Consider the following 72,089-nt stretch of genomic DNA (forward strand, 5'->3'; position numbering starts at 1 on the left):
TGGGCGTCCTCATGAGTCGTGGGTATACTCAATCAATATCATTAAACTTGCTCACTCCCATGCTCATGAGGCATTGCTTCTTGACGGCCATTGTTTTGGAATGTAGAAGGCAAAAGAAGTGTTGATAGAAGCATCACTTGGCGTACAAAAGTAGAGAAGGACACAAGAAACTAGCAGAAGTAGCCGTTGTAGCGAGGAGCTGTAACCTGTTCCACAGCTTTATTAACGCCCTATGATTCATAGTGGAACAATAGGAACTAATCATGCTCATGAGCATGTTCCTTGTTTACTCGAGAATTGAGTCAAAAATGTTCAAAATGTGCAAAATGTTCATTGCTCCTACACAAAAAGGTACAAAGCAAGTGTTATAAGCAGTCAAGCAATTTCCTCAAAAAAACAATTTCACTAAGCTGGTAAATTCTTTGATGTTACGATGTACATGATGTAAATTATTTATAAACTTTTCACAATTCCATGTGAATTTCTTTCTACACTTAAATAAAATAGAATGAAATACAGCAAAACTTTAGCAGTGACGAGAAGTTCTGCTTTTAAAACAATTTTACACAAGTTTGAAGTTTTACAGAACATTTTCCAATGACTTTTTCCTTACATTTCATCTTCTTTAGTGGTTTTGCTGTTATTTCCAGTTCTATAGCAAATCAAAAATGAATTTAGTTAACATAGAACAGAAGTACATATGAAGCATAAGATCTAAAAGTGTATTTATGAGTCAGTAAGCTTTTTCCAACTAACAGCCGCAAATATGATCCTCTTAAATTCAACACTAATCTGAATTAATTAACTTTTAATGAAGAGCAAATTTCTCTCATGAATGAATGTCAAAATTTGCAATTGAGCACATCCGCTTGAGTGACTCATTAAATTATTTTGCTTCTTAATGAGTGAAATTTTTGTTCAGGGTAGTGTATATGGATACAATGTGCTATCTTAAATGTATAACGAGTGAACGACCTTTGATGAATTTAATTAAGAAACTGTTTCTAACGCACTTTTTGGATGAGGCGTGAGATCACAGTAAACAGAGCGTAACGAGGCCATGCAAAAAGGTTCTATGAAAAACGTTGAAAGTAGAAAACATTTGCAATGAGTTTATAGAAGTTCAAGCCCTTAACCGTTTGCTATTGCTACACCACCACCACTGCTGCATCTTGAATTAAAGGCGGATAAATGAGTTTATCATACTTATTGAATAGCAACCTGAAACAGCGAAAGAGCTTTTGGGTTCTTGAATTTAGTTCCTTTTTCACTGGTCTAGCCACGTCAACAAAAACTGAGTGCGATTCGCGACACACAAATTGTGGTCAAGTACATTGTTTTTGATATACTCAGGTTCATCCAATATGCGAGAATCTAACGTCTTCAGATATAAAAAGGGTAGTAGCTTGACAATCGAATACTTATCTCTTTGGCTCAAAAGATCACGTAAATATTGCCTATTTTTGGCGTCCATGTGACTATCAAATTTATGCGTCTTCCGGTCTATGTCGCTTGGGATAACTAGTTTCGCTTTGGTACATCGTTACTTATCCAATTTCATTTTCTAACACTACATTTCTAATTGATTTTGACCGTTAAAAACTAGACATGTATTGTTCTTAAAGCAACCCTATTCCTAAAGCTGACCCCATTAACACTTTCCTATTAAAATTTTTAATTTAATTTATTTTGACGGATGTTCACGGATGTTAACATTTATTAAAGGATTGAAGCTCAATTCACTCATATTTTATGTTTTAAACGGATGCCTCAACAGAACACAAATACATCATGTAGTGTGTTATGGGCTTACACATGAAACATTTTCTCGCTCTATTTAATTTTAAATACTCACCAGCTGCCAAGAGCAAAAAGGATGCAAGCACAAAATTTATTAAACAAATCTGTCTTCTTTTTTCTCATTTTCTTTAAATGCCTCCTACGTTAAATTAATATTTTATTGGGAAATGTAATGTTTCAAGTTTGGTATATTTTTGGAATTCATTCTGAATTATTTGACGGTAAATGGGCTTCGGGGAAATTGACATAATAATTATTGCTGTTGCATATCGAAAAAGGTATCGGAAGGAAACAAAAACCTACACAAACATTTAATTTTTTATATGAAATTATAGGTAGCAACAACATTGAAATTATATGTTTTAGATATTCAATTAAACTTGTTTCTATTCTGATCAGAATGTCGAAAATTATGGGTTAATGTATTTAATTTGTTTATATATATAAACACCCACGACACAAATGATAGAGGCTCCAACTACAAACTTTAAAAGCTCCGCTAAACATCTTTCATCACCACTAAATGGAAGCCGCCTCCGTTTAGCGTTCATATGGCTAACAGGTAACAATAAACGAGCTAATATGGGCTAATGAAAGGAATTAAGCTGAGCTCAAAACGCTTCGTAACGGAGCTTTATATGTGACGCTCGGGAAAGATAAAGGATGATAGTCGGGTGAGGAGAGGCTCTCTGTCAACTCAAATATCCACATATGTATCCGAGCAAAACCATTTTGCTGAATATTTTATATCCAGCAAAACCGTTTTTTGGAGATTTTCACTTAGAATTCAATGCTAATCACTTCTAAATGTCTTTAATTGTTCTTACAACTAGACTTAGAATCATCCTTTCCACTAGTACCAATTAACACTCCCCAGAATAATCCACGTATACAGTACATAATGTTTTTACTACTGCGTAAGTTCCAGTTCATGTCTACTCGTACAACTCTTGTATTTAGACTAAAAATATCAGCCTGACTATGCAAAATAGCCTTAAGATTTTTACGACATTGAAAAACATGAAGAAAAGCACTCAGAAAAGAGCAATACACACAGCACATACATCAAGTATAAGCAAACAAAAAGTAAATAATCACAACTGAATGTCTACACCTCATGCATGCACGCATTGTGTAAATTTACTTACAGCAGTTCTGTTCATAGCAGTTTAACATATTCATTCATGTTTTCTCATTAATTATTCAAACCACACTCAACATGTACCTAATATGAATCCTTAGATGCTGCTACATACATCCTTATGTTCGTACGTGTATGTACGCATTTAATAGTGTAAATATGATTTATTAAATATAATAATTTCAGACATAAATGCATTTGTGATGCTCTTAAAGATGTAGACTTAGAGTCAATGGGAATTATGAAGCACTTTTGATCTCAATTAAATATAATTAGACTTTATTTCAATACAGCATGGACTGTATGAGATTAAGGAACTCATAAATAAGACTATTAAGTTGAAAAGTCAGTCAGATTTGTAATTGGTACTTAAGCTTGTATTTCCAATTTGTTTATTGCTGCATATTATTCGATATGATTTTGAATTGGTCAATTTTTGACAGCAATTATAGTCATGACAACATGAATTGCATGTTTTAATGTACACAATAATTATTTATGGATATTAAAATGTCCAAATTAATTAATTATTGTAGTCACTCGACAATTCAATTCCCGAAAATGCATAATTATTGTCAACAAATATCAATTTATGTCATTCATTTATAATTATTGTTTAATTTTTTCAGCATTGATGCGTACATGACCAGATGCATGTTTTGAGTTTTCCTAAAAATAGACGAAATGTTGTGGATCACTGCTGTATGTCTGTTTTACCTTTGATAAGAAGCTCGCAATGCACGCGTCGCATAAATCTTACATTTTCTACCGTCTACCTTCCAGGAAGGACTTGTTTGTAGTTTGAGCAGCAAGACTCAAGTATTTAAGTGAGCTCAAGCGACTAGTTAACTGAGTTGTTTCGTGTTTAGGTAACTAATTACTGTAATTATGACGAAACTTTCTAGATTTTGAAACTAGAGGCAATGTAATATGATACTTTAGGACTATGATGGTTTCTACATGCTGTCGACTGTGTCTAGTTCAGGCTCAGCTGTATAAACCGAAATCATACTAAACTACTGTCCTCGACTAATAAATTTATCGATATTTGTAACAGGTCCGAGAATCAGAATTATATTTTATTAATCGATTAAAATGACAAAATCCATTAATAACATCGAAAAAGCAGCATTGAATAATATTTTCATGATCACGTGAATCATACGATGACACCTACATATCTACTTTTACAGACGCCAATATATGTATTATGCTCAAATGCTTTCAAATCTTTCAATAAATATACCACTTAAATAAATAAGTTTCTTCTTCCCACAAGGAATTATTTTATTTTCAAAATTCAGTTTCTAATGATGTGTAGGATTGCGACAACCATAATTTAATACTTTAGCCCTTTTTTCAAAAAGTTTGAATGATTTTTCTTTAAGTTAAAATTTTAAATTGTCGATAATTATGTGCCTACACACTGCATACATTAATTGCTTGTTCAAAAAGAAGAAAAATTCGTCGTGTTTTTAACCCACATTTCTTAATTTATGTAGCATTTGGCATAGAATTACAGACTTGTGCACCATAATACGGCATCAAAAGTGACTATTTTCCAGAAAAGCATGCAAGGTGTTGAATTTTCCAATTTTTTCGATCCCACCCACTATGGGTCACGACGCTACGGGTAGATGACCCTTTATCACCCTTGTCATTTATATGCAGGTTAAAATAGAGTATTACAAGAGTTTTGAATGAATGTCCTTTTCGAAGATCGAATTCAAATGACTGACAGTTTTGTTAAAAGTCGTACCTAATTCAAACACGGTTCATACGCTTTTGTGATCACAAGGGTGCAGGCCTAAATTTTGGGCGAATTCAGTACTTAATAATTGGTACAAGGAAGCAAACCTGCAATTCTAATTCAAACAAAAGAGCATTTCTTGCGTGAATTTTGGAAAATTCGCATTTAATTGCAACCTAATAAGTTAACGACCCCTACTGAATCTGTAAAATTAAACAAAATTCAATTCGCATGACTAGCCTCATTTAGAACCACTTCGATGCACATTCAATGTAGAAAATAGCAACAAAATTCCTTATCAATGAAGAAAACAAACAACGCAGTTCAAGCATTAAAAAATAAATGAAGCTTTACCTGACTTGGTGACTTGTGTACATAAATCACAGCAAAAAGCGCTTCGCAAGTTTACACAAACTCGAAAATATTCACGCTTAATTCAGAAAACCGAAATAATTATTGTAACTCATTGTGTTCCACTGAGTCGTTAAATGTTAGTAAAATTATATAATTTTTACGATTGTGTGAAAATTGCGAGTTGGAAAACAGAGCTAATGAGAAAGTAAGTTCATTAAACATGAACAATTTTTCAGCACAAACACCATACATGTTTGAATATGCAAAATAAATTCAAATTCATTTGGCATAAAATCAACTAAATTTTCACACAGTTGTGTTTAATAATTTGCATTTTAAAATTACGCTACATACCATGTAATTCCTTCCTTCCTTCCTCCCCTTCATCACTAAAGTTCATACAAGAATTTTGATGTCACGAAATTGTTTTGTTTATTCTTTAGACACAAAAAAAATTGGAAAATTTTACGCAAATTTATAATGAATCTCATTATGAATTTTCAAAATTTATATAAGGAGGTCCTCGCTTTGAATAATTTTGGATTTGATGAATTTTTCAAGGAAATGTGAATAATTGGAAGTAATCTTATGTTATATTGAGTGCTTTTAGACCACCTTCTTACCTCTCTCCTCCGTAATGATCTGTAATCAAAAAATGTACCAAAATAGACACTCTCCCGAGTATACAAAGAGCGTGCTCAGTTTTGTCATCACGCTTCTGAGCCTTCTCCCTAATTCATGCATTTTTGACGATGCTCACCTATAACATGCTCCACTTGAGATACGCTCATGAGCACTTCTTCTAAGCATTACGTAATTTACTAACGAAAAATCCCTGAGCGATGCTAAGATGAGCACGTCTACCTGACCATGCTAATGAGCGTACTATAAATCAAAATATGCTTAGGAACTGTGCTTAGGACATATTAGCATGCTCAAGAGCACGCTCCGGAAGCATGCTCATGCAATTCGAAATTTATTATAACCTAAACTATCCATATCAAAACCGAGGACCCCCTCACGTTACAATTCACCATTCTTTGCGTACATGTCAAGTTGTAGGAAATTTCTTATTTTTTTTTCGCTCATCTTTGTTTGTCTCGCTGAATAATTCTGAATAAATTTCCACATTTAATTTTAACATGCTCATGAGCACATCGTTGAGCATGCTCAAGAGTACACTCTGAGCACAACAAGAAAATGTGGTTTATGAAATTTCAGCATGCTCACCTGAGCACATCGTTGAGCATGCTCAAATAAACTCTGAAAGTAATAAAAAGAGGAAATGTCGCGGGAATAATCTTTGGAATTTACGTTGATCATTTGAGACTTCCAGGAGTAATGCAGAACTTTGAGCACAACAAGAAAATATGGTTTAGAAATTTCAGCATGCTGATATTGAAAGCAATCGTTGAGCATGGTTGCGTTGAGCTGGGCATGTTATTAGCGACAACTGAGGAAAGCCCATGTAATGAAATTTCAGCATGCTCACTTTCTGAGCACATCGGAGCATGCTCAAGAGCACATCCGTGACGCACAACTCTTGGAAGGAATGTGTCGATGAAATTTCAGCATGCTCACTTGGTATCAGTAATTGAGCAAGTGCTCAAGAGCACACTCTGAACACAACAAAAAAACTTGGAAAATTTTGGAAAATTTTATGAAAAATGTCCACCTGAAAATACAGTGAAACACCGAAAAAAATAACCAAAAAACTCTTAAAATTAATCAGTAAAATACATCCTGTGGAACATTTCTGTATACCAGGTTTTTGAGACATTTTGCAAGCTGAACTATTACTTTTGTAAGCTGGATTTACATTTGGTGTAATTTTAAAGGCGATTCTCATATAGCAGAAGCGGTCAAGGTCGATCCAGGTGAATGCGAAATTTAACTTTTTTTTTCAATTATTAATTAAACAGAATTTATTACAAATACATTTTCAGGTTACTACTAATTTATATGATTAGCAGATTACGTATTTAAGCTGCTGTTTTCCATAAGTGAAAACGGAAATATTTTTTTTGGCATAAATTGTTGCATATTTATGGATGCTAAGTAAGCAAGCTAAGAGCATACTCAGTGAAGTGCCTTGAGAATTCTCATTGATTGCATGCTGTAAAAAGGATGCTCTAAATTCAACTTTAGTCACATGGAACTTTTCAAAAATGTATCTTGACAACACATTCTAGAGCCGGCTCACGATGTGCTCTGAGCACGTTAAAAGCTCTCTGAGCGTGCTCAGAAGCGTAAAGTACGTGCACATCAGGTAAGTTGTATGAAAGAGCATGCTATTCTAGCGTGCTCAACAGAAAATTTGAGCATGGGTGCTCTTTGTACGCTCGGGTCTTTAAGTAAACAGCTTCGTTGAAAGATCATCACCTTGCTCCAGACCAGTCTTACACTTTACAATCATTCATGCGTGTCTCTGCAATGCCAAACTCTAACAAATGAATTTCAACATTGTTGCATTCAATCACCCTTCATCAACTATTGAAGGAAGTGATCCCATCCTGAATTTGTAATATTTGATCTTGATAAATCCGTACGCTGCTCATTTGAAGATCTTCAATATAGAGCAATGTCGTCAAACCCCGCCTGATAATCACTTGAAAGCTTACAGAAATGACTCAAGTCTTGGAGAATTTTAGAGACCACAATTTACAATACATTTGAAGAAGAGCAATGGATATTTGCTGCTAGAAAATCGACAAAACTATCCTGAATTATTAAAACCATGACTCCCTCACGTTAAATTCACCATTTTTGCGCTACAATGCACTTGTAGAAAATATTGATTTCATCTTTGATAGCTCGCTGAATAATTCTGAATAAATTCATAAAGCATAAATTTAATGATGCTAAAGCCGTTTTCGAATGAGTAAATAATTCATTAGAAATTGGGATCATTATTTGAAGAGAAAGGTTAATGCTAGATGCTGTAAATAAATTGAAAGTAATAAAATGAGAAAATGTCGCGGAATAAGTCTTTGGAATTTACGTTGATCATTTGAGACTTGATTTATCTCTTGAAGCTTGTTGCTTGTGACTTTTGGAGTTGGATTTGTAATTTTAAGAATTTATATTTTCGAGATGCTCAAGGTCATTGAATGTTGAATTATAAATCTTACTAAGTTCATTCCTTAATGGCATATTCAGGTTGTAGATTTGTAACCCCAGCTGATTTTATTAAAGAACGCTTCTTCTAAGGAGGGCAAGGACATATAAGGAAGAAGTGTCAGGATCATATTGGATGCTAAAAACGGAACTGGCTGAAGGTCTCGAAAAATTTTTGGCAGCTTACATTATTCCGGCAATTAGAAGCCATGTGCACAGTCTTTCAAGGAAGTGACATTAAGAATTTCAGTGCTCGATTGTTGAAGTTCTCTTCTGTTAAAATTTTTCAAAATATATCTGCATAACAGGTTTTGGGGTCACCGTACGCTTCTTTTTAAGTAAACAATTGAAAAAGTCCATTACATTCTTGGATTCTTAACAAAAATTCATCAATGCCAAGAAGAAACACGAAATTTCAACATTTTGAATCTCAAAGAACTTCATCAACAATAAGAAGAGAAGTGATCCCATCCATAACTTTTAATCTTTGATCTTGTAAATAATCCGACCCAATTAAAATTAATATACGATATAAATTCAACCATAATGAGGATTGATTACAGAAATTTTATGATGGTATTTCCTAGAAGATTCAATTTCAATACATTTGATGGATGTTTGGCATAATCGAAAAATGTCCTGAATTATTAATGACTCCATTAATTTTTTCCGCTAAAATCACTTAAATATTGATTTCATGCTTTGATAGCATGCTGAAAAAGCCATAAAGTCAAAACCTTTTAAATGTAAATTTTCAATAATTTTTTTTTTTGAAATGTCATTATTTGAAGAGAAAGGTCAATGCTCAGATTTTTAAGTCCAGTTGAACTCGTTGAGTAATAAAATGGAAAAAGATGAGGAAAAGTTAGTTTAGGATCGAGACTGAATCTCTTGAGAGTTTGACTTTAGTATTGTAAATTGTTATTTTTCGAGAGAATTTTATTGTTGAAATAAACTTACTTCCGTTCGTCCTTAATAAAATATTATTGAACTTTGTAACCCCAACTGTATAAAGACCTATCTATCTTGCTAGCCCGATTCCACATGGAATGGTGGTCAAATTTTCATATGGTCTATAACAAGGTTTATTGATTTGGGCTATTTTAGATGATGAAAATTGTTACTTGGAAGTCATATGGCAGCCACTTGACTGGCATGAATAATTTGTGCCAATTGTGTAGATCACGGTTGTCCAAACTATGTCTGGAAATGTCATAAGCAACATGTCGTGTGCAATTTTGGTCAAGGCTTGTGTCATTGCCCAAAAAAGTATGGACAACACTGAGATAGATATTAAAAATCACAAAACATTGAACATTTTCTTCGAGATTCTACACTTTAAAATACTTCAAACATTTCAGCACAGCACTCAATGTAATTGTCCAGACGGTCATCTTAAGCCTCATAAATTAATTCTGAATAAATTCAATAAATGCATAATTTAACATTTAAAAACCGTAAAATATGTGAATTAAAATAAAATTGTCAGGATGGTTTTGACATAATTGAAATTCCGCAGCACATCATTATCATTAAAATAATTTTTATGACTATCCGATTGCAAGCCATTAAATTAAATTTCATTTCATTTATTGAAATGTCCAATAATCGTACACAATATCGGAATTGAAATTTAATCTTCGAACTCGATTGAATTAAAATTAATTAAAATTAATAATTTCATTATTGGAAATGACTAAAATGCAGTGCTGGACGAGCTTCTTTGAGTCACGGGACACACTTAGGTTTTAGATAATTATTATTAAGTTCTTGACAAATTCTTGACGATTTTTGATGATTTTGGAATTTTTCAATTTTATTTCACGACTTGAGCTTGCTCTACCACACACAAGTGTGCCGCAGCACAAAGATTACCCAACACTGCCTTAATGAATGCAAAATGCAGAGGTAAAATGAATTTTAATTCAAATTTTTATAGCTTTTCATTGAAAATGTCGAAGAATTTTCCATTCATCTCTCAAAACATGCATCCTCTCAATCTTGTACCGAATTGAGTTTCACCATTCAATCTGTTCTCAATATAAAATATGTTGAAAATTTTACAACGAAAAGGAGAGAACAAAATTAATCAATTCTTATTGTCTTCAATCTCAGATGCCTGTCTTCTTCCATTTTGTGTAGCTTTGATATTGAGAATTTCAATTGAATTTTTCATGTCAATTACTTACCCAGAGTAGATAGAATTGATATACTGCTGTAGATTGAGTGAAGAAAAAGGATTTGCTGTCGGAACTGAATGATGGGAAAATAAGAAAATTGTGGAAAATGTTCTCGAATAGCTATCGTTATAGTTTTAGATCATGTTAAATGTGGGAATTTGGAATCTAACATTTTAAAGTTCGAGTAAAACTTGTCTAAGATGCTACTTATCGTGATAAATCAGTGACATAGTTTAGTGAGCGTTAAGCAAATGCTTTTGTATAATGACAGAGATATTTTGAAGCTGGTATTAAGAATGAATTCTTCTCTTGGATGAATGGGTCTAAAGGATACCTGTGCTGCATCTTAAATTCGTAGAAGGCTTGGAAACCTAAAATCACAGGTCTATACTTCCTGCATTTAAACATGCGAGAGCCTCTAAGACCTATAATTTGTCTCATTATAAGCTCATTGACATGGATGCAGTCATGTACAAACTTTTTTGATTATCAAAACTGTTATTTATATGAAATACTAGGATTCTGAGTCATATTTGCTCATATTTAGCCGAAAAAGTCGGCTTCGACCTCCGATTTGTCTTTTCATCTCATATGGGCTATGAATAATTGTGTCTCAAAAAGAAATGGGGATTGATCTCCTTTAACAAAAACATGTGGACATTTTAAAACCATTGATTTTTAGTCGTAACGTTGCCGTCAAGAAATACATATATCGTTCGATTGAGTCAACTTGATAATTGGTCTTTGATAAAGTCAAGGATCTTTTGGTAATTGGCAAGCGGTAGCCAACGATAGAGTTTGCTTCAAGCGCCAACTGCGGAGCCAGCCAAGGAAGTAAGCAAGAAATTCAAGGATCAAACTTAAAATATTTATGGAAATATTGTAAAAAATACGATTTTAAGTTGAAGTAAATTGTTAAAACCACAAGCAAGGAATAAAGTATCAAAAACAAGTTTTTCAAGAACTTCATGAGCATACGTATGACAAAATTACATATGTATTTGAAAAGAAAAGATGCACTTCCTTCTGAAAATAATGGGAAATAAGAGGGAAGAAAACTAAAATTTATGTTTCAACATTTTTCACTTTTTCTTTATTTTTTTCTCATCTTCTTCTGACTTTTTCATTTTAATTTTAAACATTTTGAGATAAACTTTTTTTATTTTTTCATCACTAAAACATTTAAATTTTTCACAATTTTTCATCATTTCTTGTGACAAGTTCTTCTTCCTTCACATTATTTTTTGTACATTTTTTACAGTTTATTTTCTTTTTTTTAATATTTCAACATGATTCATTGATATATTCTCGGGGGCTCATCTCTCAAATATATCAACGAATTTCCCTTCTTTATTTCCAACAATCTACCCCAAATGTGAAATAAAAACAAAAAAATAAAATTTAAAATCCTGGAGACAAAAAAAAAAAGTTTTTTTCTTTATGGATCTTCAAGGATATATTCTTTATCATTTTTATAAAGTCACTTCATGTTGACCTATAAAACTTTTTCAATTAATTTAAATCAGTCTTTTTAAAACAAAAGAAAAAGAAAAAATTCGGAAAGAAAGATTTTTCATATTTTTTTATTTTTTTATATTTTCTTATAACAGAAATAAGATAAATTTTTCATTTGCAGTCAGGGTTGTTAGTGAATTTATGGATTTAAGTGCTTACACACATGCTAATGATGTATGATAAATTATTCTGGATTCTTTTTGAGGATTTTTCTGTTTAAAATGGAGACAGGAGAAAGATTGACGGTTTATCTATAAAATAAATGAATTGCTCTGAATTGCATTTACATTTTACATTCGTTCCTCCTTATCTAGGATGACTTAAGAATTTCCTAGAAAAAACATTTTGATTTGTACTTCTAATCTATGAATGTATAGTGACTATCCGAAAAGCACACGATGTAGAAATGCCCCAAAAATCAGATCCCAGCCCGACATGACTCTAGCCTGAGACCAGTATTTAGTCGAATCTGATCTTTGATCAAAGCAACGCTAATCTAGGGTTGAATTAACAGTCATTTTTACATCATGTATTTTTGGGACTAATTTCTAGTCATTATAGAATATTTTTAGAAAAATGTAAAGATGTAGATTTCTAAAAATAATCAAACTAGTCAACAGTTTCTCCATTTTTCAGAGACAGAGCATTTTGAAATAGTTTTAAAGTTTCAATTTCCTAAATTTTAACTAAAATATTGTCAAATTTAAAAACAGTTTTACTATACAAATTTGAGCAATTTTTGAATTTTTTCCATTTTCATCACTAAAGATCTCTTTAATAAAAGATGATTTTAGATATACCCGAGACTACGTCATGGATGAATTTGGTGTTATCTAATATTATCTAATAATTTCCTAATAATCAACTCGAATGACACGATGTGGAAAATTTAATTTTTCGCCTTAAAAATTGACCGAAAATGGACGTCGCGGTATATTTAGGTCACCATTATGTCCTCCCGTTAACATGGCGATTAGGGTTTTCAATCCCGGGATTAAATTGTTTATAATCCTGTACATTTAATCCTAAGATTCAAATCCCTAACAGTGACATAATGACTACGCGTTGTTAGCTCAAATTCTTTGAGCTAATCTAGTTGGTGGTTAAGAATTTTGGGAGCTAAGTTCTTAAGTTTTTACTTGGTTTTTACAAAAAAAAAAATCATAAAATTGAAATAAATTCCATCCATTTCATCATTTTTCATTTAAAAATTCATCCCGATCCTCAAAAAAATTCAAACTTTAACAACCCTGTTTCTTATTTTTATTCATAATCTTAAAAGAAAAACCGAGATTCGTCTCTTAGTCAATAACGGCACGTTTTAATATATATTTTTTTAATTTTTCTTTTGTCATTTATTACATAACACAATGGATTTCCATCCTTATAAAAATTTTCTTTCATATTTTTTAAGGACTATAAAAAATTTCCTTTCAAATTCATCACACCCTTTTTAATCAATTCAATCATCCAATAACATCCCTTAATTATGGCTTTAGAACCAGAACAGAAATGGAATTGGAAATAATAAAAATAAAAATTTCTTCTACCATTAACAAATGTTAATTTATTTATACTTCCATCGGTTCGATAATACAATTTCCTTAACATCCATTATGCTCGAATGCCGAGTAACTTCTTGAATGCTCTCCTATATTCAATATTGAATATTGTGTATATGACGGGATTGAGTGCTGAATTGATGTACCCAAGCCATGTTATAAAATTTACAAGCTTATCGGATGGACAGCATGAAGGACAAAATGGAACAATTACATACCTAATGACAAATGAAATAAAATGATATAATAGAATTCATTTCCTTGTTGCTCACTTCTTTTTTGAAACATAAAACATGCACAGTATAAAAGTGTATTGTTATAAGTGTATGAATGGATTTATACAATTCCCATTAGAATGCAACTTACATGAGGAAGAATGGAAGCCAGCACACAACGAATACTCCTAGAAATAAAAAAATTGTTTTGTGGATGAAAAAAAAAGAAAAGAATTTTAATGAAAAACTATGCACATAATGAAAGAGGATAAGCGATAACATGGAAGAAAGTTTAGAGCATTTATCATTGTTCTTTCTGTGATGAGTATGCTAACATTGTTTATTGTGTGCTATGATTTAACGGGTCTTTGATAGAAATAAATGCAAAGACTGTCTCAGTTTACGTTTTGTTAATGGCTTACTGTTTTGTGCCATTTAATTCTATAAACCATGGGAGAGATTCTTTTACTTGTTAACGATCAGTGTTGGTCAGTTAGTCGCAGATGTCTACATCAAGAACCTGTTAACCATCATAAAGAAGAAGTCAAAAAGAGTCATCCTGGTGAATCCAGGACACCTCCACGGGCAGTGTTCTAGCAATTATGTTGTGCTGCTTAGAATCATATTAAAAATTCACAGACTCATTAGTCCTTAATAAACCATCTCGATTTGAATATCCCTTAGTGGAACAGGCTGTGATTAGACGACTGCATATTTAGTCATATACTTGAGATTTAATGGAAGTTCAATAAATGTCAAGTAATTTCGTGCTGTCCTCTGAGGTACTGCGGACACCTCTGAATACCGAGTAATGTATCTGGAATCGAACTTAAAAGTAATCCTAAAAACTTCGTCCAAAGGATGTCGTCCATGATCAGGCTTGGAATGGTAAGGTCACTCGACCTATGCCATAATAAAAATGTCCCACAAAAGCTTCATATATAATTGTCATGATCTTGTCTTGTGCCTAAGATCTTTACATATTAAAAAAAAAAGTTTAATCTACATGAATTTTACCATAATTATATACTCAGACAGTGTTTAGACCCAAGCATAATAAATATTGTACACTGAAATTCTTACTAAACAGACTAAATTGCCAGATACCAACACTGAACAATTCTATGCAATTGTTTGTCCACAGCGTGACAGCGATTCAATTTCATGCATATCTTGATTATTCTCTTGCGGGTCATATTCATTTGATGCCAATTTTTTCCACTCTGATCTTTATCTAACAGTGTTGAATCTAGTCAGGATAAATGGTGTTGTAAGGTTAGAATAATGGAGAAATTATCTCTGATTGCTCAATGCTTCAGAGCTATTTTTATGAATTGTTGTTTTGGTCTTATTATCTCGAGCTGTGGATAGTTTGTTGAAGTATGGAGATGGCATCAGACATTAACCATGTTTATCCAGCCAAAGAATTTTGTAAGTTATTTAAGCAGTAATTAATAATGCAAAAATTCCCCAAAAAGCACAATATTTTATCATCGTCGAGGTGGAATTTGTCCATAAATATTTACATAAAGATTATTATCAGTTCCACATGTGAAATTTAATATATGAATATTTTAATCTCACTAGACCAGTGTTGTTCAAGCTTTATTGTGTCACGGCACACCTTGAAGGTAAGCTATGATTGAAAGCGCACATGGCATGCGAATCATGGCATATCTAAAAATATTTGACGGCACACAGTTTGGACAACACTGCATTAGACGATTTAATGAACAAAAACTATAGATAGACAAAGTTATCTATCAAAACGTTCCTCACATGCCAACATGTCTTCCAGTATTTCCGCAATTTTGGGAAAATTTGAATATGCATTAGATAGAGCCACTTGTTATTACATTAATTGTGTCCACAAAATTCTGTTGATGAGAGAAACTTTTTTCGTTTATTTAATGAGGTTTGCAGCATAAAGTTGCAATAATTGGCTTTTAAGAAAAAGCATTAAAAATAATTATTATGTCCAGTCACTTGCATTGCTATTTTTGGGATGACTGAAGGCGATTTTTAGAAATTAATTTGTTTAAATAAATAAATTCTTCAAGTTGCTAGGCTTTTTCGAATAAATATACCAAACAGCTACCCCCCTTTTTTGTACAAATTCACATCTCGATCCCCTGGACATAGCTGCTTGTCATATAATTGTTCTTTTGTTATTCTACAGTTATAAAATGAAAATAATTTAGATTTCCTATTCAAAGTTGATGCTCAAATAAGGAAGCCTGGATGTCTCCAGAGTTATTAAGTTGAAGCAAAAACTTTTTTTGACAATTTGTGAAAGACTGAACAAATTAAAAGACAACTTGAAATTGCCGACAGCAAATATTCACAATGAATTCATGAAAATGAAATGAAATTTTATTAAAAAATGCTTTTTTAATAATTTTGAATATTCACAAATTTTATGAAGTTCTCTCAGGCATTCATTCTGACATCCAGCATTGTTTTAAAATTCAATTATATCCAAACAAAGAGCAATTCCCTTTTTTATCAGAACATTCACAGTAAATTCATAAATTAATTTCGGTACACACAAGGAACATTCATAAAACAAGAGACATAAAATTGTTAACAAAGATTTATGAATGATTGAAAATAGTTTGGATGTCCTTTTCACCAAAAAAGTTGTTTTATGGTGATTTTCCATTCGAAATTTTTACGAGCTCATAGGTCGTAAATTTAAACTTATTGCCATTATTACTCATAGGCAGTATGAGCAGCAACAACAACAAGATAAATTTATATCCTAATTCATACGATATTTTATGTCGAGAGCATTTTAATCAGGAAAATAATCCGAAAGTTCTGGGCTTTTGAGCAGTGCCAATATGGTAAAAAAACACCATTAGATAAATGGCTAAGCATTTAAGCCAAGAAATATTAAAAATAATGGAAAATGTTCTTGTTATACAATAGAATAGAGCTAAGAAGAGTTGAAAGTGCTGCAGACATGTGGACTTGAGAGCGCTTTATTGTCGTTAATGTTGTGTATTATTAAAGCTAGGAAGTTTGACTTTAGTTGACATTAGGGTTTGATCATAAACTGAAAACCTGCATTTACTGCGTTTTAAACATGAAGAACTGCAGTTTTTAACAAACTTTATAGTACAGCTGCCATTTACTAGCGACCATTAGTTCACATCAACAATTTCCTATGAAACCTGTTGACAGAGATATTATTCATGACTATTTCAGGATGTAACAGCTTTAAGCGACAAAATAACGTGTCATAAAACACAATTTATCAGAATAGTCCGCGAGGTATTGTAAATAATATGTTATAGTTATTAGCTGTGAACTTATGAGTGTCATTCAAATCATTATGTTACCAACAATACTATATAACAGTGTTGGACAGCTTGTTAGCCGTGGGAAACTAGTTTACAGTGAAAAATCTTTAAAATTTTTAATTTAGGGTCAGATTTTTGTGGATTTTGGATTCGAAAAGAACTTTATGATCACAATTAGCATAATGTTGAACAGATTTATTATATTCACACTATAAGGTGTGCCATGGCACAAAATGACTGCTCACTACTTCTCTTATATAATGGATTTGTAGATTGTCTTCTGATAGGAATCGAACCAATGTCTGCTTAAAACATAGAACTACAGACTTCGGACTTGAAACTTAGCTACTTGACCATTGAGGCCCACTCATTGCCACATTCGTCTACACATGGTTTAACATCCAAATAAGACTCTGATCCATCACCACACTAATTCTGAACTTCAGCCTTTCTAATTTTCAGAGCTCGAAGACGACTCGAATTTTTTTATGAAATCTAGTCGACTCAAATAGACTTTTTCGACTTCGAACTTTGCTAAATTCACGCATAATGTTAATGAAATTGAATTTTTGCCTAAATGTGTCACTTGATCACAACTAACAGGCACTAAGAGTAGACTAAATGACAGAACAACAAAGTAAGGACATCACTAAACATTTCCTTTAGAATAAAATGCTTAAAATCATGAAATATAGAGGATATGGATAAAAATCCCCTTTGTGTCCATTCTATTCAGCTTAATATATTACCAGCAATAATCTCATCACATGAAAGTTCACATTCTCGCTTTCTGGATTCACTTTTTTTTCTTATATTTTTTATATTACCCATAATAATTCCTAATGTCCTTGCAGCTCTTCTCTCCTTACTCAACGAGATTTTCTGCTTCTCTTCTATAAACTGATAAACAGCACCAGACTTTTTATGGCACATTGAATTGTTATTGTTATTATTTATCATAGTTGCCACCTCACATAGCTTGCTATTATTTTTATCGATCTCAATCACAGATGTTCTTAAATCAGTATTCCCATGTTGATTATTTTCATTGTCATTATCATGTACATCAGTAACGGAATTTTCGTTTGAAATTGTCAACATTTGAGTACTCTTTTGCTTATCTTTCTTATGATCCTTGACGGAATCTTTTGTCATTTTCTTTTTATCTTTTTTCTTTTTACGCTTCTTATCTTTTGAATTTAAAATATTTCCATCACCATCATCCATATGTCCTTCGTTGTGATTAAGCTCACTACTTATTGACTCACGTTCACGATCTCCACCGGAGCCAGAATTGTTTGTTGTTTGCTCAATTGTTTTAGCCGCTATATTACTTTTTAGTGCCATTGCATTAATTTTCGATGCTTGTGCACGTTCTCTTAATCGTCTACGTGTTGCAACAAATATTTCGATGTATACAATTGTCATGATTATGAGTGGAATGAAGAATGAGCCAAGACTCGAGTATATTACATAACTTCTTTTTTGTGTAAGCATACATGGTGTTGTTATGTCAAAATGATCTGGCCAATCATTCCAACCTAAAAGTGGTGGTGAACTAATAAGTAATGATAACAGCCATACACCAATGATTAATATGAGTACACGTTCTACCGTTCGCTTTTGTGCGTAATTTATTGGATCCGTTATCGCCCAATATCTATCTAAAGCAATGGCACAGAGATTTAATATTGATGCTGTACAGCATAATACATCACTCGTAAGCCACATTTTACATATATGTATACCAAAATCCCACCGTCCACGAATTGAATAAGCAACATTTAAAGGTAACACTAATATGGCAACTGTCAGGTCCGCCACAGCTAATGATACAATGAAAAAATTTTGGACTATACGTAGTGGCTTGTATGTGAAAACGGATAGTATAACAAGTACATTTCCAACAATTGTGATGATAATTATGAGAGATAGAATTACAGCTGTTCCTATAGCCTCCCACTGAGGCATTGCTAACGATATACCAAATATACTCTCATACATTATCGCCTCATGTTTCTCGCAGTCATCTCCATTTCCACTGTGATTTGAAGTTGATGTGAAATTGGAATAATTATTTGATGTCATAATTGTCATGGTGGATTCCTTTTATTTTGTTGTTGTTGTTGCTATGTCTGTGTCTGTAAATTTTTTTATTGTTTCCGGTAGTACGGCTGTTGCTATGCACTGATGAACACACCCCCTCGGTTTGTTCTCAATTAAATGCCATCACCACAGTGTGACTTAATCATGAAGAGAGCAGCAGCAGCAGTAACAGCAACATCAGCATGGAAATGAAAAATCTGTAAATGACAAAATGGAAAGGAACGATATCAATTAAATGCAGAGGATAGAAAAATAATATTTAGAATGAGCATTGGATTTAATGACAATTTAATAAACTGAGACGACGACTGAATTTATACAGCACAAGATGATCTGGATGATGAGAAAGTTTTTTAATTTAATTATGTGAGAAGGGATGAAGAACTTTATAGATTTATTTACTGATTCCTTTCGCAATATTTTTAAGTCATTATAATTGAGCTATATCTCACTTTTGACTAACTAATGATACTTTTTAACTTTGTTACTTCCAGTTACATCTACAATAAATTTTATCGTCAGGCAGCATGAAAGTAATTTTCTTAATTAACGTTGAAGTTTTTTATACTTATGCTTTGACACACATCTTTATTAGTTTAGTTACTCTATCTATCTCTATTCCTCTTATTAACAGCATTAAACTTTGTGTAATCAAATACATTAAAACTTTTCATCTCATTAATACTAGGAAGATATCCTTTGTAGATGGAAAGTTTTTGTAAAATGAACTGATTTACACAACAAATAAAATACGTGTTTATTTGGGATTTATTTTAGTGATGTTTTGTGCTAGGCGCTACAAGTTGCTAAGATTCTAGTGATGTGCTTGGTCCAATGGACAGATTGGTCTAAGGATTAGTTCGATTATTACAAAACACAAAGATTGACAGTTTTGATTCCATCTTTCCCTCTATTGGCAGCTTAATAATACTCATACTTAATGGCATATCCGATTTAGTCGTTCTTGGAATAGTTTGCAACAGGACCAGTATGAGGCGACATCTGAAAGAGGCAGAAGATCACAATTGATCTGTACATCCAGCGAAATATGTAAGGAAGTAAATAGAACAATTTTATATACAACTGGTCGAAAATAAACTTGTCAATTCCAGCTAGAACTTGGAACATTTAAAGGATATGAGATTTAGACAAACCATTAAATTCTGGATCACCTTAAATTTTACACGGAGTCGAGTTTGACTAAATTTCGACTTCTGAATTTCAGTCGACTTCAAAATTTCAGTGACTTTGACCGTTTGTTTAAATATCAAAACAATAATTGAACTAGACTCGTAGCCTACCTAGTAGCCCATACCTAAGCCCATAGCCCATAGCCTACGCTTGAACAAATAAAGCACACAGCATAGAAAATACGAAAAATCTGATCAAACGTCGGCATGACTCTAAATTCGTTCAGAATCATGTTATAATCACGACGCATTTTCCGTAATATCTACGGCATGTGCCTTCCAGGAAAAAAGTGTAGTACTACGTGATTATATGATTTCTACACAAAGACGGTCGCCATTTGGCATTAATGAAAGCAATCATGAAGTAGACTTGACGGAGTCTTTTCATTTGTGTCACTAGGGCTTCAGACATTAGAAATACAAAGTATGTAGGATGGTAAGCAGGATTTAAAATGGAAAATTTATGTCGTAATTTACATCGTAAACCAGACAAGTCGCAGTTAAAAATTCATAAAAATAAATTGAACTTTGCAGAGTAAAATAAATATTAATACAGGCGTGGGTGCAGCAAGGAACACTCACATGTTCCTTCTCATGTAATTCTGTGAAAATATTTGCCGAACTTATTCCTTTACATGCTGTAAAAAAATGTTTGTTTGTGAAAAAACTTTTATCTTTATTTTTCTTTCTACTTCTGCGAAGGAAGTACAACACCTAAGTGGATTTCCAAAGAACGTATTAAGAAGGATGGCATCAAGTTATTAAGAATTTATAAATCAAACTTTTCATCAAACAACATCTCGTGATTGGAATTAAATCATTGGAAAAAATGGACGTGATGAAATTTGTCAATGCCAACGCAACATCTTATGCTTACTAACTCAATTGATATGAATTTTAAATTGAAAATCGATTGTTGCAAAATAAAGGGGGGAAATGTCAATGTAATGTAATGTATGTGTAAACATGTGACATTGATATATATGTATCGTAACTTCATTCGCGCCCCAATATTTATCAACAGATATACGCGGAAAAAAATGTTTAAAGTCCTCGTTCTTTTGATCGAGGGAATTAAGCGCATTTTTGCCTAACGATCAGAATTACATTAGCACAAAAAAATTCAAATTGACAAGCATTTGTAGATGAGCTGAAAATTGTATGTAAATTAACGATTAATTTTTTTTGGAAAATTAACGGTCGAAAAAAATTCAAAATTTTAAGGAGCTAAAAACACGTGTTTTTTGAATGGAAAACAAAAAATCATTAATTATAGCATTTAATCATTGTTTTAAGCTACCAAACCAAGCAACTCGATGGAACGAAGATGATACTTCAAACAAGAGGTCTCTACGATGTCTGGTTGTTGAGATCTCGGTGCCTCAGCCAGCCACCCGATCAAAGTGAGGTTATGAGCGTCATTTTGATCAGAAATGCGGTTAAAAAGTTAGGAATAACCTCTCGACGCTTTGGGGTTGTCTCCTCCTTTTTATATTCAAGAAATAATTCACATAATGTTAATATTTATCTTCGAGGGATTCTCATGCATTCACTTAAAAGGAATGAGGAAAAAAATAAAGTTTAGCATCAATAATCGTTTATGTACATTCAAATTTTATATTTATATGGATAAAAAGCTTCATTATTTTTCTTTCATATATATTTATTGTTGAAATTTTTATATCCTCATGATACATGCTTACTTGTTTGTTTTTTTATTGACGATACTTTTTATGTTTATGTACGTCAACCTCCCCCATCCTTTAGTTGAATTGAGATTGCCTTTAATAAAATTTATTTATTTTTATTTCCACTTCTTCGTCTGCCGCTTATACCGCCTCAATTTTAAATTGGATCATATTTCCGGACTGTACATGACAAGATTGAAAGTAAAGGATAACAAGTTAATCATGATCAAGAGTATCATGCTTTTATGTTGAACATGTTTTGGAAGTAGATTTTGCTTTATATAGATAGAAGCTGTATAAATATTTGTGTACGATTTATAGCAATTGCTAGTCGTGTTTAGGCATATGGGTGTAATGGAACTAATCAGGGGTTTGACAGGATTCTAGATTTTTGATTGGATATGCATCAAAACTACCTAATTCATTGCTTAATACAAATAATATTGATGCACTTGGTATTGGTAATTAACAAAGGTGCAGCCAGGGATAAAGCCAGTTTGTGACGCCAACTGAGAGAGAACCTATGGATCGGTACGGCCAATGATGTAAATAAGCATTGCTATGAGTAAGAACCTCTTAACGATCTAAGACAATAAGTATCAACTCCAATAAACCAAAGTATATACCTCAAAACGAGAAAAAATTGGCGCCTGTTACACATTATACCAAAACCAGACATCAAGTTTGTCAATAAAAAAATCTATAATCTAACTTTTCTTAATCATCTTCAAGCTACCAAACACTACAAAAATTTGAATGACTTATTACCACGAGACAAACTATATAGAACTCGGAATTTATTATAGACATTTTCGAAAGCTTTCCATTTCCATTATTTTCGCTTATACCATCAATTGGAAATATAAATTTATAGCTATTGCAAAAAAATGATTTTCAATGCCAATGATTGTAATAAAATAATACTACAGACGTGAATAATCTTGGAATAATCAATAAGGGTTAAACGATAAGTTTATTGTGCATTTTTTTGATTTTATGGTTCGATTTCTAAGGTTCTAGATCTGCGATTTTCGCAAGGCTCAGACATCTCAAGGAAAATTGTAAATCCATAAATTGTAGAACTTTCTGATAGGTGTCTAAGCCTTAGATTTTCATGCCTGCTTAAAAATGCACAACAAAGGTCGTCGTTGAGAGATTGTAGAAAAAGTTTCAATGACATTATTGTGAACAGCAATTTGGGTTTGAGGATTTGGCAAGAAAAGAAAGAAGTTCTCAATTTTTATTTCAGATTAAGTGGATATACGTTGAATTTTTCGTGATAAAAGCTTTTATCGATGGTTCATGTTAACATATCGTGTATAAAATCATTAAAATCAGTTAACATTATAAAATTATATGGAAAAATCGTGTATAAAATCATTTAATATCAGTTCAATTTCTAATCATTTGTACAAGAATAATTTTTTAAACTATTTTATCAAGCAATTCCAATAGGGAAAAATATAGTATTTTAATAAACTCAAGGATAGAATTAAATGGAAATTAATTCTGCAGCATTGAAGGGAGAGTCTTGACAATTTTTGATGTAACTTAAGTCATAAAAACACAGCTATTGCTTCAGCAATACAGATATAACTAAAGCAGTGGTGGAAGCCAGCGGTAGAGCTAGCTTCAGGCGACTCCTGTGGGAGGTCATGATCCAGAAGTAAAAATGCGTGGGCAATCTGTTGCTCACCATTAAGAAATACTGATCGACTAGAAAGATGCAAAAGAGGCAAACTTTTCATTGACTATCGTCTGTTTTCGTCACATTCAATACTCAATAGACATAGGTATTTCCAAAAAGGTCTCTTTGTTCAATAATACAACATAAATTTTGCTTTCAAGATGAAAGAGTTAGTTGATTTATGTGCATGAAGTATGTCAATGCTGACATTTAGAAAAGTGTGTAAAATGACAAAATAAAAAGTTTCGACAGGAGCTTTGTGTAGAACAATGATGAATGAATGTATATTCACCGTGCGGGCCCCTAAAAGACACTGAGTATACTCAACTTTATGAATGCATTCATTCAATCGTTCAATGTCTAGTACGCAAAGAAACCGCTTTTAGGTATCGTCCGTAGTTTTGCTGTACGATGAAAGCATGCTCTTTGCTTGCTAAGGAACTTGATTGAGCATGCTCATTATGTGAGCAAACTCTTTGCCTGTTAGGGCGATTGAGAATTTGTACAAATTAAGTAACAGAACCAGCAACAGAGCCATATATAAGCCCTTTAAAGTAGTCTTAACTTCACACACGAGCATGGTTTCACTAAGTAAGTAGTAAGTTTCAATAAAGAAATCATTTACTTATGACGTCAAACTTTTAACACAAAATTGAGCTATAAAATGTAGCAAGCTGACCCTAATGTCAAAAAACTTCTTTCTAAAGAGCAAAAAGGAATAAAATTTATAAAAAAATATCCCCCAACGCAATTTCCTTTCATGAATAAAATGTATGACCATTTCACGATGTGTACTTTTAGTAGTTTTATCCACAAAACATTTACAACGAAGTGATATTCTGTTTGCATTAATATTGAATCCTTCTTCGTCTACACAAAATGTATATTTGTACAATGAAATGTCAATAAACCAAACAAAAAAAACATCATTTGACAAGCATAATGGATAAAATGTATTAGAAACAGAAATATGACGTACAATGTTGGATATCCAACAATATAACAAAATCATTTCGGTTCCTTTGGCACGTCACGCTTGGATATAAACATAAAAAGAGGTTAACAAAAACTATTTGCTAAAAGTTTATAGAAATCCCAAATAATTTTTCTTGCCTTTCCTTTAAGTACTTTTTATGGATAGCAAATGTTCAATACAATCTGCTATTCAAATGCTTAAGAAGTTCTTGTAAAATAGAAATATCAGTAGCAGATGTTTTAATTCTATGGAAACTTAAGAGTAGATATTAAGTTTTGGATACGGAATCATTTATTTATGATGTCAAACAGACCTAAGTAGCACAAGTCGGTTAATCGATTTTAAATCCGGCATAAGACCTTTGAACCGAATCTGGCAATAATTTAGAACGTTTGCATTTTTCGCAACACACCTTGATGCTAAGCCTCGACTGAACGGCATACGGTTCATGGCATTTCTTAAAGTTTTGGGGGCACAATAATGTTCACTAATGGATTTTTGATCAAATTCTAGATCATTTTTCCAAAAAGCACCTAAAATTGACTAAGTAACTTAGCAGCTGTGAGGATTGTGTGAATCCTAGTCATATTGATAACAATTTAATGGTTGTTATCTGGTGAGAATTGAACCCATGTCCTCACAAAAGACCTCTTGGTATCTATAACTAGGTCTATTGTCTAGCCAATCGGCTATAACTTCACTCGAAAAATTCCTAATTCTGAGTTAAATTTGAGCTCAAAAATCTTCAGTCAATCGTGATGGCCAATTTCGAATATCTCAAATTTTTAACACTAACATAATGAGTACTTTGATTCGGAAATCAACGATGTGGTACTAGATACTAGACTTAAATTTGGTTTGATTACTCGAAAGTCGTCGATTCGAGTCATTATTTACTATTTTTAAAAAGGGTGTTTTTCGGTTGTTTAGATGCTTCTACTGCAAGATTAAGACGAAATTGAAGCTCTGGACAATGTTGGATTAAGACACGGATTAGAAGCTGAAAGTATAGTGAGACACAAAGGGACGAAAGCTACCAGATTACATCATGATTGGAATATTGATAGAACGGATCTGAATAAATTCAAGAAAATTTCGATTCATACAAAATTACTTCCAAAATCCAATTTCCTATTAATAGACTTGTTAACAGACTTAACTTGTAAACGACCTCCCTAAATTAGTTACAGAAAAAAAAGTTATTCCAGTTCATTTATTTTTTCCATATAGTCAAATAGAATTTTTATTGACCATAAAATGAAGTATAAATATGATGGAAAGAATTTTTTTTCTTCTGCCTGTTGCCGTTGCTTGTGATCGCGTGTAAATTTATATAGTTCATTGTCATGCTCAACGATCTGTTGAAGTGCTTCATAAACATTTTCAACATTTCACTTATTATGTGATCCTTGACCTCCTCATCGACTATTTCTAACATTCTGATTGAGTTCATAAATTCTTAATCAAATTTGATAAATCATATGAATGTGCAGTCTGATTCCTGCGTGATTAGTTCCAATAAATTCAGTTGAAAGGAATTTCTTTATTTACGATTTTCCCATGCGAAAATCTAATAATTTATGCTCCTTAATATCAAGTAACTCTGCTGAATATAGCCACACATTAATAATTTATCGAGTGCTTACTTTGTAGCTTGCTCGTTTCCATTCATTAAAAAATTCTGTGCTCAACTATCATATTTGTAATTTTTTCCAAATGCTTTCACGCAAATTTCGTGCTTCATTTAAAGCAACAGAAGAGAATCCCCACAAGAATAATAAATGTTCAACTTGACTTAAAAAAACGAAGAATGGAAAGCTAATTAAATTAATTAGGCACGAATGTTAAAGTGTGTCATTTTCGCACTTTAATTTTATAGCTTGTCTTTTTGGTACCGCTGTGAAATAATAAAAATTAATGTTATATTGGAATGATAATGATAATTAGAATGAAGGAAGTTTCAATGAGAAAATATGTTTGAATTTTAGCTGTTTAGGTGCTGTTCAAGTGCTGTTTAGGGCACAGCTTGAGGTTTATATGGAAAAATTGCCTAATTCTGAGTAAATTTTGAGCTCAAAATTTTCCGTCAAATGTGATGGCCAATTATGCCACAAAGTAGTAGTTTCACCTGATCCACCTTACTCTAGACTCAAGCCGGTCTTACTCTAGAGTTTATTGTTCGTTTTTGGAATAAGGAAAGGATTCGAAATTGACTTTGACCCTCAAAGAACCTACCTCTAAAATTATGAGTTTAAATCTTGTCGGCAAAATTTGTAATATGATTCGCAGTTTGGTATTTGCATGATCTTTCAATTCATCTTTAGCTGAAAATGAAGAAGACGATGTCACGGAGCTTTTGAGGTTCACTAAGCTTTTTTATTAGACTCAGGTGTTAATAAAATAGGTTAGATATTAGTACTAAATTTGGCTTGTTTGGAAGTGTTTATTCATCCGATGATTCTTCATCCTGAGATTCTTGATCCGGTGATTCTCCATCATTTGATCCTTCATCAGATGATTCTTTATCCGGTGATTCTTCATCTGATGATTCCTTATCTGGTGATTCCTCATCCGCTGATTCTTCTTCTTTTGAATCTTCATCTTTTGATTCTTCATCCGGTGATTCTTCCTCTTGTGATCCTTCCAATGGATCAGAAGTTTTGGATTCTTCCTCATCTACTTCTTCATCTTTAAAGGTTTACAGAATTTTTGATTTACAATACCTTTAAAAAATTAAAATATATACATTACTTACCAGGAATTGACATTTTCTGTTCTAACATTCTCTTTGGCCTGTTGTCTGTTGCAAGTACACATATCGAAATAGTAAAAACCAACGAAATTATAATAATTGATTTCATTTTTACGGATATAAACTAAAGAAGAACGTCTGAATATACTGATACTTAAATTTGATATGATCATGCCGATCTAACTATCATCGCTTTATATTGTCTAGAAAAACATTAAACTTGTTTTTTTATTATCTATGCTCATCTGGATTTAATTTTTACCGCTGTTTTCTGAAAGGAGAAGATGCGCTGATGTACACACTTTGTCTGTCTTTGCTTTACTGTTACTCCATTTTAAGCTCCGTGACGGTTTCTTCTTCATTTGTGTCACTGGACATATATGTTGTAGTCTAATTAAGTGACTGAAATAATCAAATTGATTGATGCAATAAGAAGTTAATCGTAAGACACACTTCTCATAAGATGCCTAAACTTAAGACTTAGTATTCTATGTGTAGAGACGGAAAGACAAAATGTTGAAATTAATCATTTTCATTTCGATTCTGTTAGATTATTTAACATAACTGGTAATGAATTGCACCACTTTTTATAAAGATATTTACACCATATGATGAAATTTACTCTTAATTGTTAAGAAAAGAATATGCTTTATGTCAAATTAGTATAAAATGTAATACATTTGAATATATCGTAAATATGATATCATTAAGCAAAACAGGTTTTCATATGCAAAGCATTTCATCAGTGAAGTTCGTAATTTACGTATCGCTTGGGGAACAAAGAGTGAGATTTTAAAGTTTTGTTACGGAATTCAAATTTTTGTACACGTTTTGTTTTTATTAAGGAATGAGGAGGGTATTTTAAGTTTTACGTAATTTTTGAACGTTCATATTATTGATTTATAGGTAAAAAAAAATGATGGGCAACATTTGTGTCGCTAGAAATTTTTGAAAACGATATGAACCGTACACCATGTTCGGTTTCGGCCAAGTGCTGCGAAAAGTAAAATGTTGCCCAGCACTGTGTTAACTTAATCAAAGTGAACTTTAACTGAATGATTTACACTACAAAGTTGTCTGTTAGGTAAGTTTTCTTATGTCTTTAGCTAAAACTAAGGAAACTTGGAAGTCAATATATTGATCAAAAATCCGACACCAGGCCAGCATAACTTCAGTGAAGTGCTGACATAGGTGTTATATTGCGCAATATTCAAAAAATCCTTGTTAAAGAGTGTTGATTGTGAACATCATTTCAATGAAATTCATTAATCTTCAATGACTTGTTGCCTTGTAATCGCGTGTAGATTGTCGTTAGCTCATAAAACAGTTGGATATCAATTTTATCAGATTCGATGCGTGCACGTGCCTTTGAAGATTTACGATTTACATTATTTAATAATCTTTAAACTATTCTCAGTATGAAATAATAAAACATCACAACGGTACGCAATTAGTGTTGAACGAAGTCTCAGTTATAAGACCCGGTCTTGAAAAATCTCGTATAGGTCTCCATTTCGAAAACATCTAAAAATAGTGCAAAATTAGCATTCTCGTAGTTGTCAGGGTATCCTTCCGTATTGCCGTCAGCACAACGCCCTGGCAACTACATTGCGCTTTTTGGATAGAAAAATATTGAAGTTGAAAATTTGTAAGGTAAACAGGGGACCCTGACAGACAAATCGATTATGTGTCAATACATCTAAATCCATAAATTCAATTTATGGAAATACTTTAAAAGTGATTTCATGAAGTTTATTTTAAATCTCCAAAAATATATATTTCCTAATACCTTAAAGCTGAATTCCATCTATAATATTTACGATGTAGCATATCCCATGCGAAAATCTATGTTAATAGATTTTTGATACATTTTTTCTTCCGTCATGCTCGTATCATATATTTTTGTCAATGATGCTATAAAAAAATATCAATTTCTTGTACAGCAATATGATGTAGAGGGAGAAGATGATCGAAAGAAGAAGGAATAAAAAATTCCATTTTTCTCAAACATTAGCCTAATCTAATTGGAATTCATATTTCATAAGGTCGACATGAATACGATGAGAAGGCTTTTGAATTTTACATAAAACAAGCCATCAAATGAATTCTTGTGCTTGTGAAATTCTCAAGTGGATGTTAAAGCTTGTTAAAAAGTTTCCATTTGCCAAATCTTGAAGAATTTTTCGGATGTTCAATGAATTTCTGGGAATTGGAAATAATGCAATATCATTTTTATTGGAATTGAAATAATAATGTTGCTATAACTTCAAATTTATCTCCTACATATTATTATAACAATAATTTCCCTAAAGTTATTTCAAAATGTGCCCCACGGGAAATTTCATCTGAATAAAGAAAATTATTTTATTTTTTTATTTTTGCTTTCCTCGTCTCTTTTTTAACGCATTTTTTAAGGAAATGAGACGCTTTTTAATACACATAATTCGATTGGCTGCTTGACTGGCTAGTTGACATGGTCGAGTGCGAGATCTTGACAATTAGACATCGAAGAAGCCTCTAGTTTGAATAATTTGCTTTTTGCCATCGATTTAATTCGATAAAAATTGTTCACCAAAGGCAAAACTATCTATAAACACATTAATTAATGATTTTTTCATTAAATAAGCAAAAAACACGTGGTTTTTTAAGTTTAAATTTTGAACTTCAAAATTTTAAATGTTGTTAAAAATTTAAATTTAAAAATTCCGTTGAGTAATGACTGTCGCATGAATAGTTATCTACATGATGATTTATAGGCAGAGAAACTAAATTGAAATTCACTAAATTTTGTAATTTGAGTTCTAAAGTAATTAAGATTCCACTAGATCTGGGAAGCAGGAAGCTTAGACATAACTTGATCTTGCGTCCAAAGCAAGCTAGCAAACAGCATTTGCAAATTGATTCGCTGTCATTTTTTTTTTTAATTAAATTACGGCCGCTGCTAAATGCGCTAAAGTCACTCAATAAAGTTGAGTACTTTTTTAATTTTCATTATTTTTCATCATTTCTCTTTCTCATTGCTTATGTATAAAATAACAATGGAATTCATATTATTCTTCATGTCATCTTTGAGCCATAGCAGAAAGACATCCTTCATTACTTCATGACCAGATGTCATTTGCTTCACAACAAAACATTAATAACGTTCATTATTGTACAATTTAATTATTCGCTATCGGCGAAATTTACAAAATGTAGAATCCAGCTTCTTCTGCTTATTCGTTCCATTTATTTTATTCTATTCATATTTGTGCTTCTGTTTAGCATCCCATTCATCTTGAAATAAAAGCGCTAAATTATGTTTTATGTATCAACAGTTTCTTTTAAATTTATAGATGTAATATGCATAATGTGGATGCAATGCAATTTATGGTTTGGGAAGGAAGAGCAAGCAGTGTCAACTTGAAGAGAAATTGTCCTTAACTGCATAGCAATGACCGAATTTCTTCATGATGCTGAATTTTTGACTTCCAACCTCCATTAAATGTTGCATAATAAGTGATTGACCCCAGAGCCATTTAGCTGTTGCAATAAAATTAATTGTATCCTTGAGGGAAATAACAGGTCAATTTTTAGAATCCTTCAAATCTTTTCAAGCGAAAGTCTGAAGGACTCAAGGGCACTCTTCAACAATTATAGTGTTGACCATTGCGCATCAAAAAAAGGAAAAGGTAAAAGACCTTTCAAAACAATCCGTGGGATAGAAAAGGATGGAATTAGACATTTACTTAAGCAAAACAACAAAAAATTCCACTGAAATTGACTTTTTTAATATATAAGAATAACAGCTTGAGGACAACGGATGCACGTTAAATTAAATGTTGAAATTTACAGCAAATTCTACTCTTCGTGCTGTTTTGGCTCGGCTCAAGTTCTGTTGTAAAAGACAAAGAAGTTTAAATTGCTTCAAGACACAATGTAAAGCTTACTTTTTGAGAAATTTGGAAGTTGAACAAATTGGAGGAATGCAATTTTCTTGACAGAAATTTTGAGACAAGAAGAACTCCCGGAAGGAGTCAAAACTTTGTAATTATTTTGATACATAAATTCCAAAAGTGATGTTGACATAAATGTTTACAATTACATGATAAGATGTAAGTTGGTCTTACATAAATTACATTGCATTCTGGATCTTGAAGTGAATGGAGTGTGGCAAAAAGGTTTGCGTGCTTGTTTCCTACGCAATTGTCTCAGGATGAATTCCATTAATGAACCATATTTAAGCAATTTTCATTGTTCTAGACACACAACCTTATCTTTGGGTATATTTTGGGTTTATTTGGGACAATCTTAATCACTCAGACTGGATTTATGGTATGAAAGATTAATCTTTACTTGAAAACATTAACAAATTTAGACAAGTCAAATTTCCTAGCAACCAGCCCGATCGGAACATATTAAAATGTTGCCACCACGGGACCGGATCAGATAGATTTAAAACAAAGTTGGAATCCACTAGGCAGAAGTATCAGAATCATGTTTCTGCCAAGTAAAAACATACCCGAGTGACACAACTGAATGGCCACTGATCCTTTAATTCTGTTTCACGGAAACATTTTCTTACACCATAGGAAAGACATTTTGCGGTCATTTGCCTTACTCATAGTAAAACTAACTGTTTGATGATCTGGTTGCCAGGGAATCAGTCTGGTCTAAGTATCAAGATCATTTCTCGTGTCTCAGATTTAGTCTGAGTGTTTTTGATACTCCTCGTATTATATAGTCAGATTGTTATATATAATCTGACATCAATTTGCGTGAACAATTCTCTGGAAAACAAGATTGCATGCTAAAAACAGTAAAAAGCTTGTAAAAATCACAGAATCCATTTGACAATTTGTCAACTCCATTACAGATTCTTAATAATCATTTCTGATTCTGAGACCTGACGGAAACTTCCGAAATTGTAAACGGCATCCTTCTCCGTAAATCAGCTACTACAACAGCACCCAAAAACCTGATAAAAAGCTCTGATATTAACAATTATTAGCGAGTGACTTTTCATATTTTCAGGCATATTTCTCATGATAACAAGAACAAAATTTATTGTTATTTCTATACAGTAACATTCATAAACAATAATTTTTCTTTAGGTTCTTTAGAAAGTCAACAAAAGCTTTTCTTAATAAAATCTGCTTACAGCCAAAAGAAGAACAAAAATTTTCATCCCTTGTAGTAAGGAAGGAAGGCAAAAAATAATAATAAAATAAGTGAGGAATTTATTCAAATGATAAATAACCATTATTGGATATCGCGTATTTATCGTTCACAAAGGTGCCATTTAAAGATGAAAATTTCATTGTCGCCATCCTTAAGAGAGCTTTTTAGCGCATTTTTGAAACTTGTTTTCAAAAAGGTAGCTTAATAATGCACTTTGTTCGTTCGTTCGTTCGGTCGGCTGTTCGGCTGGAACGCGAGATCTCGAAAACTGGACATCGTAGAGAGCTCTAGTTTGTTTTAATAGCTTAGTTCTATCGAGTTATTGGGTTATCGGTCATTTAGAAGTTTCAAATCAACGCATAAATACTATAATTAACAGTTTTTCATTTTCATATACAACAACAACAAAAACAACAACACGTTTTTTCATTGTTTTACAGTGTTTTTCAATGTTTGTCGATGTTTTTACAGTGTTTACTGAACAATGTTTGAATTTTTTTTTGACCGTTATGAGGTTTGAATTATGAAAATCCGTTAAATGATGAAGTTCTTAAATTTTTGTAAGTTTTATATGGATCTTGTTTTCAAGATCTGGAAGTGACCTGGATCTTACTGGATCTTGGTTTTTAGGTCTGGAAGTGACTTGGTAATCAATTACTGATCGCTGGGACAAAAATGCGCTTAAGTCCCTCGATCAATAACACGAGGACTTTTGTAATTTTTTTATATATTTCCCCTAAATGTTTAAGAAACATAAATTATACGACAATGTTAAAGCGATAAGATGCGAAGGTAAGATACCGTTGGAAATACATTTACGTGCTTGGTTCTTATTGAATGATTCTTGATGGATCAAAATATGCATGAAAATATTTATTTTACAGGAGGCTTCATAAACATAATATATATTATCCAAAAAGCTTTTATTCTCATTTTTTTTCCACCCTCTTCACTTTCTTATTCCTGTTGATCTGAGCATTTCCTCAAATAAAAGGAGGACGAAACCTTCAAAAAATTCAGAACTTTGCAATTTTTATGGATCAAATTTTAGCTGAATTTTCATTCACGCGAGGGCGTCATTCTCATTTTAAAAATGGAAATTTCTATGTGCTGTATCTGAAATTTACACATAGTGATGGGAACAGAATGACAAAAAAGGGAGATATAAATTACATGAATCGAGAGAAGAGGAGTGAAATTGAATGGAACGAAATCAATTTCCGTATTGGTTTTGATGGAGGGAAAAGGAAAATAGAATGGAAAATCCACACACATGGTGAAAAAATATTTAAAGGTAAAGGCGTTGGATGAATATGGATGTAGATGGTAATGAACATTTTGAGGATGCAAATTTAGAGAGCATTTTTGGTGCTCAAAAGACTAATTACTAAAAATTTAATTTTGACTTTTCTTTAATATCCATTAATTACTTTATATTCCCCTAATAACTACTTTCTTGGATCCACCCTTGGAAAAAAAATTGCTGGTTGATCCATTAAAGCGGTAAGTGCTGATTACTAAATAGAGAAAAAGGTTTAAATAAGCATTGTGCCAAGCATCTAAACAACCTCAGATTGCAAATTAAATAAGATTACTTGACATGCTATCAAGAGGGTCTGGGTTCGAATCCTACTCAGAGGTAAACTGTGGACTCTATGCAACCTTAGTTGCAGCAAGGTTCTGAACACTCTTGTACATATTGTAAATAATCCATTACTCCTAATAAAGAGTCTGAATCTACAAATCCCTTTTATGGATAGTCACAGCTCTGACAAAAAGTAAAATTGAACAGCTTAGAATTCTGTTTGCCAAATTTTAATTTAAGCTCAAGCTCTGGCAAACAGGGACTGGTTTATCCAGCACTAGGTCGGATATTTTCTAACACTTAGTGTGCATCATTACACTGTCTTTCTGGTGTGACTACCTCGTTCCATACAATACCAATATACCCGCCACATAGCTCACAGTGTCAACATAAGACGATTCGAAATCGATGTAAAAAATCAGTTCGAATTTAAGCTTTGGATTTAAAAATCAATGTCATGTCAATATGTTAGACAGTACAACGAGATCATTTGATGATTGACAGATAGACAAAACCCAAACATCCAACATCTTTTCCCAATAGGAAAACACGCTAAAAAGTTATAGATTGGAAAAGGTCGATGAATGATTTATCGGATGTTCATGAACACCTTATGATGTGATAATTTTATTATATGTGATATAGGAAACACCCAAATGGTATTGAAATTGAGTTAAAAGTGAAAAGTTTTACGAATAACAGTCTATATTGTTGGGTTGCGCTTTACAGCACATGAATGGGAATGAATCATTGTTTGTTGCAAGGAAAAAATTTGGCAACTGAAGTTCCTTTAAGTAGTTCCATTTATCTTATGAAAAAAGTTGTAAAATTTATGTAAGTTCTGGGATGGGCTTGTAATTTACTTGAATACTTTCAAGGAAACATCCCAAAAGAAATTAATTTCACTTGTTTTACAAATAATTTCATGCTGCTGACTTCTTTTTCATCATTACTAATTTTACCGCAATATGGAAATGGAAAATGAAAAGTTTTCAATATTTTTTAAGGTATTCTTGGAAGGTTGAACAGAAAATAGATCTTGCGTAACCTTTTAAGGAAATTGATTTCAAAACTACTAAGGTTTCCCCTAACAATCACAGCATGTCTTTTCCGATATTTTCCCCAGTTGATTTTCATGAAAATTAAAATTATAATTTTTGTGCCTACATTTTATTTTTTACGGAAGTTCATAGAAATGATTAATTCTTGCCCTTCCAGAAAGGATTAGAAATGCCGAATCGACAAAAACCTAAAAAGTTTCTGAAAGTAGCAGTTGCTGTCTTCTTCTTCTTCGTTTTAACACAGCGCATCAAAGTTGTTAAAGGATCCCAAACTGTGAGATGTAGTAGAGTGTAAAAAGTTATGTGGAGTGGATAGTTTAGACAAAGTTAGATGAATAGGCCTGCATAGATGCAAAAAACTGCAAGCATCTGGATGCCCATCTTAATCAATACAAACTGCAGACCTGTGCATCATGGCAAACCCTAGGGTAGTTTTAAATAAGATGCAGTAAAGTTAAGGTATGCACATTTCATTGATATGCTGTAATGTAGTAGGTGAGATGTCGACCTACCGACTCTTACCACTTAAGTTTGACCCTAGGAAATGTCAAGTCAGATTTGAGGACTATTCGCTATTCTAGTTCATAAAGTGTCCTTAGAGATAATTGCTAAGGACACTGCTTAAATATACCCTGGGTCATAAGATTGTCCAGGTTGTGAATTCACCAGCTTCAAGAAACCCTCATTAAAGTTATAATAGCCGCATGATAGGTCTCTTAAAATAGCCATTTTACGTTTTTCATAAACCAATAAATGCAGAGAGGCTCCCACACCTAACAGTCACATTCTTTTTCATTCAGAGCCATCAAGTGTAGTAACATTCTTGTAGTAACTTAAAGTTACTTAGCCTGTCCACCTACAGCATCGTACTTATAAAAATCCAATTTTGATCTTTCAATATTCCGAAAATAAAGTTATTTTTATCTTATTTTTTTATCATATTCCATTTCATGGGAAGTAAGTATCAAAATTTTTATGAAAGAAAAATGATCCAAAAAAACGAATGAAGCTGAATTGAGTTATTTATTACGATAAAAATGTCAAAAAGTGTCTGAAATCAGATATAAAAATAGAATGTGATATCTTCTTTGAAGCCTTAAGTATGAATTAACTTTTGTTTTCTTGTATTCTTAGTAGTAAGAAATGGATTAGAAGTATATCCAGAAGGGTGAATTATTCGGGTTGTAACTACACTTCCGAGCGACACAAATGAAGAAGGGTCCGCCACGGAGCTTTTAAGGCTCTGCTAAAGCCTTTTGTCAACACCAAGTGAAAACCGCCTAAATTTGACAGTCATATGAATGCTACTCTGAGCCTTCTTTACATGTGTTTCATGGAAAGTAACAAATTCTTCGGGGAACTACTACATGAAAACATACCTAATAATCTCAGCACAGGTGCTTCTACCGATAAATATTCTCAATTATTGAATCAATCAATCAAAAAAACATGAATAAAGATTATCTTCTTAAAAGTCATTTTGGGTCGAAGTAAAGGTAAGGCACAGGTGTTTTATGAGTGAATTATTACATCATATACATATCAACAAATGACAAGAGCATGTGTGATGGAATCGATTTTTGATTTATTTGTTAATTCTTAAGCAATAAGAATAACTAAGTAAATATACATCCACACATGATGGCTTGTAAGTTATTGGTTTTGATTTTTATGAATTTATGCTTCAGACAGAAAAAAATTTGAATCATTTTATCGTACATCTGTAGACTCCAGATTTGAGAAGATTATTCTCGGATAACAAAAAGCTTTTCATGTCCAAATGTTATTGTTAATTCAACGCCATGGATTTCATTAATCTGATTATCATGAAACAATAAAAACTTAACAAAGTGGAAAATAAATTCAATTTTAATAAAAATTAAGCTTTCATATTCAGCAGCTGTTCGGGATTAATATTCATATAGTGGAAAATAAGCTTTTGATTTGAATTTTTTCATTTTTTGTCAAATAATAGTTCAATTGATTCAAATCCAATGTAAATCGAGTTCCCGAGTGACACAAATGAAGATAGCTCCAACAAGAAGCTTTTAAAGCTCCTCTTAAGCTCCATGAAGCATGCAATTGGCTCATTTGGACCAACTGAAAGCCACCTCCATGGGGTTATCATATGTCAGCCATTACAGCCATTTGGATGCCACTTGTAGGTGGGTTCCATACGATGTCAACAAATAAGTTTTTGCGAAGCCTTCTTCATCAGTGCCACTCGGGATAATGTAAACCAAAGAACATAAACCTTGATTGTTCCCATCTTAAACTTTCAAATTATTTCTTTTCGTTTCTTATTCTTCACAAATTGTTATTGCTGTTTCCGTTTAAAAAGCAGGAAAAATATTTCCACAAAAAAAGAAGCAACAATAAGTTGTGAGGAAATGGAAAACTACAATGCATTTTTTTCCTTTTTTCTTTCTTTCTTCAAAAAAAGAAAATAAAATGTTTTCTCTTTTTTATTTTCTACTTCTGTTGTTATGAACTTCAAAGATTTCATTTAGGTAGTTGTTGAAGGAATCATCAAAACCCCATTCACAATGATTAAAATCAAGAACGTAAATCAAGTGGATACATAAAAGCTGGAAACTAGGAAGAATACGGTTAGTTAAGAACTATAAAAGCGCATTTTTTGAAGCATTAATGACGCTAATTTCATATAGATCGATTGGCTGACTAGGTGGCTTGCTGAGACATGAGATCTCAGCAACCTGACATTGAAAAGAACTCGGATCTGAAGCATTAGCTCAGTTCTATCGAGTTGCTTGTTTATAGATTAATTTTGAAGCTTAAATCTAGGGTTCGCCAAAATTAGATGCAGATAGATGCAGAGATGCAGAAAACTGCGCGTCCAAATGCATCTGAAAATTTAACCAAATACTTTAAAAACTCTGAAAATGACAATTTTTCACATGAATTCACATATTGTAATGATGAAAAATCTTGGAAAATGCTAGTTTTACCTAAATTTTCACATATAATGATGAAAAACTCAGAAAAACACTGGAAAATTAAATTTTTTTAATTTTTTATAAATAAAGTTAGAATATCGTAGAAAATGTTATTTTTGATTTAGTTTTCCAATTACGACGGTGAAAAACTCTCAAAAATGACAATTTTCAATCATTTTTTATGAAAAAAATTTCCATACAAAAAGTTCAAATGGATGCAGTTGGATGCAATTGGATGCGCATCTGGATGCGCATCTAGAACAATAGAAACTGCAGGCCTGCTGCAGGTTTGCGCATCTGGGCGAACCCTACTTAAATCTAATGGTTAATGCTTTAATTACTGATTTTTCTACTTTATTTAGAAAATGGTCCAAAAATTAGAATAAAACTTTAAAAAATTTGAATTTTTGAAAAACGTTATGAAGTTTGAATTTCAAGAGATCGTTAAAATTCAACATTTTTCAATGGTCAAAAATTATAAATCAGACAGTTTTTTGTTTCTTAAAAACAATGAAACTATAGAGTAACACTGGCAGGTACAAAACCAGGAACAGTCAGACCAGCCAAAGCCTAATTTCCTTTCAGGTAAAAATGCTTCAAAATTACGAGTTCTAATCGGAAAGTACTTCGACAATTCTCTCCAAACTTTCTTTGGCTTTCTTTGAATTGAAGACATTCTGTATGGCTGAGAAGAGAAAGATAAAGTGTAGATGATGAAAAAAGTTTTTAATTGATGATCGAAAGGATTTTCTTTTTTTTTTCATTGAAATTTTTAATGAGTTTTTTTTCGTTCAGACTTAATTTTTTTCAAATAATGAGGATTCTTCTTCTTCTACCGCTGTTAAATTATAAGATTCATGTGAAGCACCCGACAAGAGTAATTGAAGTTTCATTTGAAAGACAAACTTAAGTCAATTTACCTTAATATTAAAGATTTGGAATGTCAGAGAAGTTAATCGGATTTACGTTTTTACGTAAGCTGCTTATGTGGAAGTTGAACCTTTTTTTTTTGCTCGGTGTATGAATAAATTATTTGCCTGCCATTTAGCGACATTTCGAAAATACCAGAAAACATTAATGCTTCAAATATTTACAAATATAGTCAGTGAACTTATTAATGCATGATGTGAAATTCAATTTGGGCACTTTAATTCGGATTTTATATTTTTGTATGTGTATTTCCGCATGTTTTGAGTGGCTGCTCGGTGTCATAGTGCTTTCGAGCATAGGTGTTTAGAAATTGAGCATCAAAGCATCAATCATTGATTCGATTCTTGGAAGCAACTCAGTTCGAACAATCAGAAATGCCATCACATTCCATATAAGTGTGAATCCTGCACATGATTCTGCTTCTGTTAAAATTGGATTCCAGGAATAGCCTTTCAAAGGTATATCATTGGGAGTGTAGTAGTAAGAGGAATACAGAAAATGTATAATTTATGTATGGTAAATTGCTATGTATGTGGTCGAACATCCTCCTACAGCTCAGTGATAGCAACATCCGACCAGAAATTGTAGAACGTAGGTACGAATCCCACTGTAGATCTGATATTCGAAATTAATTTTTTTCTAGCAAATCAACAGCAAGTGTGGTTGGAATTAACCACACTTTGATAAAGCATGAAGCATACATTGCAAGACACCCATTGTTTTGGAATGTAAAAGACAATCGAAGCGTTGGCAGAGGAAGCCTTAAAACCAAAAAAGACCTTGAAAAACTCATCGGAATTAATCAACATAACATAAAATCAAACACAAGCATTTACCATCAATTACATCCTAACATCCCACACACTAAACAGAATAGAAACATGATATATTTTTTTATTGATATAACAAAAATCAAACAGCAAAATTTTTCCGATATCTTCTTTCAATTTCACACAATTAACAGCATCAATAAAAAATTATAGCCACATCGTCCGCAATGACGCCTACACATCTTAAAAACAATAAATATGAAGAATTTCAACAAGTCAACTAAGTCACTACATGACTCATACACGATTGAAATCTCAAAGCAATAAAAAATAATTTAATTATAAATGTTACCGAAATTTGGCCAAAAAAATTGTCCTTTTGCGTGACGATGGAAAACGTCTGTAGAGCATTGTGGTTACAAAACTATATCCCATTAGAGAATTTGTAAAGCTATATCCATAAATTAGAATCGAACAGATTAGCAACAGCGGTTTTATGACACTTTGGAATGTAAACTTATTTCTCACAAAAAAAGGAAGGAAGTGAGTTTTTTGGTATTTACGGAAGTCATTTATCTTCACATCAATGTCGTATTATAATCTAATTTGTATTTGGAACAGAGCTGGGGAGGGGATTCGATTAGAATTTACGTGATCTTACAGAAAAAGCACAATTTAGAACAACTGATTCCGAATGGGACTCGAACTTACGTTCTGCGATTTTCGGTCGCATACTACTACCACTGAGCTAACGAGGGGTTATTAAACTTTATGGCAATGTGTAATTATAGATCTTCTATATCACCCCAGGTATCCCCTTACCAATCCACTCCCAATGATATACTGTTGATAGCTCATTACAGAAATCCCATTCCAACAGTTTGCCCATTCCAAAAGCTCTTCCATTTCAACAACCCTGGATCTTAGTATTGTGCCAGCAATATTTAATGATTGAGTCTCGTGTGGGATTTGAACTTTCTCTTGAAGACACTCCAGATTCTACTCTGTCACGACACCTCAGTGGATGAAATTCATGGCCAGATAATCATACTTAAAAGTTGCTTAAAAGTACAAAACAAGTCAGATAAAAATTCAAGAAAAAAAAACATATTTTTTCATAAAAGTCATAAAAAGTTTTATGGAAAATCGTGACAATCCTCAAAAGTGAATGAATTTTGGAATATCTTGTTCCTCGAAAAATGCGTAAAAATAATTCTCATGTGATTCTGAAAGGATGTAGACAAAACTTTTATGTCAAATGATCAAAGGGATTAGAGTATGTAAAAAAAATTTGAGACAGTTAGGAAGCGAAAAATGGAAATAAAGGAAATTTGTTTATGAACGAAACTTTTTTTCTTCTTTGACATCAAAATTTTTTTTATTAATTTAAAAAGATTATATTTTTCAAAGAGGATGTTAACTGTTTAACTGGAATCAAAGGTTTTATGATCTTTTAGCTTGGTTAGGATTAATGTGCTCTCATTCGTAAATTTGAAATGTTCTTTAATTAGACCCGGGATGTAGAGAGATATTTTTAGGATCAATGCTAATTTAGGAGAATTAGGATGTGGAGCTTAAGCATGGTATGGTGTAATATCAGGGATTTATCCATTGGAAAGGAGTTTTGTGTCAAAAACCTTTTTAACTATTTGGACAAAATTCTTCAATCTTGTTAGAGTTTTTCGAGACAAAAATCCTTTCATACATTCATTTACCCATTACAATTGATAATTTTGAACCCTAAATTACCCACATAACTTGTTCTTAACAATACGCTTTGCTTGGCTGACTGGCTGTATGTGTGATGTGTTAGATCTCGATAACCAAACATCGTTGAAATCTCTTATTTGAAGAATTAGTTCTGTGCCATCGAGTAATTCCAGCCGCAATTAGTCATTAAAGACAAAACAATCTCTAAACACTTTAATTAATGACTTTTTCATTATATAAGCAAAAACACGTGATTTTCAAGTTTAAATTTGAACTTTAAGATTTTAAATGTTTTTGGATCGTTAAAAATTTGAATTCTAAATTGCTGTTAAATGATATACCCTAACAGGCAAAGAGCATGCTGCCAAAAGTTGTACTTAAATATGTTAGTTAAATTTACTCGCAAGCATGCTCTTAGCTTACTCTATTCGTGAAAGCTTTCTCTTTGCCTGCAAAGGAATTACTCAAAAGAATCAACGGATGTATGTTGCAAAGCCAAGTAACCCATTTCCACCTAAATTATCAACATCATAAGTAATACGATTTAAAATTCATCCTAAGATTATATCTCTAAATTTAGATCATCTGTGCTCAGTCATAACAATTTAAACAAAAATTCAGTAAACACAAACATTTATGTTTTCGACACACAGCATAAATGTTGCTATATAAATACGCCCCCGTAAAGATTTTCATACATCGTTCGGGAATGGCAATAAAAATAATTCGAAGTCGAGTTGCACGTCTCAGTAAGTAAAATTGGGTTAATCTTCAGAATACATACCTAATTATACATGCTATCAAATATTCCTGCCTTAAAGCTTAATTATGCTCGATTAATTGTAGAATTTTCTTACACATTCTACACATACAAACAGGAATTAATGTCACAGTATATGTTAATTATCACGAAATTTAATTAATTATTTAAACATTTTTTTTCACTTTTTATGTTTTTTTTTTTTTTTTGGTACAATCAATTAAACTGGATATCTCGTTTCATTGCTTTTCGTGTATTCAGAACAGACATGACAAAAAAATAAAATTTATTCACACTTTTTTTTGTGCCAGTTCCATGTACAGCAACACAAAAAAAAATATTAATTTTCCACTGTCACGTTACAATTTTTCTCACAACGTATTAAGGCATGATATTTAATTTCCATTGAGCATCTATTTATGCCTTAAATTGTTTACATGCTACAAAAAAATGGCAATTCACTTATTTCCTTTCCATTAATCCCATCGTCAATAATAATTATAAAATACTGATTTATACTGTCTTGTCTTGTTCACGGCAATCAATTACAGTTGCTTCACAGTTAATTATGTGCTGTTAATAATCCACCAAATTAGATCATTCATTTTAATAATGTCTCTCCGTATGCTACAGGAAGCAAACAAAATTGGATATAAAAATTATCGTCGTTAATAATGACAATCTGTTGATGTTTATAAACGCATTAAAAACCTAGGTCAGAGGAAGTATGGAGAAAAGTAAGAAAAAAATCATTTCTAAAAATAAGACGTGGATGAGACATCAAATGAGAGGAAATGTTTTCAATTTTTATCGCAAATGAGAGGAATAGGAAAGAACATTTTATGGCCAAAATTTTTTAATCTCATAAAATATTTCAGGAAAAACTTTTTTATTTTTTACAGATTTTTCCTCACACACACAAAATTTCCAAATTCCAAAAAACACATTATGAGCATGCTATGAAGAAGTATGAGAATAAGTACAACTTTTATTCTGTATGAAGGATGTCCATCTGGGAATTGTGTTGAAAAATATTGTTCATTTATTAGATTTCCTTTTTAAGAAGGAAGTTTGTCTATGGACAGCTTAAATTACAGAGGTTGAAGTTGATTTGAATAAATTTCATAAGGAGTCGAATCAACTTTACCATACGCAATTCTGATCGACTAAAAGTTCTGGTTTCAACATGATAAAATTTGTAATTGGTAATTAAGATGGTATGGTCAAAAAATAACGAATTTGAATAAACAACGCACTAATACATCACTGAGAGGATGACTATACCTTCTCATACCCATTTTATACTTTTCTGACTTTCTGAGCCTTGTTCCCTGATGAAATAGGGTTCTTCAGTAATTCAGTAAATTTTCTTTTGAGGCATGTTCGATTTTTGCAAACTTGGTTCAAAACTTGTTTTAAGGAAATAGAAATAGCTTATCCCGAACTCTGTTGAAAAGGTGATTTTTTCAGTATTTAAAGAAAGAGATGATGGAGAGGGTTGTATGATTTATTTCGGAAAGAGTCCCATATTCGATAAGGAGTGCGAACAGCTCAAGTGACATGTTATAAACGTGGCTACCAGAGCGGTTCTCCCTCAAATTTGATATTAAATCAAGAAACGGTCACTTGATTGATTTTCTTTTTATATCCTCTTAATTTTTCAATGTTACACTCTTAAAGTCATTTACAATCCTACCTTTTCCCCAAAAAAATCTCCCTATCTTAAATAAAATCCAAGCCAAAACCCCAACTTTCAAGTTAAAACTCGATAGCCACCCCAACTCCATGAACTACACAATAGGTAGAAATATGAAAAATGAGTCTAAGAAGAAAAAGATCAAGCTAGTAAAATTAATTCTACACTACAACTGAATACAGCACAAGATAAAGAAGAACATCGCGAAACTATTGGTCAACTTTTTCTTGTTTTATTCATCAGCTGGGAGATAACTCGTGTTAAAAAAACTTTATTCTGTGGCTTATCTTGGAGATAAAAATGAAATAAAAGTGAAACTTCATCAGCATCATAATTTGGTAAGTCACTTGTGACCACCGCAGGATGTACGTTTTTTGGTATTTAAAGCGTTAACACTTCACAAGGGAGGGGAAGGAACGATCGTGTCCTTCATACAGTCGTAATATGTCATAATCACTAAAGTTATGCAACGTGCCGTGTAATTTCCTCGATTGCCTTTATGTCTGTTGCGGTAATGGAAGGAAATTGGAATGGTAAAATTGACTATTTATAGTACCTTGCAACAGACATAACCGAGATATGACAATCTATCGATCATTTACAGCAAGTTTTTTCATTCTCTCTCTCACACTTCCTCTACAGCATGTAGATTCAATTTTGTTGAAATTGGAAATTATGTCATTAAATGTAAATCGATTGCTCACATTTGTTGACGAGAAAAAACTCATTTAATTTTCTATTTCTGTAGTAAAATACACTTTGGAACGGAATTAATCACAAAAACTTTTTTTTATTTCCGATAAAACTTTTCTTCTAGTTCTTATTTTGTTTGATCCACAAAAGTCGCAAATTCACACTTGCTCTAATGACATAATTGAATAAATCTTAATTTTTTTATTTATTTTCACGGAAAAAAATCAAAAATCCGTCCGCACGACTCGAGAGATGCATGAGAACTGAACATTGGACAATTACTGATAAAATTATTTTGTCTGCAAACTTTCATCACTCATACTCAGCTCCTTTGTGAACGGAATGGAATGTGAAACACTTCCAGTGGAAAATCTCACATTTTCCGGCATCTCTGACTTACTTTTTCTTTTCTTTCATCTTTATGACAAATAGTCATCGTAATAATTTTGTAAATATTATCATTGGAACTTAATGTTTATGTATTGAGTCATAAAAAGGGTCACTGTGGGGTCTGTGATCTTCGCATAAATAATCTGTCTGGATCAAGGCTCCCGCAGATTATAATCTTCATACAAAATGATTTTCAAGATTATAATCTTCCATACAAAGATTATAATCCGAAATAATCTTCATACAAAGATTATAATCCGAAATAATCTTCATACAAAGATTATAATCTTTAATAATCTTCATAGAAAGATTATAATCTTGAAAATAATCTTCATATAGAAGATTATAATCTTTTAATACAGTGAATTTAATTTCAAATATAAGGAAAATAAACATTTTATGTGAAATTATCTATTTTCTGAGCTCTTTTCTAACTGTACATTGTGTATTAGGTTTCAAACTGGGTTTTCACTCGACTTCAATGAAAATCGATGCGAAAATTCTATTTTCAGGAATATTTTACCATGGATTTAAGAAAATTGAATCAAAAATTGATATTTTTGAGAGTTTTTGTGTCTAGTTTAAGCAAAATTTTTCATCTCAAATAAGAAAATTAAGTCAAAATTTGGCTTTTCGGAATCGGTTTCCATCTTAAATAAGATAGTGAGTCCAAATTTGGCTTTTCTGAGAAGTTTTCCACCTTAATTAAGAAAACCAAGGCCACAATCGGCTTTTCTGAGAAGTTTTCCACCTCAAATAAGTAAATCAAGGCCAAATTTGGCTTTTCTGAGAAGTTTTCCACCTCAAATAAGAAAACCAAGGCCAAATTTGGCTTTTCTGAGAAGTTTTCTACCTTAAATAAGAAAACCAAGGCCAAAATCGGCTTTTTTGAGGAGTTTTCCACCTCAAATAAGTAAATCAAGGCCAAATTTGGCTTTTCTGAGAAGTTTTCCACCTCAAATAAGAAAGCCAAGGCCAAATTTGGCTTTTCTGAGAAGTTTTCTACCTTAAATAAGAAAACCAAGGCCAAAATCGGCTTTTTTGAGGAGTTTTCCACCTCAAATAAGTAAATCAAGGCCAAATTTGGCTTTTCTGAGAAGTTTTCCACCTCAAATAAGAAAACCAAGGCCAAATTTGGCTTTTCTGAGAAGTTTTCTACCTTAATTAAGAAAACCAAGGCCAAAATCGGCTTTTTTGAGGAGTTTTCCACCTCAAATAAGTAAATCAAGGCCAAATTTGGCTTTTCTGAGAAGTTTTCTACCTTAAATAAGAAAACCAAGGCCAAAATCGGCTTTTTTGACAGGTTTTTCACGGGTTTTTCTTCTCAAATAACAAAACTGAAGTGAAATTTGGCTTTTCCGAATAATTTTTCATTAAAGATATAAATACTAAGGCCAAATTCAGCTTATTTCGATAGTTTAATATAAATTACGCTTTCGTAATAGTTAAAAACTTAATATGACATTAAAGTTGAAGATTATAATCTTTAAAAGGATTTGTATGGAAAAGATTATAATCTCCATACAAAGATTATTAAAGATTATAATCTTCATACAAAATTTTCAAAGATTATAATCTTCCATACAAAGATTATAATCTTTAATAATCTTCATACAAAGATTATTTAAGATTATAATCTTCATAGAAAGATTATTAAAGATTATAATCTGCGGGAGCCTTGGTCTGGATCAACAAGATGAAGCAATAAATCTAATCGTCCACAATTGGTCAAAATGTTAGCTATGCATCAAGTTCCCGAACAGCACGTCAGTATTATGGGGCACCCGAATGGTAGCCATATGGGGCAGTGTCATGTGCCAGTTATGTGGTTGCCATATGATTTCTTGGCAACACCATGGCTCTGTGGTGGCCGTGTTTTGACATGGTGGAGCCGTGAGACCGAGTCGACTTGAGTCGGCTATTTCATAAAGAACCCGAGTCGAATTCGAGCTCTTGTTTAAGTCACGTGATGGCAATTGGCATGACCATATCATATGTCTGTCATTTGATATCAAGCTCGCATCATTCAGTGTTCCTAAAACAGCTTTAGCGAATCCCTAAAAGCTCAAGAATTTAGGTCTATAATAATTCATACATTAAATGAACAAGCGATTGTGGAATGGCGATAAAATGGCGAGAAAAAAAAGATTCATGCCAACAACTCTGAAGGCGTAACGGTTTTCCTTATTTCGTTCTAAAATTTGAAATAAGGAATTTTTTTATTCCTTATTTTAGTACATCGAGTCCGTTAAAATTCTTTATACAAAATCTTAAAAATACACGATTTCTAAGCCATAAATCAACTTATGAACTATGCAAACATAAATAAAAATGGTATTTCTAATTGAAAAGTGAATAATAATTGACAAAACCAAAGAGAAAAGTAGTAAAATTAATTAAAAACAAATTATCTTTGTTATTGTTGTGTGTGTGTTTGCATGTATTAGTAATGTTTACAAAAGTGACCAATCAGAATTAAATTGAGTTTTTTGCTGCAAATTGTGTCAATATTTAATTAAAATGCCTTCTAATTTCAAGAAATATTTTTAAAGATTAATAAAATTTTAATTATGATACACAATTTTTGTTGATTACTTTGAAAAAGTTGGAAAAACAAAAGACAAAAATTTTGATTTGCATATGTGTGTGTAAATTTTTTCGTACACCAAATGAATTCAAATTCAAAATTTTGGACTAAATAACGGAAAATTTCGCTCTTCAGAGTTGTTGGGATTCATGATATGAAAACAAGCTTTGCGAGATGTTGACGAAAGAAAAATGAAGAGCTTGATAAGAATAGAAGCTAAAAAGATTGTTTGCGGGATAAAAGAATGAAGAGGCATTTCCATTATTAGATTAAATGGTTTATTTCTTTTTTTGGATGTTTTTTTGTTTTGAATTTCAGATGAAGGAATGCGATTGGATCTTTGAGATAAGCGATTTAATTGAGTCATTTGAGCATTTTGGGTAGAAAAGCATATGTTTTTTGGTTGAGTTAGGTCAAAGTAAATAGGCTCCGATGGGCTGGACACGTTATTAGAAGACCTATAGAAGTTCAACTAAATAAGGTCTTTAAATCAGACTTTGTGGATGGTAAGAGAGCTCGAGGTAGACCGAAAAACTCCTGGAAGGAAGCTGTTGATAGAGACAGCATTGCATTTGGTATTGGCAATTGGTAGGCGGAAGCCGGCGATAGAACCAGTTATAGGAATCTGCCATATGGCTTCCACACGGAGGCGGATTCTATTAAGTGTTAATAAAAGAACCGAACAGCACACTTTGTTTGCTAGAGCACTGCTGTGTTGCCGAATTATCAATAAGTTTCGAAGATGCCTTGACATTATTATGATGATGGGTGAAAATATAATTTGCCGCATGGTGCCGCTTGGAAGTGCTTTAGAGATGTCTTAAAAACTTCGCGTGGAACCTCCATCATTTTATGCTACTTGGGTGTAACAGTAAGTGCTGAATCTAAATTTTAATAATTTTTCCAACCCCAATTTTAAATTTTTTATAAGAAAATAATGAATTTTTTATATAGAAAAGCTGAAAGGTTCTCCAAATTTCGAAAAGCTTTCTCGAAATTCTTCATATCTAACGATTAACAAAGCTGATGAACAACAAGAATCTCTTATTTTATTCATTGCCTTGAAATGTTTTACCCCAGATAAAATTTTGTAGAATTTTAATTTAAAAATTATAAAGTAAAATTTGATTAGACTTTCATATGCAACAGAAATGTTCATTACCTATGTAGGTACGTGAGGAACATATTCCATGGTTTTTGCAAAAAATGAGTGAAGCGTAGTGAAAATTTAATGAATGGAAAATTAAAGCTTGTGATGTGCTTTTCAATGATTTATTCAACTCAACTCAGTCACTCATCTATCATAATTTAGATTCGGAATTACATTTGAAATCACATGAAAAGTTGGGTATATAAAGCCTGAAAAGTTTCAACTTTTTCAACAAGTTCTATTCTCGATTTCAAACTGTGAAATAGTTGAATGAAAATGGAAGTTTTGAGGTTTTTTATTGTTTGCTTATTGTGCTGCTCAGTAGCTGCTGATGTGCAAATTGCTTCAAATCAAAATCTGTCGGAATTAGCAATAGCATTTTCTGAAATATCTCAAGGACTACAGGCATCACAGACCATTACGATATTAAATTCTGAAAATCGTAAATCGAGCGCATTCAATGAGCTTATTATGGAAATTCATCGTCTTCAGCTTCAAACGTGCATATTTAATGACACTGAGAGGTTCTTTCGATTTGTTGAGGAGAATTTGAAGGGCTCGGTCGAAGTTACAGCACTAATTTTTCACAATCCTGGTTCTCTTATTCAAAAGGTGAAATTTGTATCTTGTTGGCTTGTTCCTTGATGTGAATTTGTTGTTGATTCACAAGATTCCTTCCAAATTTTTAAGTCATCTCACTAAATTGTATCAAATCTTGTCCAAATCCCTCAATTGTCATCTCAAGGGATGGAATCAAATTCTGAAAATACAAATCTTATTTCTTATTCCTAAACAGATCCATGAAAGAAATCTCGCTCATCGACTAAGTCTCTACATTTTCTATTGGAATGCAAAGCATTTGCCTGCATGTTATAAGCAATGGAATCTTCGCGATCCACTTCGTGCTGCATTTATAACAAATCCTAGGAATTTCACATATCGCATTTATTACAATCAAGCAACATCATCAAATGATGGCAAATTAAAGCTAGTCAATTGGTTTGATGGAAATAACCTTGGCCTCAACACAGAACCACTTTTGCCTGACATCAAGCATGTCTTTAAAAGCTTCAATTCTCGTCATTTTGTTGTTCCTATAACTCATGTAAGCTTGCATTATTTTCATCCTGCATTGATTGTTATTTCCAATATCAATCCACAGAGTCCTCCGTGGATCTTCATAAATTATATGCAACAACGTGAAGATGACGAAGTCAATTTATCAACAGCGCCTGTAACTATCGCAAATGACAATGACAATAATAACATTATTGATGATGAAATGATGATGAGTGATGAAAAGTTTGTGAATGAGACGAAAACAGACAAAAAGTACAATGTGCAGGATAGAAAGACAAAGAAGAAACAACTGATTGTAAGTGGAAGGGATGATGTGCTGTTAAAGTTACTTGCTGACAAAATGAATTTCAAATTTGAGTATATTGATGTGAAAATGATGGAACCGAATGAAAACGTGACGATGGCTGGTGCATTGGGATTACAAATGCTTCAAAGACGAGTAAGGCATGCTTCTTATTGTCCACGACTTGAACAGTCAAGATTTTCACTTGTATATTTCCATTTCCTTTTTCATTTATGTATGGGAAGCAGATTTTGTGTTTGGTGATATCGTTGTCACTTACGAACGAATGCAGGAAGTTGAATTTTCCTTCTTTACACTTCCTGACTCCGGGGCATTTCTCACTCATGCTCCACGTCGTTTAAGTGAAGCATTTGCTCTTGTCTATCCATTTCAAATGGAAGTATGGCCTGCATTGATTTTTACAATCATCATCACTGGGCCCATCCTCTATTTTATGATTATCATACCCGAATGGATAAGGAACAAGAGAAGGAAAGGGAAATTGTTGGAACATCCTGCAAAATTATTTTACAACATGATTTACATTAAAGAGATTACAAAACATCCAGCAAGAAAGCATGTCATGAGGACAACTGCTGCTGCTGCTGATCCTATTGATGATGATAGGCAAGTCAATTCGGAAGGTCTACTTGCACGCTGTGTTTGGTTTACATGTCAAATCTTCTTAAGGCAATGTTCGTATTGGAAGTAAATTTATGAATAAATGAAATTGAATTTTGCTTCTTTCCTGTTTTTTAAGCAGCAACGAACTTTCCATACATCAATAATCACTCAGTACGACTATTTTCCATAATTCTATGGTTATCAGCAACTTATGTATTAAGTGATTTATATTCAGCACAACTCACATCACAATTAGCTCGTCCTTCAAAAGAATTACCAATCAATAGTCTATATCGTCTTGAATATGTCCTGAATAGAAGCAATAGTGATGGATATAAGCTACTTGTCGAACGAGATTCAGCATCACATCATGTATTAATGAACGGAACTGGCATAATGCAACGACTTTATCGTCGTATGACTGCTCATACAGTCAAGAATTCACATTTGTTGGACTCTGTGGAACAAGGAGTTCGAACTTTATTGATGGATGATAAAACTGTCGTGTTTGCTGGACGTCAAACGCTGTTCTTTAACATGAAACGATATGGTGTGAGAAATTTTCAACTTTCTGAGAAGCTTTTTACGCGATATTCAGCTATTTCACTTCAGAAGGGATGTTTATTCCTTGACAGCTTGAATGAGAAGTAAGAACTTTGTTTCCATTCCTTTATCTTCCTTTAATTTCTACTTTTATTTCAAGTTTAATGAAACTTTTTGAAGGTGGAATTTTGGATAAAATCACTAGTGATGAATATGAGAGGATGTTTCAATCCATGCAGGTATTACAGATCAAAAATGATAAGAATGTTCAGAACAGCAAGGAAGATGAAGACAAAAGTGATGCAGAAGAAGAAGAAACAAGTTCTAATTCCATCAGTGGAGATGAACATCTCAAAAATAAAATAGCAAGTGAGAAGGAATTGACAGCACTCAGTTTACGAATGTTGCAGGGTGCATTTTATCTTGCTATAATTGGCTATACTCTCGCCTTTCTTGTCTTTATCGGTGAAATTGGATTTTTTCGAATGAATGGCACATCAACATTGCCTTACACTTCAATTACTAATCGATTACGCAACGTCCTGATGAGAATTTGTCGATTGCGATTACATCACTGAGAATTCCACCGAACATGATCATGGACCATTAACTTTTATGTTATAGCACGAGATTCTGTAATGATGAAATTAAAGCTTAAAAGTATTCAATTTCAGGATGCGCATATGCACAGCTAAATGAGACTTTGATGCAGCATCACTATCATAATCATTTAGAATTCTTTGTTAAATTAAAGCTTTTTTTTGCCTCCATTTCCAACATGCATATAGCATGCAATAAGGTTCAAGATGCATTCACAATAAATTTTCATTATCTCATTAGCAGTGAGCTTCTCATTGCAATTTAAGGTGCATGATGACATGGTAAGCAACATGAAAAATCAATATTCAGTTCTGTTCTGTTTTCATACAGCAAGAACAGTCAGCAATAAACATTTTTTTGAGACAAAACTTCTCGTTCAAATTGATGGAATTGAAAGCTGCAATTCAATTAGAAGAAGAGCAATTAGAAATGTTTTATGTCGGTTCTTCATTTTCATATCAAATTTTATGTGATGAGAAGCAATCAGTAGATTTATTGATGCAGCACAAACATCTCAATTTAAAGATAAACAATCTCAAAGCAGCTCCTGTGAAGCTCTTAAATACAACAGATTAAGAACTTAAAATGAGTAATTCGAAGTTTTTCTTTTATTGCCTGACACAAAATACTTGGTCTGTCCACAAAATTCTTATTTTCATGTTCAGTTCCTTCCAAGTTTCTAATTAAGTAAATTTCTCCTCAAAAAATTAATTAAGCAAAAATGTTAACGAAAAATGCTCTGAAGCGAAAGATGGGAATTTGTGTTTGGGTGAAAGAATTTCAGGGCATGTAGCACAAAATGGAAATGGATATGAATGTGAAGAGAAAAATGAAAACAGTAAAAAAAATCACAATGATATTAAAGATTACTTAAAGCCACAATTATATGAACCCAAAAGTTATACGTTCATGAATTTTATTGAGCATGAATGAAGTCAAGAATCGTCCAAATGAAGCTCATTTGACCACTTTTATCGATTTTTCTATGAATTTTGACATCAGACAAAGAACCTTTCTAAATTACCCAAATTATTTCTAATACTCTATTCAAGGCAGAATTGAATTGAAATTAGAATAGAACAGAGTTGGCAGGACTCCAATGTGGAGTCCGGACTCGGAGTCCGGACTCCGAATGTCCGGACTCCAAAAAAAAAAGTGGAGTCCGGACTCCAAAAGTCCGGACACCCGTGGAGTCGGACTCCAATGGAGTCCGGACATTTGGAGTCCGGACTCCGAAAGTCCGGACTCCGGGACTCCGGGAGTCCGTGGAGTCCCATACAAAAATTTTTTTTTTCTTTTTCGGTTACACTGTGTAACAGTGGTAAATTTTTTGAAATTTTTTTTGGATTACACTGCGTAACCCGAGTTGAAAAAGTGATTTTTTTGACATTTTTTTGGATTACACTGCGTAACCCGAGTTGAAAAAGTGATTTTTTTGACATTTTTTTGGATTACACTGCGTAACCCGAGTTGAAAAAGTGGATTTTTGGACATTTTTTTCGATTACACTGCGTAACCCGAGTTGAAAAAGTAATTTTTTTGACATTTTTTTCGGTTACACTGCGTAACCCGAGCTAAAAAAGTGAATTTTTTGACATTTTTTTCGGTTACACTGCGTAACCCGAGCTAAAAAATTGATTTTTTGACATTTTTTCGGTTACACTGCGTAATCCGAGCTAAAAAATTGAATTTTTTGACATTTTTTTCGGTTACACTGCGTAACCCAAGCTAAAAAATTGATTTTTTTGACATTTTTTTCGGTTACACTGCGTAACCCGAGCTAAAAAAGTGAATTTTTTGACATTTTTTTCGGTTACACTGCGTAACAAAGTCCAAAAAACCACTTTTTCAAGTCATGTTACGCAGTGTAACCGAAAAAAATGTCAAAAAATTCAATTTTTTAGCTCGGGTTACGCAGTGTAACCGAAAAAAATGTCAAAAAAATCAATTTTTTAGCTCGGGTTACGCAGTGTAACCGAAAAATATGTCAAAAAATTCAATTTTTTAGCTCGGGTTACGCAGTGTAACCGAAAAAATGTCAAAAAATTCAATTTTTTAGCTCGGGTTACGCAGTGTAACCGAAAAAAATGTCAAAAAAATCAATTTTTTAGCTCGGGTTACGCAGTGTAACCGAAAAATGTCAAAAAATTCAATTTTTTAGCTCGGGTTACGCAGTGTAACCGAAAAAAATGTCAAAAAATTCAATTTTTTAGCTCGGGTTACGCAGTGTAACCGAAAAAAATGTCAAAAAAATCAATTTTTTAGCTCGGGTTACGCAGTGTAACCGAAAAAATGTCAAAAAATTCAATTTTTTAGCTCGGGTTACGCAGTGTAACCGAAAAAAATGTCAAAAAATTCACTTTTCCAACTCGGGTTACGCAGTGTAATCCAAAAAAATGTCAAAAAAATCACTTTTTCAACTCGGGTTACGCAGTGTAATCCAAAAAAATGTCAAAAAAAATTACAAAAGTCCTCGTGTTATTGATCGAGGGACTTAAGCGCATTTTTGTCCCAGCGATCAGTAATTGATTAATAAGTCACTTCCAGAACTAAAACACAAGATCCAGTAAGATCCAGTTCACTTTCAGAACTAAAACACAAGATCCAGTAAGATCCAGGTCACTTCTAGACCTAAAAACCAAGATCCAGTAAGATCCAGGTCACTTCCAGAACTAAAACACAAGATCCAGTAAGATCCAGTTCACTTTCAGAACTAAAACACATGATCCAGTAAGATCCAGGTCACTTCCAGATTTTAAAAACAAGATCCATATAAAACTTCCACAAATTTAAGAACTTCATCATTTAACGGATTTTCATAATTCAAACCTCATAACGGTCAAAAAAATTTCAAACATTGTTCAGTAAACACTGTTAAAACATCGACAAACATTGAAAAACACTGTAAAACAATGAAAAAACGTGTTGTTGTTTTTGTTGTTGTTGTATGTGAAAATGAAAAACTGTTAATTATAGTATTTATGCGTTGATTTGAGACTTCTAAATGACCGATAACCCAATAACTTGATAGAACGAAGCTATTAAAACAATCCAGAGCTCTCTACGATGTCTAGTTTTCGAGATCTCGCGTTCCAGCCGAACAGCCGACCGAACGAACGAACGAACGAACAAAGTGCATTATTAAGCTACCTTTTTGAAAACAAGTTTCAAAAATGCGCTAAAAACCAATTTTTCAACTCGGGTTACGCAGTGTAACCGAAAAAAATTTCAAAAAATTTACCACTGCACTATGGGGCAAAATTAAAAAAAAAGGGACATTCACTTTGATTTTTGGACTTTTTGGAATCAAGACTTGAGGGTATTTTTTGCTTATAGTACATATAGCAATTGACTTGCATGCCAAATTTCAGCTCATTTGGTGCTGTTTGGTCGGTTCTGGAGGTGTTTGAAGTTGAAAAATGGTAAAAAACGGATTTTTTTCATCTCTTGTTTGACTTGAATAGTTTCTTATTTAATTAAAAGATATTGAAAAACGGATTTCGGTTTCTAATTATACTATATAAGAGCTTTAATTTTCCATGGTACAAAGTTTATATATACTGGGTTTTAGTGGCAGGACTTGAGAAAATATATGAAAATACCAGGAAAAAAAGCTTCAAGCGTCCGGAAAATATGCTAGTTCTCAAAAGTTTCTCATATAGACCTATTTTTTCGTAAAGTACTTACATTTAACTTTCCAAAACTGAAAAAATATCCAAAATTGGTTGGTACGAACAAAAGTTATTGCATTTTTAGTTTTGGACGAATTTTTTTCTCAAAACTAATATTTCTGATATGAATTTGGAAGATATCATTTGAAATAAGTTTTTTGATGTTTTTTAATGTATTTAGCCATTTTAAGAAGACTTGTTAAGAAATTTTTTTGAAAAAGTTCAAAATTCTCCGAGTTAGAGGTACATATGCTATTTGACGACTTGACCCTTTTTCTCATCACTCAAACTGCTATAACTTTTACATGACTAAATATTTTTCAGTTCTGTTTCTTGTTTAGTGTAGCTTGTTATAATACCTTTCCAACGATACATAATACTTAATAGTTGGAAGTAGTCTTGGTCGTGAAAACGGACCCTGTTTGTGACTGACCCTTTACAAAGAAATTTTCAAAAAAGTCATTTCTAAAACTACCACTTAGAAATTAAATAATTTAATGTTTTTGTGTTTTTTAGGTCAAATTATGATAGTTTTGAATCTCAAAACTCAAAAAATCTCATTTTGTAAACTTTCTGCAACTTTAGGGGCCTTCATAGGTAACACTTAGGTAGTCCAACAATTCTCAGAGGTGAAACTTTTTTATTGACTTTTTTTGATTGATATTAAATATTTACATTTATTTTGTGCAAAATATATCAATTTTAAAAAGTTTGGGTCGAAAAAAAGTGATTTTTGACTATTTTGTTAAAAACAGGCTTAGGTAGGCCACATTTAAGGCACTCCAGTAGCCACTATGATTAAGTTCTATACATGTTTTATACATATTAACAAAGGTAATGGTAGTATCTAGCAATAACAGAAAACAGAATTCAAAAATATTGGTTCTAAAAAAAGTTATAGTCATTTGAGTGGCCAAAAAAGTGTCGAAGAGAGCAACCAGCATAGGCAAAAACACAAAAATTTAAAATTTTAACGAAATTCTTGAAGTTTTTTGAATAAAAACTTTTTTTAGGTCATATTAATTCAAAATATTGCATTTTTGGTCAATATAAAACTAAAATTTTGAATTTTTGTGTTTTTGCCTATGCTGGTTGCCCTCCTCGACACTTTTTTGGCCGCTCAAATGACTATAACTTTTTTTAGAACCAATATTTTTGAATTCTGTTTTCTGTTATTGCTAGATACTACCATTACCTTTGTTAATATGTATAAAACATGTATAGAACTTAATCATAGTGGCTACTGGAGTGCCTTAAATGTGGCCTACCTAAGCCTGTTTTTAACAAAATAGTCAAAAATCACTTTTTTTCGACCCAAACTTTTTAAAATTGATATATTTTGCACAAAATAAATGTAAATATTTAATATCAATCAAAAAAAGTCAATAAAAAAGTTTCATCTCTGAGAATTGTTGGACTACCTAAGTGTTACCTATGAAGGCCCCTAAAGTTGCAGAAAGTTTACAAAATGAGATTTTTTGAGTTTTGAGATTCAAAACTATCATAATTTGACCTAAAAAACACAAAAACATTAAATTATTTAATTTCTAAGTGGTAGTTTTAGAAATGACTTTTTTGAAAATTTCTTTGTAAAGGGTCAGTCACAAACAGGGTCCGTTTTCACGACCAAGACTACTTCCAACTATTAAGTATTATGTATCGTTGGAAAGGTATTATAACAAGCTACACTAAACAAGAAACAGAACTGAAAAATATTTAGTCATGTAAAAGTTATAGCAGTTTGAGTGATGAGAAAAAGGGTCAAGTCGTCAAATAGCATATGTACCTCTAACTCGGAGAATTTTGAACTTTTTCAAAAAATTTCTTAACAAGTCTTCTTAAAATGGCTAAATACATTAAAAAACATCAAAAAACTTATTTCAAATGATATCTTCCAAATTCATATCAGAAATATTAGTTTTGAGAAAAAAATTCGTCCAAAACTAAAAATGCAATAACTTTTGTTCGTACCAACCAATTTTGGATATTTTTTCAGTTTTGGAAAGTTAAATGTAAGTACTTTACGAAAAAATAGGTCTATATGAGAAACTTTTGAGAACTAGCATATTTTCCGGACGCTTGAAGCTTTTTTTCCTGGTATTTTCATATATTTTCTCAAGTCCTGCCACTAAAACCCAGTATATATAAACTTTGTACCATGGAAAATTAAAGCTCTTATATAGTATAATTAGAAACCGAAATCCGTTTTTCAATATCTTTTAATTAAATAAGAAACTATTCAAGTCAAACAAGAGATGAAAAAAATCCGTTTTTTACCATTTTTCAACTTCAAACACCTCCAGAACCGACCAAACAGCACCAAATGAGCTGAAATTTGGCATGCAAGTCAATTGCTATATGTACTATAAGAAAAAAATACCCTCAAGTCCTGATTCCAAAAAGTCCAAAAATCAAAGTGAATGTCCCTTTTTTTTTAATTTTGCCCCATAGTGCACTGTTACACAGTGTAACCGAAAAAGAAAAAAAAAAATTTTGTATGGGACTCCACGGACTCCCGGAGTCCCGGAGTCCGGACTTTCGGAGTCCGGACTCCCAATGTCCGGACTCCCTTGGAGTCCGGACTCCAAAAAAAAAAGTGGAGTCCGGACTCCACGGACTTTCGGAGTCCGGACTCCAAAGTCCTGCCAACTCTGGAATAGAATTGAATTGTTTGGAAGTAATGAATTTAGTGTTTAATGCTCTATATTCAAGTCCAAGTCATTTGACAACTTACGAAATTACAAAATACAAACCTTATTACTGCATGTAACAATAAGGATAAGAAAAAATTTCAAGAAATAAAATAATTCGCTTATTTTTCCTTCTTCATCCAAACATGACATGTACGGGATGTACACAAGTGTCTAAATTACGACACAAAATACTTTTTCTCGTAAACTCAACATTACTTCCTTCTTGAGTATTACTATAGGAGAGTTTAAAATAATTTAAAGACTCAATTTGTGAGATTCACAAGAAAAATATCGATTTTTACCCATCCTTTTTCCTTCATCTTAATTCAATTATGTGACAACAGTTTGAGAATACGGAAGGAATAAGAACTTTCATGACATAATTATATTTCAGAATTGAAAATCTTTAAAATATCTCAAGTTTGTCTTCAAATTTACATAATTTTACATCGTATTTCTTAAAGTCATGCAAAATTTATGGATCTAAAGTAAAAAGTAAGTGCATGAAAAATTCAACAGGTTTGCCGGCATGAAACCTTTCGAAAAGCTTTTTGTAGATTTTTTCCATCATTTTGAGAACAATAAATCTCTGTTTACATCCAGTTTACATGTTATATTGGTAGGTGTTAGCTCCTACATAAGTGGATTTCATAACACGATTATCTATAATTTTTTTGAATTTTCTTTGAATGATTAGGAATATCTGAAAGTTGTTCCTTAGCGACACATCATGACAATGACGTCAAGGCACTTGCAACGTCATGATCCTGAGCGACGCATCTTCACAATTATCTAGGGTGCCAAGGGAATTTTCGCAAAAAAACGGCAGGGAAGAAAAGTACAGCGGCTACCCGCCAAAAATACAACAGATAACCGCCCTACAATTATCTCAAAGGTGGACAGTAATACGTTAAAACTATACTTTAAGCAGGACACATTATAAAGAGACGTAGTGAAGCTTCCATTAATAAAGTCTGTCTTTAAATCTGATTTTTATAATCGAAAGTAGAGCACCAAAGCGGCCTAGGAACTCTTGGAAAGAGGCTGTTGGTAGAGACAGTGCAGCATTTAGTATTGATAATTTGCAAAGAGCACCAAGTTGATGATCCAGTTTTAGACACCAATTGACCCGAGCGACACAAATGAAGAAGATTCCACCACGGAGCATTTATGGCTTCACTTGACCTCTTTTATTAGGAACAAAGAGGTTTAGCAGAGTCTTAAAAACACCGTAGATTCATAATTTGTTCCGCTCATGTGACAGACGTCAAGGATCACAGCTGATCTGTACGACCAGCGAAGCATGTAAGTAAGTAATGTATTTCTATCGACTCGATTTTGCTTTAACTCCACAAAATTAAAAAATTCGAAAATAATGGACATTTAAAATTCGAATTAATTACTTACTTCATTGACAAAGGGACACAAGAGCCCAATGCCGCATTTAGAGTTCGTCGGAAGCTGGATTTTTCCTTAGATAACTTCCGTAAGTTTCTAATTCCGAGCACTTTTGCATCGTTGCTCACACAGTAATCCCATGAGCTCTTTGCAAATTAAATTTGTTTTGTTTAAATGATGTAGTTTGAATCCCCTCTTTGTTTACAGTTCTGTGACAAAGCAATTCAAACCTATTTTCAAATGATGATTTAATTAAACTTCCAAAACATTAGTACTGTGGACATAGAAAAGCTTACTAATTGTAGCTCTTTATAAAGTCAACATTTTTAATTCAATTTCAAATGAATATTTAGGATTTTCAGCACAATTCAGTTCATTCTCTACCACAAGACATTTTCTTCTGACTGCTGACAAAACAAGCATTTCCCAAAATAATAAAGATACTTGACCTGCTCACTAATGACAAAACTATTCCAATTAAGATGAAAATTGCGCTTCAAAAAGTTCATTATTATTCCAATTGCATACATATGTTGAAAAATTTTCGTATATCCAGCCATTCGAGTTTCCAAAACTTTTGATTTGACATTTTTTGGATGTACGAGGTTAAGTGCTTAAATAAAAAAAGTGGAAATACATTGCGGCAAAAATACTTCAAATTAATATATTTGTGCAGTAAAACTTTATGCTAGTCATGACTTCATCTTGACATGAAATGCAATTGTTAAATTTGTGTTATAAAGTACGGTAAAATCTATCAGAAGCATGCATTAAAAGTGTCATTGAATTTAAAAAGGTGAGCATTAATGATCCGTAAATTTTTAGCTTCAAGTACGAGCGACGAATTTAATTTGAAAATGTAAATTTTTGGGGATTTAGTTCATCGGTTCATTGGAAATTTTCGAGTACGACAAAATCTCGATTCATTAATTAAAAGGATGAACATTTCACGTAGATGTCTCGCGGAATGAAATCCAAATAGCACCTCATTACATTAATTGCGCAAACTAGATATTTGATCCTATTTGATCTAATACGTAATTACATTTCGTACAAATTCTCAGTATTTTAATTTCGGTTTTATAGCCGGACTGAACGAAATGATGATGCAGGCATAAAATTTGAAGCTTTTCCAATTTGTCTATAAGAATAATTAATGGAATTTTCTCAAATATTCTGTACCCGAGTGACACAAATGAAGAAGGCTCCATAAGTTCATATGAATCCATCCGTCCATATGAATCCATCCGTCCATATGAATCCATCCGTTCATATGGATCCATCCGTCCGTATGGATGCTAAATTGAGGCTACTTCCACTTGGTGTGCTAGTAAAAGAGGTTTTTTAGAGCCTTAAAAGCTCCGGTACTAAAGTTAGCACTTATTTCCCAAATTCCTTGTCCAAAGATGGCAATTGACCAACGAAAATCAACGAAAGCTCATCGAACATCATTTACCATCGGTGGACGTTAACACCTTCCAGTGGCAGTTGTCCGGCAGCCGTTAATACCTTCCAGCGGCAGTTGACATCTGCCACAGGTGTTGCCGATTGTCAAAGACAAAAAATGTCCGAACCCAACCAATTGCCAACTCTGTCCTTTTCTACAACAATACAACAAAAATTATGATGTGCAGTTGACAGGAACATCTCAAAATGAAATTGTCAAACATCAAAGTGTAAATGGATACGATTGAGACATTTGAGATTGACGATCGAAACAATCAAAATTGATTGAATTTTCTTTCTTTTGCGTCGTTGAAAAAAATTTTGAATGTGAAGAAGAGGCTTAGAGAACAAGATGAATTATCTGATATGGATTGAAAATAGGCTTCATTTCAAGGTTCATTTATAATGCATGAAATTGAACTACTGGGGTGTGATTTTGGATATTTTTGAATTTTTGGAAGAGCTTGGTATTTTGAAAGTACATTTATTGAGTCCTAAAATGACCTTATTGGTGAACTAAATTGAGCTTTTTGGTGTACTAAAATGACCTTGTTGTGTACTAAAATGAGCTTCATGTGTACTAAAATGAACTTTTGTGTACTAAAATGAACTATTTGGTGTACTAAAGTGAGCTTTTTGGTGTACTAAAATTAATTTTTTGGTGTTCTAAAATGAGCTTATTTTGTACTAAATTTAGCTTTTGGTGTACTAAAATGAGCTTCATGTGTACTAAAATGAACTTTTTGATGTACTAAAATGAGCTTATTTTGTACTAAAATGACCTTTTTATGTCCTAATAAGCTTTTTAATCAACAAACTCAACTACGCGGAAGTTGAAGCAATCATTTTAAATTATCCTCATCAAACATTAAATACGACAAATGAAAAATCTTCTCAAAGTATCAAATCAATCAATTTCCACTCGGTCGAATTATTAATAGCAACAATTGCTTACGGGAAGTTTATGCAAACCAATATTTTAGATTCGTTGAATTGAAAAATAATTCAAATATTTTCCTCATTCCACATTTGCGAATGAAACATTCATCTGGTACAGCAGATTGAATGTCTGCTATTTAAATGTTGGAATTAACTTAATTTGTAATCTGAAAATTGAAATTTAATTAAAACATCTAAATCGCCATCGATAATGAAGCAGTCCAATTAGCAAGAATTGCTTTCAGATTTTTATATTTTTTTAAATTAATTTTGTCAATTTAATTGCTATTTATTTTCAATGTTAATTACGAGCACAGAACTTTTGTTAATGACATAAATATCCATGCTATTTGTATATAAACTATTTTAAATTTATGATAATGTGAAAAAATATCCGCAGAATCATTAATTTACTCCTCCGGTTCCAGCATGAATTAAAAAAACATGTTAATTTTAAATTTATGTAAATTTTGATGCTGATGTGGATTCAATTTTATGGGTCCCGAGTGACACAAATGAAGAAGGATCCACTACGGAGCCCTTTAAGGCTTCTTCACCATGGAGGCTCTTTAAGGCTTCTTCATCATGGAGGCCCTTTAAGGCTTTTTCACCATGGAGGCCCTTTAAGGTTTTTTCATCATGGAGGCCCTTTAAGGGTCGCTTTAGGCTAGATTTAACAGCCTTATGGGGGCGGCTTCCATTTGGAGTTGGATAAGAAGAGAATTGGCAGTCACATGAAAGCTCTTGCTGACAGCTCCGTTAGCATAATCTGTGTCGCTCGGGTATTGAGCTTCATTGTGGCTTCTCTCTTAAAGCGTCATAAAATCCCATGCTTATTATACATCTACAATTCACAATGAAAAATGTAAATATTTATAAAATCAAATCGTATATTTTAACATGGCCACAAAATCCTCAAAATTCGTGCTTCGCAAGAAACTTAAATAGAAATTAGGATAAAACTTTTCATGTTTAATATCATGGATATGCTTCATGTGGTTCCTTTTATACAATTAAATCTGTTTATAACTTTTTCTTACAATTTAGGACTTAAGGCAAAGCTTGTGTGATAAACAAATTCTTATCGATTTCTTTTTTCGACGTCGCATGCTTGATTTATTTTCTGTTTTGTATACTTATTTATTGTAAGGAATATTCGACAGTAAGAAGGAGGAAGTAAAAATGCTAATAGCATAGGAAAATAAGAAAATTTTTGATTGTTGCTAGGAAGAAGAAATTGGGAAGTAAGAAATCACTTTTTGGAATCATTTAAAAGCACATGTACTAAGTGAAGAGGCGACTAAGGCAATAAAATCTAGTCGTACGGAAACTTGTCAGGCTCGTTACGAAATTCAAATTATGAAACTCCTTAGCTGCACAGATACAGTATGTGCCTGATAAAAGTTTGAACAGCAGAACTTCCTCTTTGACCTAGACCTCCCTAATCGGCATACTTTGAAATTTAGGAACCGTTGTAGGGTATGATAATTATGGCCAATTGGCAAATTCGGTGGGTTCCAATTGGTTGGTCCACATAAATCTAAATATGATGCGTCTTTAAGTTGTGACTTATGACAAATTGCCACAAGAATCAATGCCAACTTTCAAAATCAATGCTTAAAAACAAAAATATGTAAATCTACAAACAAAACTTGATTGATTTTTATCAAGAAGAACTATAGACAAAGTTTTGAGACGTAAACATCAAGTCACTGAGTCTACACAAATCATACTTTACTTTTTACTTACTTTTAAGCTGTTGAAAAAAAAGTGCCTTTAACATTACAACTTCAAATAAAAACTCTAAGTAAATTGCCGTACGACGTACGGAAAAAGATTGCTTTTTACATGTGGGGGTAATTGCTTGTTGTGGTCACAAATTATAGTGATTTTGTCAATCCTGGGGTTAAATTGTGCGAAAATCCTAGAACCATACTTACTATCTCGGCTTCAAGCCGAAGCATTGGAAGAAGGAGGCGGCCTTGTCCGTGATCGAGTCCAAAGCAGTCATTACGGAATTTTTTTTCATTTATTTTTCACTTTAATCGACCCCTGGACAACCTCTTTTGGGCTCTATGAAGGAGACTTTTGATAGAGACAGTTTTGGACATGTCATTGTAAATTAGTAGACAATAACTTGTGGACGAGTTAGTTTGAAGCGCAAACTAATGGAGGATATGGACCACATCTGATCAGTGCGGCCAATGTAGTAAGTAACTAGAATGCTAAGGATGCATGCGTCTCTTTTAATCCAAAAATCATAGACTTTTAGGATATTTGACAATTTGTGACAAAACCAATGAACGAACCCCTCATCGTAAAACTTTATTTGCTGTATTTAACATAAAAAGATTCAAATCCAGTCTGAACATATTTTATGTAAAGTGTGAATGAATTTTTTTTTACAACAGCCAACTGCAGATGCACTCATAATTTCATTTCCATCTTTTTTTAACACATATTTTATGATGATGCATAAAATTTTCTTTTTCACGAAGCTGCAAAATTTTAAATTTATCGCGACACCAATTCCTTTGCATAGAATGTCAAAAAATTCATTTAATCAAGTTTGTTCTGGCATGTCGAGAGAAAGACAGAGTGCTCATCCGCGAATGGCAACGCCATAGCACATTACAAAAGATAAAATTTTATTCAAATTGAATTTTAGATTAAGATTAAGAAAATTTACTTTTTTTCACTCTTTTAAACAAAAGTTTAAAGACATTTTCCAATGAAGCTTATGATAATCATTGAATGAGAATAGTTGTCACAGTTTATTTAGCGCATTCATTCGCGTTTCTATTTACATATTTAGTGATCTACTTTTTGAAAAGAGTGAAAAGTTCTTCAATGACAAACTTGATGTAAAGTTTTCTTGAGTATTCTGTTATCCAGAGGTCAAATGAATTAATATAGTGGGATTAAGAGTTTGGTCACATAAGAAATGACTTTGATTCACATGGCATTTGCAGAAAAATAGAAGTAGTATAATACTAACTTAGTGAGCTATTGTCCGAATAGGACAAATCGGTTAATCGATCAAAAATCCAGATTCAGATCGGTGTGACTCTGATTTGGTATCGAATTCGGTATAAATCTGATTCCATAATAAAGCTACGCCGGTCTAGTGCTGGATTTTGGATGGAATTACCGATTTATGCCTTAACGACAATATTGGACAATATTGCCCTTTTCTGTTCAATCGCTGAAATGAATTCTTTCTTGGCGATGTCCAAATAATGCAAATAAGGGTTGAACATGACGACTTGTCGAATTTCTTACTCATAAAAATACTATGGATTAAAAATAATTGTTGACTTTTGAACCATTAGGTTAGAGTTGCTCACAGGATACCCCAGTATTTAAGGTAACAGTTTCAGATTTAGTGGATGGTAAGAGATCTAGAGAAAGACCAAAGAATTCCTGGATTACGCTAAAATCCTTAACATTCCGAACTGGTCGAAGCTCTCCAAAGATAGAGCCGACTTTAGACGTTCTCTTCATCTGGCAGTGGACCCTCATGCACTTCAGCCAAGGCAGTAAGTAATTATGGTCAGGGTTGACAGATTTCCTGGAAATCCAGATCACGCAGGATTGTAGCCTAAAATTTGTATGGAGCACAAAAATTTTGAGAATGGAGGTTTAAAAATTGTGTTTCAAAACGGAATCTTCTTAACTCTATGTTGGTAAGTCATCTACATCAAAAAATGGTATTTTAATATCTCTCCTCCATCTTCTCTTCTAAAACTTTGATGATTAAGTAAAATTAGCTGACATTCAAATAATATTCAATATTTTCCATCAATCATTTAAATATTTACAGCTAATTACAAACTTTATAAATGGAATTGCTTATTTTACTACTGATTAATTGCTGAATCTCATAAAATATAATTTTCATATCCGAAATAATCATCTCTAATGACTGAATCATGAAACGACATAAAATAACTTTTAAAAACTTTTCTAGAGCACATCCATCACTTTTCTATGACAATTCTATAGAATTCCCATTAAATAAAAGTCTTTTATTGATTTTTGCGTTGATTACGTTCTGATTCAATAGTTAAAGGAATTGAGCATGAACAGTTGTTTCAATAAAAATCAATCGAATCTAGATCATGATGCCAAACAATAAAGAAATCAACAAAATGCAATAAAAATGTCATCGCATTCAATTAGCTTTTTTCTGTATCCATAACTTGTCGTAGTACAATATGATGACAATCGGGGGGAGTGAAGCAAAAACTGTTTGATATCATGAAGCTGACATGCAATATGTTATACGATACTTTATGTGTTTGACTGTGTAAATTTACACAGAGAAACTAATCAAGTGGATTTATTGATAAAATATTTGCAGTTGCACAAAGATTTATTGACACATCAATTATTTCATGGATTGTGAGTATTTCCGCCAATTTTAAAACATTATTATCAAGGAATGAAATACGAAGAGCATTTTTTTGGAAATGGTAAGTGTAATTGCCTTCATTAACGAATAAATATTTACTTTTTTTTGGATGCAGAGAGGTTTATTTATGCCGTATTGTTTATTATAACAATTCATGTACGAATTTTTCGGGTTTTGTGAAGGACTTGCTGGTTTTGGCGATTATTTGAGAGCAGAGGAAGCTTATTTATTCGTTTTGTTCGGCTGGTTAGCTGAGGTGTAAGATCCTAACATTCAAGCATCGTAGAGAACTAGGATTTATCATTAGCTCCGTGCCATCGAGTTGTTGACTGATCGATTGTATTAAATGTTTTAATCCGCTTTAATTATTGATTTTTAAGTTTTCAATACAAAACACATATTTTCAGACCCCTTAAAAATAAGAATTCCTCTTAACCGTTTATTTTCCAAAAAAAAAAAAAAATTTGACCGGTATTTTTCCAAAATTCAAATTTTTTAAAATGCATACTTATTTGAGGGCTTAAAGCTAGTTCATCATGGTTTGTGAAAATTTTCCGACCCAACGGTGAGAAATGTCCATTAGCAAATGTTAGTATTGAATAGAAAATTGACTATCTACGAACATTATACCAATATCGTTCAGAGTGGTCACTATGGCAAACTTGCTAGATCTATCGTGAACATTTAGTGCAAAGGTTTTGACTCTTGTAGGCTTGCGTAGCCAAAGGCAATACCTAAATAAAGACACTGTCTGGTCAAATTCAATAATTTTTACCTTTAGTTAGTCATAGATAATGCCTCGACAAAGGAAAAAACTACCACATTTACAGCTAGGTATCTTTCCAAAAGCATCAATCTGACAACTCTGCTTTATTTCATTCCTATCCCTTCCTTACAAAATAAATCCCCCATTTAAAAGTCCTTAAAAAATATGTTTACACATTAAACTTCACATTGAAGTCATAAAATCTGTAAACTTTTTGTTCTCTTTAAAACTTCCTTGCATGTTTAACGCCACACACGTCTCTGAATCGTACACATTTAATGTACCAGGAATAAAAATACAACACCTAATTGGCACACTTGAATAAATTTTAATTCCTTGTTTTTTGCCTTCCGTAAACATTATCATAAATACAACAACATAAGCTTTTTATTCTGTGATTTACAGGCACTCATTATGATAAATTGGGATACCTTTTTATGCAAATGTACTACGATCGTAATAAATGAGTTTTGAAAAATTCAGATGAACAGCAATGCATACACACGTGTATGAATATATATATGTGCTCATAAGAACAGGTATGAATAGTGTGGAGGTACAAAACATTTAATCGGAAGGATGAGTTGCAATGCACGATAAACGACATTCATCGTCATTGGATTTATCGATATTCAGTACTATCCGGAAGCAATGAAGCATGTGATTTTTGCGAATCGAACAAATATTTACTTTTTTCACTATTATTTGACAATCATCATTTAGCTATGAATGTAGACCAGTGAATGGTAAACAGTTTTTGGTCAAAGGTATTTGCAATAGATGGAAAAAAGTTTGTATGAAATTGCTAAATTTGGACAACGAAGTTAATAGAAGCAGGAATTGAATAGAATTACTATTTACTCTTGTATGTATGCATGAATTTGGTATGAATGTTGTTTATTGGCATTAGGAAAGTAGTCAGATGGTCGTGGATAAAATAAGCCTTAATTGCAATATCCAAGCGATACAAATGAAATAGGTGCCGCCATGGAGCTTTTAAAGCTTCGCCAAAGCTCTTGTATTAACACCAAATGGAAGCCACCTCAGTGGATATGTCAAATGACTGTCAAACAGAGGTGGCTTTCATTTTGAGCTATTAAACCTGAACATACAAGGACCATGCTTAGTTACTGACTTCGCTTGCTTTACAGATCAATTGTGATCAATGCACCGATGCTGCCTGAAATTGGTTCTATCGCTGGCTTCCGCTTGCCAATTTTCAATACCATACTGATTCATGAGTTGTATTGATCGAGTGTACTTCTGATTATGCTTATTTTGGAGAGTATGCTCATTTTCCGTAAGAGAAATATATCCGTGACGGAGATTTCTTCTTTTGTGTCGCTCGGGATATTAGGTTTTAATAGCCAACGATATCACCAGCCCTGAGGCCAGCTTTAGGCGTCATATGAGGAGGACTGCGTATCACTACATATCTGTATGTTCAGAGAAGTTAGTAAACAATCAGAAACCCAAAATTGCTTTTACATTCTATGCATGCCAACACGGAACAGCACCTCTGAAATTTGTCACAATATTAGACAGTGCCAAAACACTTAGTTTAATACCCACTGAGTCAATCACGATGTGAAAGTAAATTTTATTGAAAATTTATTTGGTGAAAAATCGATTTTCTTTTTGTGCCTACACACATTGAGTACATAAAGATATGCGATATGTTATGAAATTTTATGAACTGTATTTTATGATCTTTATTGGTATACACATAGACATGACAGAAACACGATATTTTTTGTGTATAAGCCATAAAAAGATTTTTTTTTGGAAGGAACATGCTTGATGATAAGAGATAGAAATTAATTTTATTATGCTTGAAATTCAACACGAGAACTTCATCTTAATGTATATCCTTAGCTTTTTTGAAGGTTAACTGCTGTTGTTCGGAACATAATGTGACATTAAGGATAATATGATGAACTTTTATAGATTTCAATTTTATGTGGATATACTAGTATATTTGAATGGTTATGAGAGGATTAATATCAGCTTTCATATACTTAGATTCTTCATCTTATTAATATGAATATCATTCAATGTAATTACTGCTCATACTGATTAAAGACTAAGAACTACTTTTTTTTCGTATCTGCGGTATAGTAAATGCGGTCGAGCATTATGAGGAAGTAGCAATTACGGACTTAATGGATTTCTTATTTTCCCATTACACTCTGATAACGAACGCAATGAAGCTTAATATCGATGGATATACCTCAGAGCTTTCTTATTAATTAAATCTGTTCACATCTCAATCAATAATGAAATTCAAATGTGGTTTCTGTATGCTTTATATAATATAAATGAATGACTGATCAATTGTGAGTTCATAATGAAATGAGAGGGGATGTTCGGAAGTTATGTACACTACAATAACTTTTTAGGACCTACTCTCCACCGTAACTCTTTGTAATGAAATCATGAATTTTAATTCATATTCCGCCATCCAATTGTATACCAAGAAGTCTGTATCAACAGCTCCCGTCCAAGAGTTTTTAACCCTTTAAGCGTTACGTATTTTCCAAACGTTCCCCAACATGGTGTTGGTATATGTATCAGAAAGAATTATGTCTAAGAAGTCGTTCTGGTTCAATGATTTCTTGGAATGAACTTCTGAGTAATTTCTTTCATTTATTTATAACTTTTGTTTGGAAGGCATGATTAATGGAAGTTGAAAACGTTTTTGTGTCCACAAGAAATGAGCATTTTTTACTCAATTAAGAAGCGTCTGGGAATTAAGTGATACGAAGTGGCTTGGTGGTGGAACGGTTTTGTACTTCGGTACCTGATTATTGCAGCACTACCTGAAACACTACCCTGCAGTCATGGGATCGAAATTTGGCAGGAGATTCTTTAAAAACCAATGCAGTTCATAGCCTCCCTTTGTAGGCAACAGGAAGTAATGCAATCAAAGGAGTGACTCCAATCTAACTTTAAACTGTAAGTCTACTGAGTGCAGAGGTTTGGCGCATCCTCAATCGTTAAACAATGTATCAGCCGCGGATCAATTTAGCGCAGCTCTGAATCTCAACTATCTTTGGAATAAACAGACTTGAAACCGATACCGGGGGGAAGTCTTAGTTCCCAGTCATACTAAATCCGAATTTGCCAAGACTTGTCCAAACCGAGACTTAGGGAAACTCGACATGAAGCGTCTGAATTAGTCAGAATAAAAGCTGGTTAGGTTGAGGCAGTTGAAATAGAAAGCATGGTATTTTGCATGGGTAATTGGCAGACGGAAGCCAGCGATAGACCCAGGTTTAGGAGAAGTCTAAGAGAGGTCATGGATTACAATTTATCTGTACGATCAGCAAAATAAGTAAGTAAGTAAGTTCACCAGAAACATTTCAGAAAAGTTGAGAACTCGTCCTACATCCAAAATGAACTTCTTCAAAAGTTCAAAAGTTCCTGCACAGCTCGAAATCTACCCAACATGAAAACTGTGATAAACTGTGCCAAATGAGTCATTAACAAGCGAGATTCACATAAAATGTCACTAAAAGCAAAACATTAATCTCGCTGTCCGAAGTGTAGATTAAAATTATCTCTTGCCATTTCCACCTGATGAAACAGTGATCAATAAAATGTCACAATAAATAGTAAAACTTAATTTTGTTGGGAACAAGAAAGAAAGGAACTTGGAAATTAAATGGAAACTGTTGTCACACCTCACAGCAATTCATTTCAACTGTAAAGAATTAATGACTAGCTCGTATCTGTAGCTTTGATGAGTATTATTACAATATCAAGTCACGTTATTATTGTAAACTTGATTCTTGTACTTAATATTCTTTATGCATAATCCAAGCACAGCTAAAATGTCAACAGTTGTTAATTAAATGAATTCCTTTACAAAACACTGATTCACGAGTTCATTTACAGCACCACAGGCATGTGGATGTTATTAAATTACGCACCATTTTTCTCGGATGTAATCAATTTACTCGCCACAAATACATACATAAATTTATTAATGGTACCTTTAAATATAATATTCGACTGCTGGGTATTTCTGTACATGTGGACAATTGTGCCATTATCATTTATACAATGGGTTTATCGAAGAGATTGTGGTAAAAAAGGTACGTATGGGAAACCAGAGAAAAAAAAATATTTGAAAGGATGTAATAATATATTTCAAAATTTTGTAATACTATTAAAATCGCAGGAACAGGGAGTTTAAGGATTAGAAGATATAATAAATTGTTGAGGTTTTGTTGGATTAAGCCTTGAAATTTATATGGCGCAAAACCATTTTGCCAGAATATATTTTATATGTCCTATGATCATTTTAGATTAAGATTCTGCAAAAAACAGGTCAGCAAGACTTCAATTTGGAGATACAGATGAAGAAGTACAGCTGGATAAGAAATACACTTCAAAGAAGATGAATTTCAGAGAAAATTTTATTGCTGGGACAGAAACACAAGTTTTTTACACCTTCCTTGATTGGAATCCGAAAGGAAACGATGATTAGGAGCTCCAAAACCTATAACTCAGAACATTCATGATAAAGCGTCCTCTTTGTCTGTTAGGGAACAATGATAAAAGAATGTCAGCTTGACTTGCTGACAGAGAAAATGTACAAACTAGCTGGCATAGCTAGCAACAGAGTCAGATGGAAAGTCTTTTTTTATAACCTAAGCTTCATATAGGAGCATGAATACAGTAAGTAAGTAAGTAATCATTTTAAATATTACTTCCCTATTTCCATTACCATGGATGAGCAGAATCACATGTCTAAAAATTTCATGTAGCCATTGAGTAGATTTCATAATTGTTGCAATTTTCATAAAATTCGGTACTTTTAGGTACCGTAGTGGTGTATCT

At 32.6% G+C, this 72,089-nt stretch overlaps 2 protein-coding genes across 4 annotated transcripts; one reads left to right on the forward strand and one right to left on the reverse strand.

The window, feature by feature from the left end:
* Positions 1 to 12,319: 12,319 nt before the first annotated feature.
* LOC139085799 (putative tyramine receptor 2) lies at positions 12,320 to 44,817 on the reverse strand. 3 transcript variants are annotated; one of them, XM_070633955.1, is made up of 6 exons: positions 44,672 to 44,817; positions 42,296 to 42,898; positions 17,767 to 19,242; positions 13,786 to 13,822; positions 13,435 to 13,637; positions 12,320 to 13,350 (listed from the first exon to the last, which is right to left on the reverse strand). In XM_070633955.1, exons 3-5 carry the CDS (start codon positions 19,034 to 19,036, stop codon positions 13,472 to 13,474), a joined length of 1,473 nt encoding a protein of 490 aa, XP_070490056.1. In that variant the 5' UTR covers positions 19,037 to 19,242; positions 42,296 to 42,898; positions 44,672 to 44,817; the 3' UTR covers positions 12,320 to 13,350; positions 13,435 to 13,471. The 3 variants fall into 3 exon arrangements, with proteins under 3 accessions (XP_070490056.1, XP_070490055.1, XP_070490057.1); XM_070633954.1 differs by lacking the exon at positions 12,320 to 13,350 and having other exon boundaries at positions 13,398 to 13,637; XM_070633956.1 differs by lacking the exons at positions 12,320 to 13,350; positions 44,672 to 44,817 and having other exon boundaries at positions 13,398 to 13,637; positions 42,296 to 42,965.
* Positions 44,818 to 46,783: 1,966 nt separating this feature from the next.
* Positions 46,784 to 51,895, forward strand: LOC139085800 (ionotropic receptor 40a-like). Its single transcript, XM_070633957.1, has 7 exons — positions 46,784 to 46,943; positions 49,158 to 49,399; positions 49,584 to 49,892; positions 49,950 to 50,274; positions 50,396 to 50,845; positions 50,911 to 51,421; positions 51,478 to 51,895. Exons 1-7 carry the CDS (start codon positions 46,784 to 46,786, stop codon positions 51,893 to 51,895), a joined length of 2,415 nt encoding a protein of 804 aa, XP_070490058.1.
* Positions 51,896 to 72,089: the final 20,194 nt, after the last annotated feature.

Source organism: Chironomus tepperi, unplaced genomic scaffold, assembly GCF_022539635.2.
Source record: "Chironomus tepperi strain 1889 unplaced genomic scaffold, CSIRO-AGI_Ctep_v1 contig_83, whole genome shotgun sequence".
Taxonomy (NCBI): Eukaryota; Metazoa; Arthropoda; class Insecta; order Diptera; family Chironomidae; genus Chironomus; species Chironomus tepperi.

Coding starts and splice junctions, on each gene's coding strand:
- LOC139085799 (XM_070633955.1), bottom strand. CDS start 19,036: ATGACAATTATGACATCAAATAATTATTCCAATTTCACATCAACTTCA. Junction 13,823..17,766: donor GACATTAGGAATTATTATGG/GTAATATAAAAA, acceptor TTTTATTTCTAG/GAGTATTCGTTGTGTGCTGG. Junction 13,638..13,785: donor TGGCTTCCATTCTTCCTCAT/GTAAGTTGCATT, acceptor ATTTGTCATTAG/GTATGTAATTGTTCCATTTT.
- LOC139085800 (XM_070633957.1), top strand. CDS start 46,784: ATGTTAGCTATGCATCAAGTTCCCGAACAGCACGTCAGTATTATGGGG. Junction 49,400..49,583: donor CTGGTTCTCTTATTCAAAAG/GTGAAATTTGTA, acceptor ATTCCTAAACAG/ATCCATGAAAGAAATCTCGC. Junction 50,275..50,395: donor TGAAAACGTGACGATGGCTG/GTGCATTGGGAT, acceptor ATGTATGGGAAG/CAGATTTTGTGTTTGGTGAT.